Source organism: Passer montanus, unplaced genomic scaffold, assembly GCF_014805655.1.
Source record: "Passer montanus isolate IOZ18808 unplaced genomic scaffold, ASM1480565v1 scaffold9, whole genome shotgun sequence".
Classification (NCBI taxonomy): domain Eukaryota; kingdom Metazoa; phylum Chordata; class Aves; order Passeriformes; family Passeridae; genus Passer; species Passer montanus.
The window spans coordinates 16610739-16679496 of record NW_024374367.1 but is presented as its reverse complement, the minus strand read 5'-3'; the positions used below and the strand labels follow the sequence as shown (position 1 = coordinate 16679496).

The 68758-nt window shown below is 57.5% G+C and overlaps 1 protein-coding gene and 1 long non-coding RNA gene across 3 annotated transcripts; one reads left to right on the top strand and one right to left on the bottom strand.

Annotated features, from left to right (window-relative positions):
- Positions 1 to 28900: 28900 nt before the first annotated feature.
- Positions 28901 to 50765, bottom strand: LMCD1 (LIM and cysteine rich domains 1). 2 transcript variants are annotated; one of them, XM_039734350.1, is made up of 7 exons: positions 50715 to 50737; positions 42350 to 42417; positions 39172 to 39260; positions 37754 to 38009; positions 34015 to 34344; positions 30510 to 30725; positions 28901 to 29425 (listed from the first exon to the last, which is right to left on the bottom strand). In XM_039734350.1, exons 3-7 carry the CDS (start codon positions 39258 to 39260, stop codon positions 29270 to 29272), a joined length of 1047 nt encoding a protein of 348 aa, XP_039590284.1. In that variant the 5' UTR covers positions 42350 to 42417; positions 50715 to 50737; the 3' UTR covers positions 28901 to 29269. The 2 variants fall into 2 exon arrangements, with proteins under 2 accessions (XP_039590284.1, XP_039590283.1); XM_039734349.1 differs by lacking the exon at positions 42350 to 42417 and having other exon boundaries at positions 50715 to 50765.
- On the top strand, positions 29434 to 30497 carry LOC120514156. Its single transcript, XR_005630413.1, has 3 exons — positions 29434 to 29616; positions 29724 to 29832; positions 29903 to 30497. It is a non-coding gene; the product is annotated as an uncharacterized LOC120514156 (long non-coding RNA).
- Positions 50766 to 68758: the final 17993 nt, after the last annotated feature.

The window sequence follows — 68758 nt, the reverse complement described above, 5'->3', positions numbered from 1 at the left end:
CTGTCCCATCCCCGGTGTCCCGTCCCCGGTGTCCCAGCCCTGCCCTGCCCGGGCTGTCCCCAGCGCCCCGGGGCTCTGCCGAGCGCGGCAGGGGCGCTCCGCCGGGTGGCACTTCTGGTGGCACTTCTGGTGGCACTTCTGGTGGCATGAGTCACTCCCCGCCTTTAGGCTGTCCTGGGCCCGTCCTGGCTCTGGTGTCCCGTCGCCGGTGTCCCTTCCCTGGTGTCCCCGCTTTGGTGTCCCGTCCCCGGTGTCCCAGCCCTTGTGTCCCGTCCCCGGTGTCCCCGCTGCGGTGGCAGGGGGGGACGGCGCAGCCCGGGGCGGCAGCGGCAGGCCGTGAATGTCTGCAGCAGCCGGGAGAGGCACGGGAGGCTCTGCGGCTGCTATAAATAAATGTATTTCCCAGTACTTTCGGCTGTGCACGGACACGGTGTGACAGTGGGCAGTCACACACGCGGGGCAGGGAGGGCAGGGACACCTGCTCTGCTGCACTCATCTGCCCCACATGGATGCCAGGGAAGGGTTGGTCACTGACATCCAAGCCTTTCCTCGTGAGAACATTGGTTAGGAACGTGGTGACACGTCTCCTCTGCAGGACCAGGCAGCCACCGCTGCCCCCACCCTGAGCAGCCCCGTGTGCCCATTGTCAGGACCTGGGCAGGTTGTAGGGCTGGGGAACCTCCTGGAAGTCAGATAAATAACCTGCCGCTAGGAGCCAGCAAGCCAAAGAGATTTATTTCTCTTGAGCAGTGAAGAATGAAGCAGAAATAAAGCTCACTGAGACCAAAATTCCTGTGAAAACGAGCAGACCAGAAGTGCAGTGAAGGAATAGGAAAGAGGGGGAAATTGGGAGTGTGGCTCTCCCTGTCAGCATCGCTGAGGGGCCCAGCCGTGCTGGGTGGTGCCAGAGCCCCTGGGTGAAAGGGCCTGGCCCTGCCAGGGGCTCGGGTGGGCCCCAGCCCTGGTGGCACAGAGGCTGCTGAGGGCAGGGCTGTGCTGGCATTAGCTCTGGAGGCAGCGGAAATCGTGGCTGGCAAAGACGAGCCTGAGCAGGAGCTCCGTCATGTTTAATATCAATTAAAATTAAATTTCACAGAGGAAGTACAGAAGAAGGGTAATTCATCATTCAAGCTGTTGTCCCAGTTTGTTTCTATACAGGGAGTTTGCCCTTTAAAACAAAGTCTATGAATATCAGATTCGTGCCCCTGTGGTACACAGCCAGCAATCTCTGCATCCTGGGCTCGCTGCAAGAGCTGCAGGGGAGCTGGGGATCCTGGGGGGATCCTGGGGGGTCCTGGTGGATCCGGGGGGATCCTGGTGGTGCTGCCCCTCTGCAGGCATGAGCCCGTGGAGCAGGGTCAGGGCTGTCCCTGTGGAAATCCTGCTTTATTTGTTCTTTTTGTGAGTTCTTTGTTCCTCATGCAGCCCCAGTGCAGGTCAGCTGTGACACCCTCGAGGCTGCATTTCATCCCGTGGTCCGTGATCAGCAGTTCTTCCTTTTGTCTTCATCTGGCCCATGAGCTTCTTTCTGCTCTGGGCACCTCTCTTGTGGGTCACAGGGATGCCAGGGGTGCATCAGCATCCCCCAGGTGAGCTGGGAGGAGATGGAGCCCCACGGAGGCACCAAGGGCTGTTTGGTGGCCCCTGGGTGCCACAGGGACCAGGGCAGCTGCTTCTCCTGCTGTACAGCCCCCCAGGCATGGGCACTGGCTAAAACCAGAGCTCAAACCAGCTCTGGCACCCCCTGGGATGTTGCTGCTCCTGTGCTGAAGGCGCAGGACAGCTCTGGAGAGGCCTCTTGCAGCTTGTGTTTGTGCCACCTCCTAATCTCAGCCCTTCTCTCTCACCGGCACTCTGAATTCCTGTGGGTTTTCATTTTAAAATAGCCTCTCTTGCCTTTCCCTCTCAAGAGACAGTGCTGCCTTGGTTTATCACTTGACATAACCAGCGGGGTATTCTGAGCTGACCAGAGCTAACAGCTGTGCTGCTGCTTAGAGCGGGGTCCCAGCCTGCCTGGGCTGTCATTTACCCGGGGTTTGTTTTCTCCTGGCTCCAGAGGGGCAGCAGGGAATGATGCTGGCCTTCAGCCAGGTGCCAGGGGCACTGCCAGGGTCCCGGTGCCAGGATCCCAGTGCCAGGGGCACTGCCAGGGTCCCAGCCGTGGCCCAGGGAAGGGCTCTTCCCCAGCTGCAGGGAGGGTGGTGGGAGCCCAGGGGGTTAAAGCGTCTCACCGAGAGGGCAATGAGCACAAACTGGGGCTTTGTGGCCAGAAGGGAGGGAGCCCGTGGGCCCTGCCCATGTGCCCTGCCCCGTGGGCCCTGCCCCGTGGCACAGAGGGGTCTGACATTCCTTGGCTGTGGCACAGCCAGGAGGCCCCAGATGCCTGCAAATGAGATCCTTTCCAGCCCTGGAGCAGGGTGAGTCTCCAATAACCCAGCAGAGAGCACAGGTCCTATTTCTAGCGCCGGGAGCTTTGTGTGTGGAGCCCTCAGCTGCTCTCCCCTCCTGCTCCCCTGAGCTGGGGTGGCTCTCCTCTCTCCACTGCCTGTCCAAAAGCTGGGCTGGGCTCCGGTGCAGCGTGGCTGTGAGCACCTCCCTGTCCCAGGAGCACTGAGCAGCTCGGGCAGGGCCAGGCTGTGTCTGTGGCACTGCTGGGGGTCCCGGGGGGCGCTGGCTGTGCCAAGGGGGGCACCTGAGCCAGGGCAGGAGCTGACAAGCTTGTGAGCACCTAATGCCCCAGCTCAGCATGCTGGCAGCTGCTGGAAACCAGGGCTGCAGGCACGGGACAGCAAATACAGCAACAGTGAGAGCTTCCCAGTGCCCCTCAGTAAATACAGCAGTGAGAGAGCTCCTGTGTGCCCTCGGTGATACAGGAACGGTGAGAGAGCTCCTGTGTGCCCTCGGTGATACAGGAACGGTGAGAGAGCTCCTGTGTGCCCTCGGTGATACAGGAACGGTGAGAGAGCTCCTGTGTGCCCTCGGTGATACAGGAACGGTGAGAGAGCTCCTGTGTGCCCTCGGTGATACAGGAACGGTGAGAGAGCTCCTGTGTGCCCTCGGTGATACAGGAACGGTGAGAGAGCTCCTGTGTGCCCTCGGTGATACAGGAACGGTGAGAGAGCTCCTGTGTGCCCTCGGTGATACAGGAACGGTGAGAGAGCTCCTGTGTGCCCTCGGTGATACAGGAACGGTGAGAGAGCTCCTGTGTGCCCTCGGTGATACAGGAACGGTGAGAGAGCTCCTGTGTGCCCTCGGTGATACAGGAACGGTGAGAGAGCTCCTGTGTGCCCTCGGTGATACAGGAACGGTGAGAGAGCTCCTGTGTGCCCTCGGTGATACAGGAACGGTGAGAGAGCTCCTGTGTGCCCTCGGTGATACAGGAACGGTGAGAGAGCTCCTGTGTGCCCTCGGTGATACAGGAACGGTGAGAGAGCTCCTGTGTGCCCTCGGTGATACAGGAACGGTGAGAGAGCTCCTGTGTGCCCTCGGTGATACAGGAACGGTGAGAGAGCTCCTGTGTGCCCTCGGTGATACAGGAACGGTGAGAGAGCTCCTGTGTGCCCTCGGTGATACAGGAACGGTGAGAGAGCTCCTGTGTGCCCTCGGTGATACAGGAACGGTGAGAGAGCTCCTGTGTGCCCTCGGTGATACAGGAACGGTGAGAGAGCTCCTGTGTGCCCTCGGTGATACAGGAACGGTGAGAGAGCTCCTGTGTGCCCTCGGTGATACAGGAACGGTGAGAGAGCTCCTGTGTGCCCTCGGTGATACAGGAACGGTGAGAGAGCTCCTGTGTGCCCTCGGTGATACAGGAACGGTGAGAGAGCTCCTGTGTGCCCTCGGTGATACAGGAACGGTGAGAGAGCTCCTGTGTGCCCTCGGTGATACAGGAACAGTGAGAGAGCTCCTGTGTGCCCCTCTATCAGAGAGAAAGTCTGTGAATATCAGATTCGTGCCCCTGTGGTACACAGCCAGCAATCTCTGCATCCTGGGCTTGCTGTAAGAGCTGCAGGGGATCCTGGGGGGATCCTGGGGGCTGGTGGTGCTGCCTCTCTGCAGGCAGGAGCCCATGGAGCAGGGTCAGGGCTGTGCCAGGCTGAGCTGAGCCCAGCTGAGCCTGGCTGGGCTGCCCTGCCAGGGGCTGCAGCCTCCCTGGGGCTGCTGAGCAGAGGGTGCTGCCCTCTGGGTCCAGCTGGGTTCTTCCCCCTTTCTGCCTTGACCCATCCAGAGGCCATTCCCACTCCAACAATGACCAACACCAAGAGGAAGAATTGCCTCTACTTTTTTTTTCTTTTCCCTTCTAGACTTTATTTATTGAGAGCAAACAAACCACGTGTCTTGGGCAAATATTATGACATTTCATTATTCACACTTGTTGAAAGCAAACAAACCACGTGTCCTGGGCAAATATTATGACATTTCATTATTCACACTTGGTGTGATAAGTGAGCTGGTTTAGGGGCTGTGGTTGATGATTTATTTGGTTTGGATGTGGATATAAATCCAGACTGTGGAGGAAGCACTGTAACTCTGTAGGAATGCGGATGCTCTCAAGTCCATTGGAGCATGGCCAGTACCCAGTGCCTAATTTGTGGTGTTTTAATGCAAGCAGGGCACACAAACCCATTTGTAATGTTGTAGGAACCAGTGATTTCAGCAGTGTCCGAGAAGATCTGAGTAGTGGAAGGTGCCTACTGGCTCATTAGATGGAGAAGGGAAATCAATTTAAAATAAACTTTATTTAGTGTATAAAACTGCTGATTGCTCTGCGCAGGATAAAAGGCAGAAACAGAACAAATACTGTTTGTGTTGTTCCATTGCCTGTACCTCGCAGACAGGCTCTGGGGACTGTTCCTGCAGTGATCAGCCAGGGCAGTGGTGCCAGGCTGCCCTGGAGCCTGGCAGGCGGTGCCAGTGCCAGTGTCCCTGTGGGCTGCTGTGGGGCACAGCCCTCCTGGGGCTCTCTTGCATGGTGCCTGTGGGGCAGGGCACGCTGCCCGTGCCAGCCCTGGCACAGCTCCCCCTCCCTGCCCGTGCCTGAGGTGGAACTGGGCTCTGGGGTGGGGGGAATGCTCTCTGTGCCAGGCTGAGCTCCAGGGAAAAGGTGTTTCAGCTGCAGGCAGGCTGCTGAGGGCTGGAAAAGCCAACAGGTCTTGGTCTCCTTTGGGCTCACAGCAGGCAGAGCTTGGAGGGGCTGCCCAGGGACCCGCGGGCTCTGTCATGAGGGCTGGAAAAGCCAACAGGGTTTGGTCTCCTTTGGGCACACAGCAGGCAGAGCTTGGAGGGGCTGCCCAGGGACCCGCGGGCTCTGTCAGCCTGCTCCAGCCTGCTGGACTTCCCAGGAGTTAACGGAGCCGTTTGTGACTGTGGGCGCTCTGGCTGGCACTGTTTGTGGCAGAACAAGAATCAATATTCATGCCTTCCCTGGCGGTGCTGTGTAAATCAGTGGCTGCCTCAGAGGGCCCTGCTCCAGCCACGGCGTGGCAGCGGCTCACATGGGGCTGGACAGCCTTGCTGCACAAACTGACCCTCTCTGGAGGAGCTCTGCTGCTGCCCAGCCCGTCCGGGGGCTGCAGGGCACCTGTGAGCTCCTCACGGGCAGGAATGCGGGGCAGGAGGGGCCTGAGGGCTCTCCAGAGCAGACCTGCACCTTTCCAGGAGCTGGTTTTCCATCCTCGGAGGGGCTGTGCAGCCTGGCCTCAGGGCTGGGGACCTGCTGGGGCGGGCACTGTGCCAGGGGAGGCGGCACTGTGCCAGGGGAGGTGGCACTGTGCCAGGGGAGGTGGCACTGCAGCACGGGACTGGGGGCTGGAATTGCCACCGAGCCCCTGCCCGAGCCCTGACAGGGCTGCCACCCCCCTCTGAGGTGCCAGGGGGGTGGCAGGGAACACAAAGGGGTGGCAGAGCCCCCAGCACGCTGCTGAGGGTGGGGTGGGCAGGAGCTGGGTGTGCAGCACAGCTGTGGCTCCCGGGCTGTCCAAGAGGTGGCAGCTGGATGTGCCTGGGCTGCAGGGACACGGAGATGGGTCCCTTGCTCTGGGGCTGGAGAGCCCCCAGGGCCCCGTCTGCACCCAGAGAGGAGGGAGAGGCTGCGGGGCTGCCAGAGAAACTGGCTGAGCCACCCTGACCTCCAGGAAAAGGAGGGCCAAAAAAGGAATAAGAAAATTAATTGTTAATGGAATAATAGATGGAGGGAAAAAATAGAAGAGGGTCAACAAGATCCCAGCTATGCCAGAATCAAAAGGGATTATGTTTGTGTGTGTAAATCCCCCTCTGGAACTGGATTCCATATGTGGAAGAAAAACAATGCTGCTTTTCTGTCTGCACACACTATTTCTGGTGCTCTCTAAAGTCACGGCCCAAGACTCGATGGCATTTCATCAGGAACCTGCTCAGCCTTCAGGGCAAGCAGTGCCAGAGTCCAGAAAAACAGACACTGCAAGAACCTCAAATGTTATTCTTTCCCTTGTTTTTCTTATAAGAAAAAGCACTTGGCAAGCAAGCTTCATCACTCTGACATCCTCCATCACTGAAGCCCTAACTCAGGCATGGAGAGGGGAGACCCATCCCTGAGGGGCAGCAAAGAGTGCTGGGGGCCCAGGCAGGGAGCAGGGGAGAGCCTGGGGCTGTGCCAGCTCACCTGTCCTGGGCAGAGCCAGGGGCTGTGCCAGCTCACCTGTCCTGGGCAGAGCCTGGGGCCGTGCAGGGTCCACCTGTCCCGGGGCTGTGCCAGCTCACCTGTCCTGGGCTCTGCCAGCTCACCTGTCCCAGGCTGTGCCCGCTCACCTGTCCTGGGCTGTGCCAGCTCACCTGTCCTGGGCTGTGCCAGGCTCACCTGTCCTGGGCAGAGCCTGGGGCTGTGCCAGGCTCACCTGTCCCGGGCTGTGCCAGCTCACCTGTCCCGGGCTGTGCCCGCTCACCTGTCCCGGGCTGTGCTGGCGTGTCCCTGCCCGGGCAGAGGCAGCTCCAGGGGCTCAGGGCAGAGCTGAGGGCGCGGGTGCCCAGGGTCACTCCTCAGTGACGGCCCCTCCCCAGGAGGTGCAGCAGGAGGGGACGCTGAGCTCCAGCAGCCCTGTCCCTGGTGATGAGGAGCAGCCTGAGGCCCCGCTGTGATTGCTGATCTGGAGCCCTTTCCTGGGAAAAGCCAGAATTATTTGTCCTCAGGCCGTGGTGGTTATAAGCAAAGGGCAACGTTTTCCAACATTCTTTTCCCAGAGAAATATAAATACACGTGAATATTCCGTGTGCTCGTGCCTGGTTTGACACGACGGTGGCTGCAAATGCCCTTCCCCCTCTGAACCCGGGCAATCAGAGACCCCAGACTGGCATTTCCCACTCAGTTTCCCCCGTGGTGCTGTGTGAGTGCTCTGAGGAGGACGCAGGGAGAAGGATGGCTTTGTTTGCACGTCTGTGGGGGTTCCAGCTCTGCTGGGGCCCCGGGCAGTGAGGGGCTGTGTGCTGAGGCTGCTTTGCTCCATTTCCCTGGCTGTGTCTGCACCCTGCCGTGCCCAGGCTGTCTGTGCCACCCTGCTGGGGCGGTGTCACAGCCCGGGGCAGCGCTGGCAGCAGGGCTGTGCTGTGCTGTGCCGTGGGACCCAGCTCCCAGCCCTGCAGCCAGGGCACACCCAGCTGGCTCCGGCTGCCTCGGGCCCAGCCTGTCGCTGCCATGGCTTTGGACACTCTGCTGTCAAGGTTTGCTGCCAGTTAAAGGGCTGTACAATGAAATTAGAGTGACTCAGGTGCTGCAGGAGGTCCTGGCTTGCTCTGCCGGGTTGTTCTGCAGAGCCTGACAGGAGAGCAGCTGCCCTGGGAAATGCAGAGGTGAGCAGGGGAAGGGCTCACCTGGGCTCAGGGGCTGGGCTGTGCTTAGCAGGAGGATGGGATGGGGGCACACAATGCTTTGGGTTGGAGGAGACCTCCAGGACCACCCTGGGGCAGGGACACCTTCCAGCAGAGACCCCTGCCCCAAACCCCACCAGCCTGCAGCACTTCCAGGGATGGCCAGCCCAGCCCAGCTGGGGCCACCTCGGGTTTGCTCTGGCACAAGATTCCCTCAGGGAGAATGTTTGGGGTTGCAGAAGCGCAGAGGGCTGGGGCTGCTGCTGGGCTCTCCCCTGAAGGAGCTCCTGGGCTGGGGCTGGCCCTGGGGCTGGCCCAGGGCTGGGCATGGGACAGCCCGTGGGGCTCAGGAGGAAGCTGAGCTGCCAAAAGCAGAGCAGGCTGTTTGGAAGCACAGCCCTCGGCTTTCCCAGTCGCTGTGGAACCACACCGAGTCCGTGTTCATCAGGAGGCCAGGGCTCCTTTTACAGCGAGAGCAATGCTGGAGGGGCTTGGGGCCAAATGCCCCTTTGTGTCACCCTGCACTGCTGCTGTGATTCCCCGAGCTCTGAGCCCTCACATCCCGACCTGAGGGGCAGGAGGGGTGGTGGCTGGCACCTTTGGAGCCGGGCTGGGCACCACCAGCCCCAGGGTGTGGGGCAGGGTCACCTTCCCCGAGGCTGTCACAGGGACACCTCCTCGTCCTTCAGGTGTCCCCCGGGAGCTCAGTGTCATCCCAGGGCTGCTGCTGCCCGCAGGGCTACATCCCTCCTCAGCAAATGCTCGGGCATCTGCTTGCTGTGCAGCACAGGGGGGAAGGCAGATGTGAGCACTTCTGGCTCTGTTTCAGACAGTTTAATGCAGGGGTGGCTGGAGCAGAGGTGAGAAAATCCCTTTGTACATGTGCAGAGTAAGGGCTGGGAGTTTAAACTCTGTCCTGTGTAGAACTCTGTGAAGTTGTCTTTATTTTTAAAAAGCTTTTGCACAGAACCTTTAAAGCAGGTGAGAGGAATGTTTCATAGAGGTGGCTGGAGAACAGATCTGCTCCTGGGAGCTTTGAGTTAAAAATGGATGTTGCAATCAATATGCCAGCATTGGATATTTTCTCAAACTGGAATTATTTAACCACAATTTCGATGTGGATCAGTAGAGAGCAGGCTGCAGGGGCCGGACGGGGGTTTTGGTGCTGCTGGAGCAGGAGAAGCGGGGAGATGCTGTGCTGCTCTTCCGCTGTCTCGCAGCACCATCTAGCGAGGGCTGCCGAGGAAGAGCACCCTCCTCCTCCTCTGAGCCGCCTCCTCCTTGGGTCCCGTGTCCCTCGGGGAGGGTGGCATTGCTGGCCTGGCAGGGGGCTGTGCCAGGCCAGCCAGAGGAGCCTGGGCGGGGAAGGTGGAAGGGGAAGGCGGCAGTGGCCTCAGGGAAGGGGCTGCACCTGCCCCTTGGGAGAGGGCTGGGGTGTGCCGGCAGCAAAGGGGAGAGAGCAGTAACCCCGAGCTGCAGCCGCTGCAGCCATCGTCCCCCCTCAGCTGCTGAGGCAGGGGTGGGCTGTGCGGGGATGGTCCCTTACCCAGTCTGGATATTCACTGCTGGGAAAGGCCTGCCTGGTCCCCTCTGCCTGCAGCAGCGTGCAGAGACATGGCTGGGTCTGGAACAGGGGGGGCAGCAGGGCCCCGGGCTGGCAGGGCTGCAGCCAGGGCTGAGCCACAGGGCACAGAGGCAGCCCTGGCCTGGCCGAGGGGACAACGCCAGGGTCCCCAGGAGAGGCTGCAGCAGGCAGGGCTTGTCCCTGTCCAGCAGCAGGGCTTCCCCAGGGCTTGGGACAAGGGCATCCTGCTGGGGGTGGGATCAGCAGTGCCCAGGGCAGGCAGAGCATCCCCCGGGCTGCAGAGGCCCTGCCAGGGACCCCCTCACCTCCGCCCCCGTGGTGCTGTGGCTCTGCAGTGCAGTCTGTCACTCCAGGAGTGTCTCTGGGGTTTCTCCTGCTGAGCCCCTCTCCCACACCTGGCAATATCCCCATATTCCAGCTGCAGATGCCAGGGCACACGTTTGTTTTAACCTCACTGGACTTCATTTGCAGTTCTGTGTTTCTGGGGAAGGTTTCTGCTCTGTGTGCCTGTTCTGCCAGAGTTATTTTTACTCATTAGAACGAGCAGTTATTGGTGCACTTTTGTGTTTATTGCTTCTTTCCTTCATGGCTCAGTGATAAGAAAAGATAACTCTGGCCCTGGCTTGAAGCTCTGCTGTTCTGCTTGCACTAATAATTGTATTTTGATGGCTCCAGATAAAGGATTAGCACTTGGTTTTGGCAAAGAGCTGCTTTTACTGCTTGAAATAGCCTGGACTGTGCATTTTATATGGGCAAGTGCCATCAAAAATTATTTGTACCCACCCAAAGGAACAAACCCCAAGTATTTGTACGCCTGGGATAAATCATCAGGAAGTGTAGTGCTAGGAGAAGGAGCAGGGGGTTCAGAGTGACAGAGGGGAAGTTTAGAGACATCAGAGAGAGACCCTGGGAGCCTGCCTGCGTGGTGACGGCTGCCCGGGGAATCAGGAGTGAGCTGGGCTCTGCCGGGGCTCTGGGCAGCCGGGCTGTGCCCCGGGGGCTGCGGGCACCGAGGTGGAAAGACAAGCCAGGCTGTCTCTGGGCAGGTGTCGGTGCTGCGGGGCAGAGTGCCAGCCGTGCCCGTGCTGTCATGTGAGGGGCTGCTGAGCTGCTGCTAAGGGCTGCTATCAGCCGGTCATGCTGGACGTGCTTCTGCCGTGTCTGTGAGTACTGCAGCCAGGCTGTCTCTGGGCAGGTGTCGGTCTGCGGGGCAGAGTGCCAGCCGTGCCCGTGCTGTCATGTGAGGGGCTGCTGAGCTGCTGCTAAGGGCTGCTATCAGCCGGTCATGCTGGACGTGCTTCTGCCGTGTCTGTGAGTACTGCTTTGGAGAGCTGTCCATCTGCAGCAGCCCAGTTTCTGAGCACCCGGAGAGCTCAGCCGGGCTGCTTTTAGCGCTGTGTTTGGACCAGAAGGTGTTTGTCAGCTCTTTGCAGGGCTGGGGGCCAGTGCCACGGGGGGTGACATCTGGCAAAGGAAAGGGCTGTCACAGGGCCAGGGGCCAGGGACAGGTGACAGCAGCTTGTGCTGCTGGGTGTGTGGCTCCTGCCTGCTCTGCTGTCCCTGGGATGCTGCTGTGGCAGCACGTTTGGAACAAGGTGACCTGGACACCCCAGAGCCTTATCTGAGCGGTTGTACCACAAATCCTTTGTTTTTGTCCCGCAGCTGAATGGATTTCAGGTTTCAGCACCACAATGGGCAGGCTCACCCTGTCAGAGCTCACCCACCCAGCCCTGGCAGCGGTGCCTTGGGGCCCCTGGGGGAAGGACCACGGGAATTGCCCTTGCTGCTGGTGGGCAGGGCTGGTTCTGAGCAGGAGCAGCCCTGGCTTGGCTCAGACTGCCGCAGCACTGTCTGACCACCCGTGCTAATCCCCAGTCCCAGGGCCAGTGCTGTCACATTTACACAGATTATCCTATTCCACAGTCCCAACTTCCCTTTGCTGTTGGTTTGGGGGTTTTGGTGGCTTTTGCAGTGAAAGGGAAAAATCGGGAGCGCTGCTATGGGTTCCCAGCAGGTCCTTTTGCACAGCTTTGTGCTCCTTTGTGTCACGCTATCCACATGCACCTGAGGGTGCGAACGCTGAGCACTCACCTTCGAGCTCTTTCGTGTCATCCTCAGCAGTTTTAACTGCTCACACATCTCAGAGCACAAAAACAGAGGAGAAGCAGCTTCCAAAAGTGTCTCCGGCAAAACAGGAGCAGAGAGCCCCTGGCACTGCCATGCAGATGCCATGCTGATGAGTCTCTGTTTTTGTTGTACTTCTTGACTGAGCTATTAATGAACGGTGTTTTCAAGTAATTTGTTAAAAAGAATCGTTCCCAGAACCAAAGCATCTCTCAGCAATGTCAGTGCAGTTGGTGTGTGTGGAAGGGAGCACAGGGCTGGGCCAGCTCTGTGACCTGTGCCAGCTCTGACCTGTGCAGCTCTGTGACCTGTGCAGCTCTGACCTGTGCAGCTCTGTGACCTGTGCAGCTCTGTGACCTGTGCAGCTCTGTGACCTGTGCCAGCTCTGTGACCTGTGCAGCTCTGACCTGTGCAGCTCTGTGACCTGTGCAGCTCTGACCTGTGCAGCTCTGACCTGTGCAGCTCTGTGACCAGGAGGTGTCACACCCCACAGAGCCCGGTGACCCCGGGCCATGGGGGCCTCAGCCCTCCAACTCCAGCTGGATTCCCAGCCTGTGACCCAACCCTCAGATGGCCTGGGGCACTCCCCAGCCCTTGAGGAGGGGGCTCCTGTTTGGTGTGGGCACACTGAGGTGCTGAGTCCATCTCACTGATTTGCTCCTGCAGAGCTTCTCGCTCACCAGCCCTTGGGAAGCCGTGCTCCTACAGCTCAAGAACAGCCTCTCCTGCACCAGGGATGTGACATTTCCTGTGGAGCGTGTGGGGTTTTATTTTCATAGGAAGAAATAATGGAGTGATTAATTTAGCTGCCCGTGCTCTCAGAAGAAAAGTGCAATAAATCAGTAGGTGGGTGACACCCCAGTCTCTCCCTGTGCCGTCACACCGGGTGCTGTGGCCAGGCTGGCATTTTCTGGCTCCTCTCCGTGCTCTTTTCTTGCCTGGATGGAATTTTTTTAATCTGCTGCAGTATGAAGGTCACTTTCATAGGCTGAATAACATCAAGGAGTTTGGACATCGGGAGGACTGATTGTTCCCTGTGGTTATTTTTAGAGCGATACCTGAGGAAACAAACAGCCCGTGTCCCACGAGCAGAATGAAAATCAGCTGGAAACTTTAAGGAAAAGGCTTTAAGGAAATTTTAAGGAAAAGGCTGAGCCCCTCACCTCCAGGGTCCCCTGGCTCACAGGTGAGTGTGCAGTGCTGAGCTCTGCAGCTGCAGCTCCTCACCTGCTTCCAGACACGGCCTGGGGCTCTGGAAAGCTGCTGGAGCCTTTTGGTGCTCAGCACAGCGCGGGCTGGGGCTCTGCTCTGCATGCACAGCCCTGCTCCGGCTACAGGTGGATCTGTGCATGCACAGCCCCGCTCCGGGTGCAGGCGGCTCTGTCCCTGCACAGCCCTGCTCTGGGTGCAGGTGGATGTGTCCCTGCACAGCCCCGCTCCGGGTGCAGGTGGATCTGTGCATGCACAGCCCCAGCCCTGCTCCAGGTGCAGGCGGCTCTGTCCCTGCACAGCCCAGCCCAGCTCCGGACGGGGCTCTGCTGTCCCTGCACAGCCCTGCAGGACCGGCCGGTGTCCCGGGGCACCCGCAGCCCTCCCGGGCGTGTGGCGGCTCCGGGGCGGTGCGGGCCTGCAGGGCTGTGCCAGCCACACGGGGGGTCAGTGTTGCTCCACGGCAGGGACCGGGCAGGGCCGGCAGAGCCCCCGGCACCCCTCTGCCCTCCGCGGGCACCGCAGCACGGCTGCAAGGGCGCTGGCCCGGAGCCAGGACGTGCCCCGAGCCTACCGGGCAGAGCCCCCGGCGCCCCTCTGCCCTCCGCGGGCACCGCGGCACGGCTGCAAGGGCGCTGGCCCGGAGCCAGGACGTGCCCCGAGCCTTCGGTGCCCCTGGCACGGCCTGGCATGGCCGGGTGACCCTTGAGGATGGTCTGGGCACAGGTGAATGCAGGGCACGGGTGAGTGCAGGGCAGGTCACACCCCTGCAGCTTTACTCTCTGCGCCGGGAGCTGCCAGGTGAGGAGGCCAGTGCCACGGGATGTACTACAGTGCCATGGGACACCTGTCTGTCTCCTGGCACACTTGTCAGTGCCACGGGATGTATTACAGTGCCCTGGCACACCTGTCAGTGCCACAGGGCACCTGTCTGTCCCCTGGCACAGCTCTCAGCACCTGTCAGTGCCACGGGATGTACTACAGTGCCATGGGACACCTGTCAGTGCCACGGGGCACCTGTGAGTGCCACGGGATGTACTGCAGTGCCATGGCATATCTGTCAGTGCCATGGGGCACCTGTCAGTGTCATGGGGCACCAGGCAGGGCTGGGCAGGGCCTGCCAGTGCCCTGGCACACCTGCCAGCCCCACGGCACACGTGCCAGCACCATGAACCCTCCCTCCTGCCTGCTGCACGTGTGTGCCCAGCCCGCAGCTCCCCGTGCCCAGGGCTGCTCTGCTGCAGACAGAGGCTTTGGGAAGTGGCTGGCTGTGCCAGCTGGCCGTGCCTGCCCCTGCTGGGGAGGTCACCGAGCCCTGGGGCACTGGGGAGCTGCCCCAGCAAAGGGCTGAGCCTGGCACCAGCCCCAGGCTGGTGGGGACCCCCAGCCCCTTGGGGTGCTCATGGGCACCCCACTGCAGTTCTCACTTTCTGGCCTTTTCCTCCTTCTGTGCAGGTAAAACAGTCACAGATCTCTTCTTCCTGTTGCTTTTTTCCTCTGTAATTTGAGGGCAGCTCTTCCCACAGCCTTATCCAGAAGCAGTGCTGGATAATATTTCCTTTTTCAAAGGAAATTCCTTTTCCAGCATTAGCAGGACATTTGTTTGTGTGGCAGTTCCCATTTAGCTTTTGACAAGCTCGGTAGCCGGTCAATTTATTTTACCTTTTAAGTGAAATAATTAATAAAGGGGAAAAACTGCTTTATTTTGCCAGCCCTACAGAGACATTTGCCTTTGTGAAATAATTTTATTTATGACTCCGTTAATGGTTGTGCAGCACAATTTTATGGCTTTGGATTGTGTCCCGTTAGGAGCGGGATTTTGTCACTGAATTTAGATGCAGGAAGTGTGTGTGTGCATAATGCGAGATACCCGGATCCGCGGCAGCGTGTGACACTGTCCGAGGGTCACACCCGCTGTCCGAGGGTCACACCCGCTGTCCGAGTGGCACACCTCCTGTCTGAGTGTCACACCCGCTGTCCGAGGGTCACACCTGCTGTCTGAGTGTCACATCCATGCCCCGGTCCTGGCGCAGGGCTGGGCAGAGCGGGGCAGGAGGGCAGGACGGGGTGGGAGAGGGCTGGGCAGAGCGGGGCAGGGCCGGACAGAGCAGGGCCGGACAGGGATGCTGATGCTGGACAGAGCCAGGCAGGGCTGGGCAGGGCTGCCCGGGCAGGGATGCTCACGCCGGGCTGGACAGAGCCGGGCAGAGCCGGGCTGGGCCGGGCAGGGCTGCCCGGGCAGGGATGCTCACGCCGGGCTGGACAGAGCCGGGCAGAGCCGGGCAGGGCCGGTCAGGGCTGGACAGAGCCAGGCAGGGCCGGGCTGGGCTGACAGAGCCGGGCAGGGCTGGGCAGAGCCGGGCAGAGCCGGGCAGGGCTGGGCAGAGCTGGGCAGAGCCAGGCAGGGCTGCCCGGGCAGGGATGCTGATGCCGGGTTGGACAGAGCCGGGCAGAGCCGGGCAGAGCCAGGCTGGGCTGCCCGGGCAGGGATGCTCACGCCGGGCTGGACAGAGCCGGGCAGGGCTGGACAGAGCCGGGCTGGGCCGGGCAGGGCCGGGCAGGGCTGCCCGGGCAGGGATGCTCACGCCGGGCTGGACAGAGCCGGGCAGGGCTGGGCAGAGCCGGGCAGAGCCGGGCAGAGCCGGGCAGGGCTGGACAGAGCCGGGCTGGGCCGGGCAGGGCCGGGCAGGGCTGCCCGGGCAGGGATGCTCACGCCGGGCTGGACAGAGCCGGGCAGGGCTGGACAGAGCCGGGCTGGGCCGGGCAGGGCCGGGCAGGGCTGCCCGGGCAGGGATGCTCACGCCGGGCTGGACAGAGCCGGGCAGGGCTGGGCAGAGCCGGGCAGAGCCGGGCAGAGCCGGGCAGGGCTGGACAGAGCCGGGCAGAGCCGGGCAGGGCCAGGCAGGGCTGCCCGGGCAGGGATGCTCACGCCGGCTGCCCGGACCCCTCGGGATGCAGCTGCAGCCCCGATTCGCTCCCCGGGCCGGCTCCGCTGCGCTCGGAGGTTTCACGGCCAGCGCAGCCGGGAGAATTATTACCGCCCTCCGTTTTATCCAAACAATGATCTTTAAGGCAGGAGAAAAAAAGAGAAGAGACTGTTCTAAAACTGCTTTGTTTATGCGGCTCCATTAAGTTTGGAATAACAGAGATGGTATCGCGTATCCGAGGCAGTCACTGTAAAGCATGAATCCGCTGGGGCTGATGATGGCCCGGAGAGCTCAATGAATCCGAGGTTAACTCTGCTGCTCCTGTGCCCCGGGGATGCTCCTGCACCGGCCAGGGCACGGGTGCTGCCTTCCTGCAGCGGGGGGAGGCTGCCCTCCATCAGATCCCGCATTCCGGACCGACCCGCATTCAGAATCACATTCCAAACAAATCGTTTGTTTTCCCTGTAAACGCCATGCATCCTCTCAGGGCGATGCTGAATGTGCCGCTCCTGGAGCCGCACACGGGGCGAGGGCAGCGCCGCGGATCCGCCGGGCCCCGGGGCACGCAGGGCTCCCCGTCCCCGGAGATGCCGTGTTTGTGCGCCCCAAGGGGCTCCTGTGACCGTGCCAGGGCCAGGCAGCTCCAGCTGGGGCCCTGCCTGGGCAGGACTCCGGGCAGGGCTGTGTGCCCCCGGTTTTACTGGAAGGCTCAGCTCAGCTGGGCTCTCTGGGGCAGCTGGGGGGGATTTGCTGCCCTGGGTCGGTAATCTGCCCCGGCAGGGCCTTGCAGGGGCAGCCTGGTGCTGGGGGCTGAGCTGGGCAGGGGCAGGGGTGGGTTATGGTCGGGCAGCTGAGCTCTGCCCTGCTCCAGCCCAGCGCCAGGGCTGAGGTGGGGCAGTGCCCAGGGTCCTTTCTCCAGGGTTTCAGTGGCAGCTGCTGGGGGTGGTTTTGCTCAGGCATTTGCACGGGGGGGCTGCAGGGCCGGAGAGCACAGCCATGGAAGGGGTGTCAGGGCAGAGGAATCCTGTGAGGTTCAGCAAAAAGCCATTGCTGTCCTGCTGGGGGCTTCCCATTGCCACAAAGCGCCTTCGATGACTCCGTGTCCAGAACACATCCCATCCCTCCCGAGGGACTGGAAGTGGCCCAGCCATGCCCCCCACTCCGCTGGGGGCACTGGGGGTGCAGGGCCCCGGGGCTGCAGTGCCCAGACCAGCACAGCTCGGCCAGAGGGGACCTGCAGCTCCCCTGGGTCCCGCAGCTGGTGGAGCAGAAGGTTCCCTGTGCCTCTGGAGGGGAGCACAGCCCCTCTCCCTCTGCAGGAGCTAGCAGGAGGCTCTGCAGCCGTGCTGATCCCCATGGAGGTCTCACTTCGGGACTGTTTGTGCCAGAGTCATCTGTTACAAGGCTGTTGAGAAGCTAATGTGGGAGTGCACATAAATTAGGCAGGATTGGCTATTGCCCTTGGAAATTAGGGAGATTTGAACCTGGCATTGGAGCTCAGGCATTGGGAAGGAGCCTGGGGGCAGTTTCAGAGGTCTTGAAGAACCTTTCCATTTAGCAGCAGGAGGAGCAGCTGCTGGGGAAGGTGCCAGAGGCTCCTGTTGGGGCACAGTCAGCAGAGCCAGGTTCAGTCCGAGCTGGCAGCTGGCAGCCCAGCCTCTCCCCGTGGTGCTGGCTCTGGCTGGGCTGGGTTAGTTTCCCCCAGAGAGGCATATTTGGGGTTTGGGTTGGGATGCAGGGCACTTTCTCTCATGTCCATGGCAGCACCAGCCCCTCCTGCCTGCTGGGCACTGCCACAGGCTGTGCAGGGCACGGGCAGCTCCGGGCACTTGCAGCTCTGCATTTGTTCTGGGCTTGCCCAGGTCTCGTTGCAGAGTGCTGGGAGCAGGAACAGTGGGTGTTTGTGCCACACCAGAGGGTGTCTCGGTGCCTGGGTTTGTCTCTTGCAGACGTTCCCCATCGCTGTTTTCTGGAAGCTGAGCTCCCCCGGTGTCAGAGCAGCTCCCCCTCTCCCCTGCAGCAGCTGAGGGCTGCCCTGCTGCCCCCAGCCCCGGGGCTGCCTCCTGGGGGTGATTTGGAGCTTGGGTAAACACAGGCAGTCCATGGCAGCACCAGCCCCTCCTGCCTGCTGGGCACTGCCACAGGCTGTGCAGGGCACGGGCAGCTCCGGGCACTTGCAGCTCTGCATTTGTTCTGGGCTTGCCCAGGTCTCGTTGCAGAGTGCTGGGAGCAGTGCATGAGTGCTTGTGCCACACCAGAGGGTGTCTCGGTGCCTGGGTTTGTCTCTTGCAGACGTTCCCCATCGCTGTTTTCTGGAAGCTGAGCTCCCCCCGGTGTCAGAGCAGCTCCCAGCTCCCCCTGCCCCCTGCAGCAGCTGAGGGCTGTCCTGCTGCCCCCAGCCCCGGGGCTGCCTCCTGGGGGTGATTTGGAGCTTGGGTAAACACAGGCAGGTGTTGGGAACAGCCACTGACCACACTTTTTATTTATTTAGACTTTAGATCTTTGGCAAATGAAAAAGAAATTCTAATTATCAAAGAAATCTCAATTACCAAGTGAAATACCAGCAAAATAATTTTTGAGAAATGTATTGAAAGATTGAGGTGACTGGGGTTATTATTGTCCCTTTTGCATTTTCAGAGCCCAGGCAGACATTATTTATTAGCACTATTTTTACCATAGCAGTTAATTTTGAATAAACATTAGGATTCTACTCCATCGGCTTGCCCAGGTCTCGTTGCAGAGTGCTGGGAGCAGGAACAGTGGGTGTTTGTGCCACACCAGAGGGTGTCTCGGTGCCTGGGTTTGTCTCTTGCAGACGTTCCCCATCGCTGTTTTCTGGAAGCTGAGCTCCCCCGGTGTCAGAGCAGCTCCCCCTGCCCCCTGCAGCAGCTGAGGGCTGTCCTGCTGCCCCCAGCCCCGGGGCTGCCTCCTGGGGGTGATTTGGAGCTTGGGTAAACACAGGCAGGTGTTGGGAACAGCCACTGACCACACTTTTTATTTATTTAGACTTTAGATCTTTGGCAAATGAAAAAGAAATTCTAATTATCAAAGAAATCTCAATTACCAAGTGAAATACCAGCAAAATAATTTTTGAGAAATGTATTGAAAGATTGAGGTGACTGGGGTTATTATTGTCCCTTTTGCATTTTCAGAGCCCAGGCAGACATTATTTATTAGCACTATTTTTACCATAGCAGTTAATTTTGAATAAACATTAGGATTCTACTCCATCTGATCCTCACTGGAGTGTTGCAATCTCTGCTGCTGCTGCTGTTATAAATGTGATTGCAGATGCAAGAGCTCAGCTAGAACATACCGTCTTCACACACAGGAAAGAGCAGGTTTCACAGGAAAAATGCCAGTAAGCCAGAAGACCAAAATAAGCCCTTAGTGTGATGGTTTGATTTTCCGTGCGCTCTGTCAAAACCAATTCTTTGGCCGATTTCTGGCTTCCACTTAATTCCAGGCTGCACCGTGCCCTTGGTGCTGAGGGCAGCCTGAGCACTGAGGAGCACCCTGAGCACTGAGGAGCACCCTGCAGCCCTGGGGGAGCCCGTGCTGCTCCTGCTCCCTGCACGCCCGGCTCCGGGGGCTCCTGCCTGTCCCAATCCCAGTCCCAATCCCAATCCCAATCCCAGCCCCAGTCCCAATCCCGGTTGTCTCACCCCTGGGTTCCACCTCCCCTGGGCACTGGCTGAAGGTTTCCTCATTAACACTCGCATCTTTGGGGAGAGCACCTCAGGCTGTGCCCTTTGGGGTGCCCACGGGGCACCGGCAGGGCAGCGAGGGACAATGGGGAGTTGTTCCCCCGAGCCACCAACAGCAGGGCCCAGACAGTCTGGACAAGCTGTCGAAGCTCTCCAAGCGCACCTCCCAGAGCCCGGTCCTGAGCACACCCCCCGTGCTGTGCAGCTGCCAGGGGTGCAGATGGCACGAGGCAGCTGCAGCTGGGGCACAGCTGGGGCTGGCATTGAGCTGGCTGCTCCTGCAGAGTCAGCAAAGGAGCAAATTCTGCTGGGAGAGCCCAGATCTTCCCTCACCGCCTCCCTGGACCTGGACCTGGGGGGTTTGTAAATCAAATTCAATTTCACCCAATAGACGTGGCAACGTGGCAGTGCCCACGCTGCCAGCCCAGCTCCTGCTCGGTGCCGGGGGGTGCAGCATCACACAGGGAGGGTTGGCTGGGCTCCCCTGTGGAATCCCCCTGCAGCCCCATCCTTCCCGGGGCGCTGAGCACGCCAGGATGCCCCAAGGGCTGCTGCCTGCCAGCAGGGACAGGGCCTGGCAAGTGCTGCATGGGAATGGCAGAGCAGCCCGGGGTGCTGCCCCCTCAGCCCGTGTGTCTGGGAGGGCACAGGAGCCTGGCTGGGCTGTCACGGGGCTCCCTGGGGCCAGCACCTGAGCGTGGCCGTGCCAGCGCTGTCACACGGGATGCTCGGGCCTGGGCTCCTTCCTGACCTTCTCCTTGTGCCCAGCACCTCCCTGGACCTGGGTCTTGGGGGGTTTGTAAATCAAATTCAGCCTTCTGCCCTAAATTCAATTTCACCCACTAGACATGGCAACGTGGCAGTGCCCACGCTGCCAGCCCAGCTCCTGCTCGGTGCCGGGGGGTGCAGCATCACACAGGGAGGGTTGGCTGGGCTCCCCTGTGGAATCCCCCTGCAGCCCCATCCTTCCCGGGGCGCTGAGCACGCCAGGATGCCCCAAGGGCTGCTGCCTGCCAGCAGGGACAGGGCCTGGCACGGGCCAGCTGCCTCCCAGTGCCCCCAGCAGCTCCTGCCCAGCCCTGCAGCCTCCCCTGCTGCAGTCCCCCCTTTGGCTTCAAGCCCTTTAAAATCTCATTTCTTCCACTGCCCACAACAGGTTCCTTGCTGTGCGTTGGAGAGCCAAAGCCATGCTGAAGGAACTCCCCAAAAACTCTTCCCAGGAAAAAAGTTCTCATGGCCTGACGTGTCTCTGTGAGCTCTGGGGTCCCTCCCACGCTGCCCTGTGGCCTTTGGGGACGAAGGAGCTCTGCTCATTTCCTCCCATCCTCCCGGGTCCTGCAGGGGCTGTTCTGGCCCTGGGACTCGCGGGCTCTGGGCTCCCCACATGGTAATGTCACCCCTGGCTTCAGAGCTTGCTGCTCCCCAGTCCAGCTCCCATTTTAGGACATATTTTCCCCAAATTGCTGCCTTATTTGGCCTTTCCCCTGTGGTTCTGGTGACATCACCCAGCAGGCAGCCGGTTCCAGGGCCACCACCCCGCGGGACCCCGTGAGGAGCTGCCCTGGGGAGGAGGGGGACAGCAGGGCCTGGGCTGGCGGGTGGCACTGAGGGAAGGAGCTCTGAGCCTCCCCCAGAGATGCCAGCTGCTCTGGCTGGCACGGGGCAGGGGACAGCAGCCTGCCTCCTGCCCAGGCCCCGGGGTGGGCTTGAGGGTCACCCACGGAGCCTGTCCCTCGTGCCTGTCCCTCGTGTCTGTCACTCGTGTCTGTCCCTCGTGTCTGTCCCTCGTGTCTGTCCCCACGGGTGTCCACAAGCTGCTCTGTGCAGAGGGGACACTGCTCTGAGGATGTGCCAGTGCCACCGTGTGTGTCTCAGTCACTCACCCTGGAGCAGGCTCTGTCCCCCGAGCTGCCCCCGAGCCCTGCCCGTGCTCCCACCCCAGCAGGACGTGGAAAACCACACAAATAAACCTCCTGGTTTCCCTGCTCTGGAACTTCCACCTTGCCTTGTCCCGAATTCCCAGCCCAGCTCACCTCCCTCTGGCTGAAGCCCTGCTATAAAAACCTTCTGTGCCAAGAGCCAGGTGGAAATAAAAACTTATTCTGAAAAATCAGATGGAGGGGATTTCTCTGGGTTAGGGATATTCCTGATTGCTTAAATGCAAACGAAACAAAACTGGCATATGAATGGTTCTTCAGAGATAATTTATTTTGCTGCATTTAAGAATGAATCTGAGCCACTCTTTTATCAGGAGTGGTGCTGCAGCTTGTGCTGCTGGAGTTTCTGGGGGCAGAATGGCTGAGGAATGTTGAGTTTTGGGTGTTCATTGGCTGGACCAGGACAGGGCCTGCATTTTCCAGGGTAAACTGCTCTAAGAACTGATTCATAATGAGAACTAATTCAGAATTGTATATGTTATTTTTATTTCTAATTTTCTATACTGTTTATGTGGAAAACCATAACAAAAATCTCTCTCTGAGGCAGGGTTCATGAAGCAGCAGCAGGAATTGTGCTCATCCCTTTGGGAACTCCATGGGGTTGGAGCTCCCTTGACTTTTTGCATCTGTTTTTGACATGGAATCTCTCAGATGGTGAGGACATCAGCTGGCCACGCTCGTCCTGTGCTGTGGAAAACAAGGACATGGCTCTTCCACGTGGGAGGGGAAGGAGCAGAGGCCCCACCGGGGGCTGCAAGGGTGCATGTGGCTGCAGGGGCCCGAGGGGCAGGGACTGCCACTGGCTCCATGGCTGCAGAAGGCTGATCAATCCCTTATTGTTCTGTGCTCATTGATAACCCCTCACCCTTACACAGTCTGATGCAGGGGTCCCAGTTGGTCCTTCAATGCAAACACCAGCACCAGTGGCCAGCCAAGAGCCCACCCTGGCAAACAAATCTCAGAGCACTCTGCGTGGTGCACAGCTCCAGGGGCAGCCAGTGAAGGTGAGAACTGTTTCTCCCTCTTTTCTCTGGTCCTCTCACAGCCCTCCCCAGGGAAAGTTGTGCCTGCTGCTCTCTGTGCACAGAGCTGCTGCCACAGGCACAAGAATAGTTTAGGCACTAAGAACACATGAAATACATTGAATTTCATTTTAGGAATAAGGAGGAAAATCCAGGGAGGCTCTGAGACAAATCTGGGACCGTGTGAGAGTTGCAGTTAATGGTAGTGTTTCAGATGTGGGTTTTTTACCAATTGGAATTTGTTTTCCCAGAATTGGGATCTCTTTTGGAGAGCTGTGACTGGGGCTCACACACACCGCTCTGAATTTGATACTTCAGAAGTAGCTGGGGTTGCTCGCCCAGCTCAGCTGAATGCCGGGAAATGTGGATTTCTGTCAGCGTGCATTTCCACAGGCCTTGTCTGCGTGGCTCCTCCCTGCAGCTCCTTCCCAGAGGAACAGGCTCGGAATCCCGAGGACACGGAGCCCCAGGCTGAGGGAGCAGCACGTGCAGCTGTTCCTGCTGAGCCAGATGTTCCAGCAGGGCTCAGAGCATTCCTCTGCAGCCCTGGAGGGCTGAGGTGGATATTGGCTCTGCACAGGGACCCAAGCAGCTGAACAGGCACAGGCCACTGAGTAAAGGTCTCTTTTATGAACCAAGGCCATTAAAGCTCTGCCAAGGCCTTCCCTTGAGGCTGCCTAAATAAATTCCCTGGGACTGATAGCCTTGCAGGGCAGCCCTGTGAGTGAGAGGGACTCAGCTCCCTCCTCCTGGGTGTGCAGCTCTGAATGCATGCGGGCAGCAAAGGTCATTTTTCAAATCCAAGCAAAACTTGTGGCAGTTTTTCTTTTCTGGTGACTTTACAGGGACTAAATGTATTCTGGAAATCTCAGAATCTCCAAGTGGCGTTTAATTAACTAATCTTGATAAACTGACTGTGCCTAGTGATGGGGGGTTTTCCCAAAGTTCCTGGCTTTGGGATGGAGCTTCCTGCAGCAGGAGGAGCACGGGGCTGTGCCAGGCAGTGACTGGTGCCACTGTGGCAGGGCAGAGGAGGGATCCTGGAATCACAGCATGGTTCTGGTTGGAAAGGACCTTAAAGCTCATCTTGGTGTGGGGCTACAGCCCCTTTTTGAGGGGAAAGAGCCCAAGAGCTCTCTCTGTGCTTCCTGCAGCCCTGCACACACACTTGTGTGTGTGGACACAAACCAAAACTGAACCTTTTGCTCCTCTGTAATTGCCCAGCACTGCCTGCAGCTGCAGGGGCTCCTGTGGGACAGACACAGCCCTGGGCTCAGGTCCTTCTTCTGGGGCTGTTTCCAGGCCTTGAGGTGCCAAACCACAGCTCCCAGTGGGAGCAACAGCGAGGGAGGGGACAGGACCCAAACCAGGGGACAGGACCCAAACTGGGGGGACAGGACCCAAACTGTGGGGACAGGACCCAAATCAAGGGGACAGGACCCAAATCGAGGGGACAGGACCCAAACTGGGGGGACAGGACCCAAACTGGGGGGACAGGACCCAAATCGAGGGGACAGGACCCAAACTGGGGGGACAGGACCCAAACTGGGGGGACAGCGTGGCCCCTGCCCTGTGACTCAGGGGCCAAAGGGGACAGGCTGGGGCCACTGGTGCTCTGAGAAAAGCCCCCCCTTATGCCCAGACCCTCTGCCAGGCACCCAGGGGAGTCCAGCCCCTTTCACACTGCTAGCACTGGCAAACCATGGCCCCAGCTTTGCCAGCGCCTTCCTTGGTGTGCTGATACCAGCAATGACAGCCTGAGCTGCAGAGGGAACAGCTGGATGGAACAGCTGGACGGAACAGCTGGATGGGAACAGCTGGATGGGACAGCTGGATGGAACATCTGGATGGAAGAGCTGGATGGGAACAGCTGGGTGGGAACAGCTGAATGGAACAGCTGGATGGAACAGCTGGATGGGAACAGTTGGGTGGAACAGCTGGATGGGAACAGCTGGGTGGAACAGCTGGATGGAACAGCTGGAGGCCTTCCTCACCCCCTGCCAGCCAGGGCTACCTGAGGGCAGCAGAGCCCCATGAATATTCAGAGCACAGCTCTCAACCTCAGGCTCTTTTTTACTTTGAGACAGAAAACACCAGTATTTGCAGAGCCACTCCTAGTATTTTGCCTGAGCAGCCCAATTGTTTTCTCCTCAGCCCCAAGGGTTCTGTGCTGGGGCAGAGCCAGGCACTCCCTGCAGAGGTTGAGGTGTGCTTTGTTTAATCCCCAGTGCTGGTGTCGGGGAGCCAGGCAGTGCCTGCAGGCTGGGCAGGGCTGGGGCACAGCCAGGCTCGGCTGAGCCAGCAGTGCTGCTGTGTTTTAGCACTGTCCACATATGAACTCTGCCCGGAGCATGTGGAGGTGTGTGCTTGACATGTCAGCACCCGGAGCAGGCGCTGCCAGGCCCAGCATCCCCCACAGCTCCCGAGGGCAGCCTGGGCTCTGAGCTGGGGGAAAGGCAGGCAGCACAGCCCGGGACAGGGGGTGTCACGGGACAGGCTCTGCCTGCAGCACGGCCAGGGTGGCACGGCCAGCACTGACACAGGGCACTGCCCAGGGCTGGCCCTGCACCAGCCCTTCTCTGGAGCCACATGAAATGCAGTTCCCGCTGCTCCTGGTTTGCTCCAGCTGATTTTAGCATTTTTTGGTAACATTTTTTGAAATCGAGCAAAGATCTACAGAACCCTCACTGTGGAAAGGGTGAATTTTGGTGACTTGGCTGAAGAAAGGAGTTGAAAAGTAAACTCAAGCTCAAATTAGATTTATAGAATCATAACCTCACTTTTTACAGAAGGACACACAGCCACGGGGGCTTTCCTTAGCTGTGCCCTGAAGCAGCAGCTGCTGCAGGTCTCAGGAAGTTTCCACTGAAATGCACCCGCACTTCATGAATAGTTGCTTTTTCACCTCTACATTCTTCTCTCTGGGGCTTTTAAGCAAGTTTTATTGTAGTGTTTATACAGCCAACTCACTCTGCCCTTGGTTTATGCTTTTCTCGCCTGCAGCCACTGAATTTTGAGGTTTATTAGTTACAGGTATCTGAAATCACATTTTTTTAGAATTGACTGCCTAATAAAGCCCCTTAAAAGTTTCTGTTTGAGGCAATTGTCCTCCACCCCAGGATCAGGTTCCCACTGAGTTATACCCAGGATCAACAAGTTCTTTGTGGCTGTTTGTTACCAGCGAGGGAAGTAACAACAATCCCATCCGTGCCAATAACCAGGTCTGCACAATCCACTGGAGAAGTGTCCAAAGGGCTGCTCTTGGAAACAAACTGTGGAGGAGAAGGCCGATTGTTTCCTGGCCCGGATGATGCAGACCAGCCCCAGCACAGCCGTGCAAGCCCCCGCCGGGGCTCTGCCTCCCCCCACGGCGGGCTCTGCCTCCCCCCACGGCGGGCTCTGCGGGCAGTGAGAGCCCGCTGCAGCTCCCCCCACACAGGATGCTCTGCACAGCTCCAGAGGCACAGCGGGTGCAGGGCTGGCTCAGGCTGCCCTCCCCATCTGTGCCCCCCAAATCCCTCCTAGCCACTGCCCTGAGGGCAGGGCTCCTTCCACACGGCCCAGTGCCAAGGAAGAGAGAAATAAAGCTCGGTGCCCAGGTGTTTTCCATCGGCCAGGGAAACTTGTTAAACACCTCAGAGCTCCCTCCCTTCTGCCTGGAGAGACCCGTGCGGGGCAGGGCTGGCACTGAGCCTTGCTGGGATGCCAACCCTGTTCCTCTGCTGTCCCCCAGCCCTGAGTGGCAGCTCTTTAACACTGAGTCACTGTCCCCTCTCACTGGCACTGAGAGCTTTCGCTTATTCACAGAAACTGAATTTCAGGTTTAATAGTTTGTTTTGGCCTGAATGTTACAGATATTCACAGTGACTGAAGGGCTCTGCCCTCCCCCGGGGTGTGAGCTCGCTGCAGGCACCGCTCACTCCTCACTGGTTCCCCCCAGCAGGTGAAGCTCCCTGGGCTCAGCTCAGGGCACAGAAACCTCCCTGGCTGGGGGCAGCCCCTCCTGGCCTGGGGGGGATGGCCCTGGGGTCAGGGGGATGTGGGGCTGGGTCAGGGGGATGTGGGGATAACCTGGGGTCAGGGGGATGTGGGGATGGCCCTGGGGGATGTGAGGATGGCCCTGGTGCCAGGAGGATGTGGGCAGGAGGGTGACCCACGAGCAGCCACTGCCCTCACTGCTCCTCCCTGCTTCCATCTCCACATCACAGACACATGGCCCCTTTCTCTGCCTAGAACATTTCTTAAAAAAAAGGGGGACCACAAAATGAGACAGCACTGCAAATATTTGCAGATTCAGAGCAGTTAAGCTCTGAAAAACTTCAGCTTGCAAAACATTTGCTGAATTGTGGCTTCTGCCCAGGCAGTGGTTATTTCGTTATTTCCCTGCGGGGAGGCTTTGCCCTCCCTCTCTCCCACCCCTGCTCCTGGCTGCGTTGGCAGTGGGGGAGCAGGTGAAGGATTTTTGTATCCAAAAGTACTTTACTGAAAGCTTTAGGAACATTTAAATGTACTGTCAGTGGTATTTAGAACAACGACACAGAACGCTTGAGCTGAAATTGGAGCTGGATGCTCACACGGGAGGCACAAATTCCCTGTGCTCCTGCCCTGGCCACCCCAGGACATGAAGGGCTTTGTCCTTTGCAGCCCCACAAGTTAAAACACTGTCCTTGCTGGGGAGGATCAGCCCATGCCTTCCTGAATTTCAGTTCCAGTACCAACACTAAAGGCTCCCATATGTTTCGAGCTGTTTGATGCATTAATTTCACGCTGCTGCTCCCGACGCTGGAGAGCACAGGATTTTGTTAAGCTGTTTAATTGCAGTAAATTTCTTTAGCAGACAGTATTTTACGAGCTGCAGAAATACCTGCAAGGCTTGAGCAGGTGCCAGCAGTCCCAGAGTCTGAAGTGTGTGCTGGAGCAGGGACTTGCACAAGTCACAGTTTATAGATCACAAAATCACAGGTCAGCCCAGGGCTGCCACCGCCCCTCGTGCACAGTCCCTCTGCAGCTCTCTTGGGGCCGCCTTAGGCCTGGAAGGTATCTACAAGGTCTTTCATTGTGCATAAAGTGAACTTGGCCCCTGTCCTGTCAGAGAGGGCTCTGGGCATGAGCCAGCCCTGCCCTCGCAGCCCCAGAAGCCCTGCTGTCCCCGTGCCTCTGCTGAGGTGTGCCCAAGCTCCCAGCCGTGCTCTGCAGCCCAGCACCAGCTCTCTCACTGCCACCGCTGGGGCTCGGCTGGTTTTCAACCTGCCTGGGGTGGAGGGGATCCCCCTTCCCCCAGAGCTCCCCAGGCAGGGCACAGGGGAGGTTTACCACAGAACCAGGGTCTGCTGAAGATCCCCCCTCTGAAGAGCTCATGTGCCCATGTGGATCCCCAAACACACAGGAGTGGCACCACGGGGGCTGGCAGAGAGCTCACCCCTCTGTGCACCCCAGCCCCGGCTCCTGCAGGACCCCAGGGTCCCCACGCAGGGGCTGTGCCAGGGCTGCTGCTGGCACAGCGGGCACCAGGAGCGGCTCTGTGCCACCCAGCTGTGCCACCCAGCTGTGCAGGGCCACAGCTCACCTGCAGCAGGTCCAGCCCCACCCAGCTCCCACCTCCGAGTTATCCCACACAGGTGAGTTACTCCAACACCACGAAACAGGGCAGGCCTGGAGCAGAAACCAGAGGTGCTGAGCAGAAACCAGAGGTGCTGAGCAGAAGCCAGAGGCACCAAGCAGAAACCAGAGGTGCTGAGCAGAAACCAGAGGCACCAAGCAGAAACCAGAGGCACCGAGCAGAAACCAGAGGCACCGAGCAGAAACCAGAGGTGCTGAGCAGAAACCAGAGGCACCGAGCAGAAACCAGAGGCACTGAGCAGAAGGAGCCCCCTGCAGCTGTGACTCCCTGGACACTCACCTCGGCGAGGAAACATTCCAATTCTCTGGCAAACCATGAGAAGAGAGGACAACAGGGCAGACTGGGCACAGACACCTGCCAGCCTGGGCTGCCTGAGGTTGCCAGGGAGTAGCAGAAGCATCACTTGGTGTAGGGAACAAATAACACCCAAAGGGACTCGGGATAGAGCCAGGCCTGCGAGGCAACAGCAGAGCTGTGGGACAGGGAGCAGGGCAGAGCCCGGGGCAAGGGACAGCTCCCTGGCACCTGGAAAGGTCACGGAGGTATTGCAGGGAAAAAGGGACAGTGCAGCATTCGGGGACACACACACACACACACACACACACACACACACACTCTGCCCCCGAGACAGCTGATAAAGCTGTTTTCCACAAAATTCTTTACATTCCAGCTCTGGGTGGCAGCTCCTGAGTCAGCCAGTGACCAGGCAGAGCCTGCCCTGCCCCTCTGACCAGGGTGAACCCCTCGCCCTGTGTGCCCACTCCTTGGTTTTGCTTCTTGCACAGCACAAAGCCCCAGCTGCGTGTGGCTGCAATCTTATACCATTTGCTTTCAGCAAGTTGATCAAATTCCTCCAACCCACTGCCTTGGCACAGTGGCAGCAGCCTGTTCGCCTAATTCCAGCAAGGATTTAAAAACCACAAACACCCCTTGTTTTTGACCACAACTGTAGGTTTAGTATGCCAGAAGTTGCTGTTGAGATGTGTTATTTCCAAAAGACTATTGCAAGATCTTAGTCATAAGAGGGTTGGACAGACTTGACAAAAACCAGCAGAGCCCAGCCCCTCTTTCCTTCCTTTCCAGCCCTCCTGGCCAGGCACACGTGCCTCTCCCACCCGTGGGCACGAGGGCTCCCTGGCAGATCCAAGAGGACCCCAAGGAATCACTTTCCTCGGGCTGTGTGGGATGCAGGGGCACATGGAGTTGCTTGCAAGTGAATAGTCAGACTTTTAAATTTTGTAACCTTCCCCTTCTCCTGCATTTCCAAGTGCCCCAGTGCTGGTGGGCGTGGGCAGCCCCTGCTCAGGCCCTGCTCTGGCTGCAGGTGGTGCACAGCAGGCTGGCGTTGGCCAGGGCGAAGGCTTTGCCCGTCAGCAGCGTCTCACACTCCAGGCAGGCAAAGTGCTGTTTGTGCCAGGCCAGCCCCTCCACCTGCTGGTAGTCCTCCGAGAAGATGATCTGCGGGACAGACGACACACAGACAGACAGACAGACAGACAACTGCTTATTTCCACCACCCCACCAAGCTGGAGCGTGGCAGGAACAGGGAGACACATGCCACACCTCCCACCAAGCCCATCAGCCATGGGGTCAGGAATGGACATACAGAATTATCCCAGGATGGTTTGGGTTGGAAAGGACCTGGAAAGGTCACCTTGTCCCACCCCCTGCCCGGGCAGGGGCACCTTCCTCTGGACCAGGTTAGTCACCTTGTCCTACCCCCCTGCCCGGGCAGGGGCACCTTCCTCTGGTAAAGGTCATCTTGTCCCACCCCCTGCCCGGGCAGGGACACCTTCCTCTGGCCCAGGCTGCTCAGAAGCCCTGACTGAGCCTGGCACTGGCAGGGGGGATCAGAGGGTCTGCAGGTGGTGCCCCGGGCTGCTCAGAAGCCCTGACTGAGCCTGGCACTGGCAGGGGGGATCAGAGGGTCTGCAGGTGGTGCCCACCTTGGCACAGGGGTCCCAGGTCACTGCCCACTCTGGCACAGGGGTCCCAGGGTCACTGCCCAGCCTGGCACAGGGGGTCCCAGGGTCACTGCCCACTCTGGCACAGGGGTCCCAGGTCAGTGCCCAGCCTGGCACAGGGGTCCCAGGTCACTGCCCAGCCTGGCACAGGGGATCACAGGGACTCTGGTCACTGCCCAGCCCAGCACAGGGGGTCCCAGGTCACTGCCCAGCCTGGCACAGGAGACCACAGGGACTCTGGTCACTGCCCACCCTGGCACAGGGGGTCCCAGGTCACTGCCCACTCTGGCACAGGGGTCCCAGGTCACTGCCCAGCCTGGCACAGGGGATCACAGGGACTCTGGTCACTGCCCACTCTGGCACAGGGGACCCAGGGTCACTGCCCAGCCTGGCACAGGAGACCACAGGGACTCTGGTCACTGCCCACTCTGGCACAGGGGGCCCAGGTCACTGCCCAGCCTGGCACAGGGGGTCCCAGGGTCACTGCCCACTCTGGCACAGGGGTCCCAGGTCAGTGCCCACCCTGGCACAGGGGTCCCAGGTCAGTGCCCACTCTGGCACAGGGTCCCAGTCCCTACCTCGTCGCAGCCGGCGCAGCGGGGCCGCAGGCTCTCGCAGTAGTGGCGCCCACACCAGGCAGCCCCGCTCCTCCAGAAGTAGATGAGGTCGACGAGGGGCTCGTGGCAGCGGCAGCACACGAAGCAGGCCGGGTGCCACTGGCGGGCGTAGCCGGCGCGCTCGGCGTACACCACGGGGCAGTCCCCGGGCACCGGCTGCTGGCACGCCTCGCAGCGCTGCGCGAGAGGGCACCCTCAGCGGCTGGCAGGGCAGCACGCTGCTGCCAGCTCGTTTCTGGGGGCCTTTGGGACCCCTCCCCAACTAACACCTTCACCAAATCCCAAGGTTCTCAAAGATGCTAAGAATCCAAATAGTGCTGCGCGTCAAAGATGTAAATTGGAAATAGATCAGGAGCTTTGGTCTTTTGTCACTGTTTTCTGTCTGTGCCTAACTCAGCTGTCACCCCACAGATTTCAGCAAGTGTTTTCTATTTCTAACAGGCCACAGAGCCAGAATTAGACGTGATTAATCTCTGGATTAATGGCATCCATGCACGTTACACACCAGACCAACTAGGTCTGCTCTTTATCTGTGCCTGCAGAGCAGTCTGTGATTAGTGAAGAGCCAGCCTCAAAGCTCCACTCAGCGGCTGGCAGGATGCTGCAGGGGTCAGCCTGTGTGCCACAGGGCTGTGGTGACACTGCTGTGCCCCATCAGAGCGCTGGCACTGCAGTGCCCCCCTCCAGGTGGCACAGGGTCAGGGACTGGGAATGGCCCTGGCTCAGATGACAACTTACAAACACCCCAGTTTAAGTCAACAGCTTCCAACAGGTGTAATCATAGAACCATAGAATGGTTTGGGTTGGAAGGCACCTTGAGGATCCCCCAGTTCTGACCCTCTGCCATGGGCACAGACACCTTCCACTGGCCCAAGCTGCTGAGAGGAGAGGAGACACAGACCCAGGATTTCTCAGGAGCAATAAACTGACGTGCCTGGGCTGCAGGAGGCCATTGGGGATGGGGCAGGGATAGAAGGGGACAATTCCAGCACTGCCAGCCCCCTGCCCCGGCTCACATGGGAGTGCTGGCACACAGCTCCTTGCCCTGCTCCCTCCTGTCACACACAGAGGCCATGGGACCTCTGCACCTGCAGGTGGCTCTCCCTGTTGGCTCACTGCTCTGCACCCATAGGTGGCTCTCCCTGTTGGCTCACTGCTCTGCACCCATAGGTGGCTCTCCCTGTTGGCTCACTGCTCTGCACCCATAGGTGGCTCTCCCTGTTGGCTCACTGCTCTGCACCCATAGGTGGCTCTCCCTGTTGGCTCACTGCTCCGCAGGTGGCTCTCCCTCTTGGCTCACTGCTCTGCCCCCCAGGCGTTTCCCCCTCGCCCCCTCCCTGCCTCAGGGGGTTCTCAGTGCCTGCCCCGTGCCCTTGGTGTGCTGTGCCACAGCCAGACCCTGCAGCTGCCTCTGCTCTGCCACCCCCAGAAGCCACAGCCCTGCAGCCCAGCCCTGCTTATCCTGCAGGATCTAAAGCAAGAACAAACACAGCAGTTTCCAACACTGAGCTCAAGTTTCTTGCCAACAAGAACTGTTAAAAAAACAACTTATTTTGCTCTTTCTTTCTATGGAAATTATTCACAGGGAAAATCTATTCACAGGGCTTTTCCCAAGCATTGTATAACCTCTACATCCTGCTATTTACACACTGCAAAGAGGTGATCCTTCAAATCTGAGGTGGGATTACAGCTTGGTGCTCCTTTTACATCTCCGTCATTCAGGCAGAGGAGTGAATACTTCATTAGCTGAATTACCAGAGGTGTTGGCCAAAAAAATGTCCTGTTCTCTTAAGCTTTGCCATCCTGCTCATCCCCAGCTCCTGCTCTGCAGTGCCAGCTCCCAGGGAAGGAGCTCCCAGCACCAGCAGCACTCTGGGCACTCCCTGGCCTCGAGCTTTTGGGAGCAACAATTAATTTGGGTCAATTGCCTCAGGATCTGATTTGGTTCCAGGGCAGGAATCAAGTCTTGTAACACCAGAGGAGTTCCCAGCTCTGGGGGGGTCAGGATTCTGTGCCCTGTGGAGAACACCTCTCGTGGGACAGACTTGCAGCAGGGATGTGGAGGCACAAGAGGGCTGTGGCCAGCAGGGTCTGCCAGTCCTGCCATGCCCTGGGCTGCACAGCGTGGCTGTCCCCGTGGATCTGCCACTGCTGTGAAAGCTGCTCCACTTTTCAGCTGGTGCCTTGAGAGAAATGATGCTTCAAACTAAGGAGAATAACATCACAGTTATGTATTTATTTATTTGAAAGGACAAACTCGCAGTTTAAGTAAACCCTCATTGCCAGGATGACTTATTGATATGTTTAAAGGAAACCTTCCTTTTTTGGCTATTTTTTATCTTAAAATGCAGTGTTTTGTTGCAATAGTGAAAATCCTTACTGTGCCATTGGATTCAAAGTCAGAAAGACATTAACAGACCATGGCAGAGGGGAGACATTACCCAATATGGACTGAAAATGAAAACTGCTCTTTCATGTACAACCTCAGTGCAGGAATGGCAGCAAAGAATCTCCTCTTAAAAACACTTGGGCACCATTTGCTTTTTCAGCTTTAAATCCTCTGCTGCAAGTCACCCTCACAAGGACCAGGACAAGGTATTTCCACTCACCATATTTTATGATAAGCATCTGTTCAGCAGCCACTCCAGACAGCACTGGGGGAATATAAATCTACAAGGGTGTTGAGGAATCTCAGCCATTTCTCTGTGGAAGTGTATTTGTATGCCCAGGCACCCAGGGCAGCTGTTTCCATTTCCCCAGAGCGATTACAGCCCTGGGAACACTACCTCCATGTTCACAGCTCTGTGCTAACTGGACAGAGCCGTCACCTCCTGACATCTGTGGTCTCTCTGGGTAAGAAGCCTACTTGGAAATATTGACTTGCATCAAAGAATGGTGAAGGTTGGGAAAGACCTCCAAGATCATCAAGTTCAGCTTTCAACTGAAACACTGCCCATATCATCCAGGGGCATGTCATGCCCAACCTTTCAGAGCTGCCAAGAACCCAGAGCTCAAACCAGTTCCCACAGCGAGATTTCCCTGCCCTTGGTGGCTCAGTGAGGCCCTTGCTGCAGAGACAGAGAGATGAAGAAGAGGAGAACACCCCTCATCAGCCCTGCCAGATGGCCCCTTGTGCTCAGCAGGGCTGGCTGGAGCAGAGGGGCCCTCCAGGCTCCCACAGTGCTGCTCCAAAGCATGGTGATGTGACCTGCAGCAGGCATGGAGAATGCCCTGGAGCAGATGGGGACAAGGCACAGACTGCTCTGCCTGCTGTGATATTTTGCCCCTTGAATTGAGACCAAATCTATTCCCAGTGGCTCCCCAAGCCTGGAGCAGCCCCAGAGCTCCATTCCCATCCCATTGCATCCATCCCATTATCTCATCCCATTATCCCGTTATCCTATCCCATTATCCCATCCCATCATCCCGTTACATCCCATTATCCCATCACCCATCCCTCACTCACGTAGTGCCCGGCCGTGCTCTCCAGGGCCCCGTTGGGTGACTCGGGGGCTCTGCCGGGGTCGATGCTCTTCTCCTGGGCCTTCTCCTCGTCCTTCCCGCCGCCGGCCTGGCCCGGCAGCGCCACCTCCCCAACTCCCAGGGCCTCGGCCTTGTAGGTGCTGACGAACTCCTGCATGAGCGGCTGCTCGGCCTCGGCCAGGCCGCGGCACTGCGCCGGGTCCTGGTCGTGCAGCGGGAGCTGCCGCGCCAGCCGCCGCCGCCGCTGCAAGGCGCCCTCCGTGCCCGCCACCGGCTGCAGCTCCTTGGGGACCAGCTCCATGTACTGCATGGCCTGCAGGGACACGCGGGCTGCTGCGGCAGGGTGGCACAGCTGCCACGCTCCTCTTGCGCGGGGAGCGGCAGCAGAAACGCGCCCGCGCCCTCCCTTCTCCCTCTAAGGAGTTTGTATCCAGAAGTAAAAGCTGAACCGGCTTAGATACCAGTGGTAGCCAGGCTGGTATAAATCCTTTCATCCTCAGAAAATAGTCTGGGTGTTTTTATGGTGTTTTAGATTAGTTTTTGTTTGTTTGTTTGTTTAAAACAAACCCTATGTTGCCCAGGAAAGCAAAGCAGCACAGACAGAGCTGCTTGGCACGAATATCCCAGCACATCCCCCCTTGCTGGCACTACCGTGACACTTTTCCATGAAATTTGATAACACAGCTGCTGAAAGGACTAAAAACCCATAAACATCAAACCCATGAGCAGCTCTCTATTGCCTTGTGGTGGGACAGGGAGAGCTGCAGGGAGTGAGTGCCAGGCCACACTGAGCACCCCAGAGCCCACGGAGCTGTGTGCACCCAGATCACGGTGAAAGACCATCCTTTATCAGCTAATGAAATCATCATAACACAGGAAAAGTTCAGGTAGCAGTTGAGTCTGTGACACTGACCAGAGCCACAAGGTGTTTGGTCACTGATGCCCTGTGAGAAAGGAAATGCCCAGAAACTGCCCAAAATGAAGGCTCTGACTTAACTGGCCACGACCTCAGCAGCAGAGCAAACCCCTCTCAGGCTCAGGCTGGGTGATGCACAGTTAACTTCCCCTGGCCCGAGGAAGGGAAGGGAGTTTCCCACTCCGGCATTTTCCTATTGTAGTGTGAGGAGTGGCAGGGCAGCCAGTTGGCTCCCTGCCATCCCCTGTTAGACCAGCATCCAGCTGCATTACATTTGCTTCTTACTGGGTCAGCACTTGAGAACTCAATCTTAAAAAACTTAGCACGGAGATTTAACTGTTTGTGGCACACAGGCTGGTTCAGGCTGCGCTTTTCAACACAGAAATGCTTGCACAGCACTGAACTCTTCAGCACGTCAGGAAAAACTTCCAAGTCCCTTGCACCTTGGCTCCTCTGGGGCAGAGAGCAGTGCTGCCGGGCGGAATTCCTGACAGGAAATTGGGAACAGCAGCAGATAATGATTGAATGGAAGCAGGGCTTCTTCCCCACCCTTGGGGTGCAAGCTAAAATCAGTGCACACTGGGATATCAGACATCAACACTTGGTCCACTGTGCCCCTGTGCCAAGGCAGGGCTGATGTCCAGTTTCTGGGAAGGTTGTTCCCCTGTGGTGCGTGGAGAGCTGTGGGATGCTGGGCAGTGACCTGGTGCACAAATGGCTTTCACAGACGTGAGGAATCCTAGGAGGAATGACAGCAGAGAGAGACAAGGATTCCCTGACTGCTCCTCCCAGGCTGACACAGGCACTGCCCCACAGTGGACAGGAAACAACTGAAGTGATGCTGTGAGAGCAGGACCACCAGCACTGCACGAGCTCCAGCAACGGGGTGGGATCTCAGGGGGAGAAACCTCAATGCACTGATGTGCCAAGACTAATGAACATTTGCACCAGAGCAAGGGGCCAGCACGAGCACCTGGAGCCTCCTGCTCTGCTCCACCTCCAGCATCTCCGTTCCCAACAAAATGTCTGTGCTGAGAGTGAGGAAAGCAAAGCCTCGAGGCTTTTTTTAAGGCTTACTTAAAGCCTGCTCAGGGGCAGGTTTCAGTATCTGCCCAGACAGGCAGTGAGATTTCACTCCCTGACCAAGGGAATGCTTGAAGTAATAATTGCAGATGTCAATAAAAATGTGTCCAAAGATTAGGGGGGAAAAAAAATCCAACCTGACACCAAAAACTGCCGTGAAGAATAAGAAAAAGTTGCTACATCTGCTGCTATCACTTATTGTTATGGCCAACGCTTCACTATGTTGCCTGAGTGCAGGTAATTTGGAGGAAGAGCATTTTAGTTTTCACTGCTCACTACTGGATCTTGGGGCTATTTTATGATCTGTTCTTTTCACTGTCTCCAAGGACCTAAGTGTCTGCTTCATGACTTCTGCAGGCACACTTAACAAGAACGTGCTCTGAACTTCCTCCTATTATTGACCGTCCACTTCAGCAAAACAAGGTTAAAAGCCATCCCAAGTTTCCAGGCTGCCTTCAGGAGGAAACCCCTGGAGAGAGGCAGTTGTGCACTAACAGCTTTTTGGCCCCAGTGCCTTTGAAAGCATCCTGAGAGTGGCTGACATCCAACACTTCTCCTCAAAGCTTGTCAAGCTGATCTGCAAGCCAGGATTTATCAAGGTTGTCTCCAAAGCTCCTGCTGGTTGTTTACTTGAACCAAGATATATTCCAGCCTGTCCAGCACTATAAAGAGATCAAAAACTTCCATAAAGTTTTTGAACCTCCCCCATCAGGAGGGTGGGACTGGGCTGGGAGGAGGGGAAGGGAAGGGAAGGGAAGGGAAGGGAAGGGAAGGGAAGGGAAGGGTCCCAGGCAGCTGGCCCAATTGGAAACCAGGCACAGGAGGGAGGTGGAGCTGGGCTGGGGGCTTGGTTTTGGATCCAGCCCTCAGAAGGGGACCACGCTCCCTATCTCGCCCTTTTACCCTGAGCTCTCTCTATAACGCTGTTTTTATTTGGGGCAGATTATGCTTAAACTGTAAGGAAGGAATTGCCAGCTCCAGAGCTCGAGGTGAGAATGGTTCTGCCAGCAGCAGCAGCGGGCAGGAGCTGCAGGCAGGAGCGCTCAGACACTGAGCTCAGCTCTCGCCAGGCTCACACCCCGGGCACGAGGGGCTCCTGGGGCAGGAAGCTCCTCAAGGCTGCTGGAGCAGGGATGGGCTGCTGTTCTCCATCCAAGGGACTGGGAGGGACCCCAGAGGGAATGGGGCCTCTGAGCCCACTCTGCAGGCAAGGACTCCTCCAGCAGCACAGGATGCTCTCTGAGAGCAGGAGGAGCCAGCCCCGAAGCACAGGCACCCAGCTGCCCACCAGCCCCGTGTGCCCCCCAGGAGCCAAACCCCTTCCTGCTCCTCTGCTTGCCCAGCCCAGACACCTCAGAGGGCCTGGAGGAGTCATTTTACATCCAGCCTGGGGCTTTGGAGCAGCATGGGCTGCACAGGGCTGCAGGACAGCAGGGATGGGATCTCTCCTCAGCCATGCTTTTACTGCAGATGGGCTTTACCAAAAGACAAAGAGCTTTCTAGCTGTAAAATCCATTAAGACTTCTTCGAGAAATGTAAACAAACCTATAAAACCCAAAGGCTTTCCATCCCCCTCTCCCACCTACTGTGCTTATTTACAGTTTGCCAGGACACAGAGTGCTCTGCACCCTTCTGCTCCCGAGGCAATCCACGGTTCCCGTTTCTCCCCGCTAACCCCACTGCAGGGCAGAGCCCTGTTCCCAGCCCGCCCTGAGCCCCTTACCAGCTTCTGGGTGAGCCCGGGGGGAGCCCACTCGTAGGTGATGGTGTCGAAGGTGGGGTCCTTGCCCGAGATGTTGGGGTTGGTGACGATCATGCGGTTCCTCTTGTAGATGCGGGCGCCGTCGCCGCCCTTGAGCCGCGCCGTGAGCGTGGCGTACTTGGAGCCCGCCAGCAGCCGCCCGACCTTGCGGTCATCGTCCAGCTCCGAGCTCAGCCCGTGCTCCTCCTGGCTGCACTTGCACGACTTGCAGATCTTCCTGTGCCCAAGAGAGCATCCGGGCTGTGAGCTGGGCCGTGGGGTGCCAGCCTCTCCCGAGGGGCACACACAGCCTGGGCTTAGGCTCAGGATGGAATGGGCTGGGTTGGAAGGACCCTAAATCCCACCCAGTGCCACCCTGCCATGGCAGGGACACCTCCCACTGTCCCAGGCTGCTCCAGCCCCAGTGTCCAGCCTGGCCTTGGGCACTGCCAGGGATCCAGGGGCAGCCACAGCTGCTCTGGGCACCCTGTGCCAGGGCTGCCCACCCTGCCAGGGAACAATTCCTGCCCGGTATCCCATCCATCCCTGCCTCTGGCAGTGGGAGCCATTCCCTGTGTCATGGTTCTGCAAAATCTGCTGCCTCTCACCCATGGGATGCTGCTGAACTCTGGAAACCCCTTCAAGCATCATGAGATTGGAGATTAGTCTCCTCACCAGATTCCAACAGACCTTGCCTATTATGAACCTTTACATGCCATTAAAAAAGTGACTGCTGGAAGGAACTGATGCTTAATTGACTGTAATTTGAATGATGATAGGTGTAAATCACACAGACAAGTGTCTAAGGACACTCTGGTGGCCAGCACTGCCATCAAACACTAATAGCAAAAGGGGCAAAGTAACTCTGACACAACCCCGAGGATTTCAGCAGGATCTTGGAGTAAGAATGAGTCCAACCAGCCTTTAATGGAGTCAATAAAAAAATGGTTGTGCTTCCACCAAATGAGTGCTTTAAATTTTAGATTTCACACAGCTGAGGTATCACAAGTGGAGCTGAAGGCACCCAAGGCATTCCAGCTGCAGAGCACAGCTGGACCACAGCCTCCCTGCCCCACCACCACGGGCCCAGCACTCTGGGGAGCTCCCCCGGAGCACAGAGGAGCCCAGTGCTTGTGAGGCAGCTCAGAGGGCACCAATTCTCTTTTAATTACTGACATCTGGATGTCTGCATTCCATTGGACAGCCCCTTTGGTGTCCTGCTGGGGCAGGAGCAGCCCCTGCCCTGAGCTGGGCACTGCCTGGTCTGCTCCCACCAGCTGCTGCTGTCAGGGGCTATTTACCCAAATTAGTGCTTTTAAGAGGAAAAGCTGGAAGTGAAGCATCAGTAAGGAGTGTTCTGTCCCCAGGCTGTTTCAGGATGCAGGGCAGCCCCACGTTACCTCCAGGAGTGCGGCTCGAAGCCCGCGCACAGCCCTCGGCAGCGCAAGCAGGGCACGCCTCGTCCCCCCGGCGGCTGGCTCCCCGACATCTGCAAGAGAGCAGGCACCACATGGAACGGCTTCGTCCTCAGGGGCTCCCTGGGACAGCACTGACAGGGACACTGCCCTGCACAGAGCGATTCCCTCAGCCATCCCCCGTGTCCCCTGAAACCTCAGATCTCCCAACTCCACTTGACCATGTCCACACAACCCTGCTACATTCATCTAAGGATACCTGCGGTGAAGGTTTTCCCTTCAAAGGGAGGGAGGATGGAGGGGCTGGCACATCAAACCCAGGGAACATGCCCACACACTGGGCAGCCACCTTCATCTCCTCCACAGCGACCTCAGGTCTCATTTTATCCAGTTTACAGAGCTCATGTACTGCACATGGACCTGTGCGAGTCAGAGGGCCAGGCAGGACACACGGAGGCACACTGCTATAACCTGGTGCTGATCGCAGCAAGGTGCAGGAAACCTAACTTGCTTTACTGCACCTTGGACCTCCTTGGTCTTTCTCCAAGTGTACTTTGGGAATGGGGGAGGTTTCCAGGCCTCTGGCACTGGAGTCTAGGGGTGGTTTCCAAAGTGAACAGGAAATACAGTGGGGAAATGCTCTGGGGAGGAGGGGGGTGTGGAGTGACAAGGGGGGCTGTGGTTCTGCTGCACTTTTTGCTGCTCACTGAAAACAGATGAAAGTCACTCATCCTTGGGTGTCTGCTGCTGCAGAGACATCCTAACAACCTCCCAACAGGACAAAGACAAGCACAAACCCACACCAGGAGCCCATAACATTGGAAAACAAACCTCTTTCCTGCCTGGCCCATGAATTTGTCAAACGTGGCTTTTTGAGCATGAGGAACGCAGCAGGGTATGGTGGGAGACAAAAACAAAGTGCTGCAGGAGGCACCGGGGCAAGGTGACACCTCCAGACGCCGAATTTATCTCGGGCTGGATGTTTACACAGGAGCTGTGAGGCTCCTGCCTGAAAGACACGCTTGTTCCCTGGAAAAACGAGCCGAGGGGAAGCAGGACAGCGCCAAGCGCAGCAGGAGCAGTGGCAGCGCCACGGAGCCACCGCAGCTCAGCAGCCCCGAGCCCCTGCAGCCAGGGGTCAGAGCACACAGCCTCCCCCTCCAGCACGCCCCAGCACCTCCAGCCCCCAGCAGGCACAATGCCAGGGCTGGGCAGGCTCCTGGCCACTCTGCCCATCACAGATGGCACTTCCCACCAGGGCTTGTGGCACGCACGGGTCCCACAGCTCCCAGCCTTCCTGGGGCCATTGCTCAGGGTTTGTAACAGGTCTGTAATCTCTCGAGGCAGGAGCTTGTTCTAGGAACACACTGGGAGCCTGTCTGACTCACAGAACACCTGCCTTGGGAGGGACCCACAGGATCCCCCTGCAGCTCCCTGCCCAGGAGAGGCTCAGGGCTCAGCCTGGCAGAGCAGGGTGAGGCTGTGGAGGTGCACCTGCCCATGGCTGCAGTCCCTGCACGTCCCTGCACTGCCACAGTCCTGCAGTGCAAGATCATGCACTATTTAAAGCACCCTTTGGCACCTCGCAAGAGGCTGTCCTTGCCAAAACCTGTTTTCAAAGGGAGGGACCAAGAGCAGTGAGGAACTGAGGAAAAGAGCAGCTGCTGCTCCCCTGCAGGGACCCTGGGGCCTTGGGCTGAGCCAGGCTGTGCCAGCAGCTCCAGGCTCTGAATCTCTGCTCGGAGGCAAAGCAGGGGTGATGCTGCAGCCCAGCTTCCTCCTGCTGCCTCCCACACCCACCTGTCCCACCTGCAGCACCAGGCTCCCAAAGCCTGCAGGACCTGGGGCGCCCTGAGCTCTCCTCTGATGTTCAAACCATGCTGCAGCTTCCAGGAGGACAAGGTGATTTGATGGCACTCAGGAAAGGTACTTCACTTGCTTGGAAAATATGATGTTGCTAATAAATACAAAGGTTTTATAAACAGATGTTCTAGAAATGACCAGATGTTTGTCTGCCAGTTTTAAGGTAGATGACAGGCCTTTACATGCCATTTTTTCTTGCCCAGAACTAGTAAGTCTCCACACAAGGCTGCTCATCCTGGAGAAATCCAGCCCAGGGTGTAGGAAGTGGTTTGTTTCAGCTCCCTTTGCCCCAGGACTGCTGTTTTATTTCTGCCTCACCTTTCACCTGGAATTTTCATCTCAATTTTCACCTGCAGTTTGTCCAATATTTTGAAGCCAATGAAAAGACCTGTCACCCCAGAGTTCATAAAAACACATCTCAAAATTTGCCTTAACACGCCTAGATAGTCCCCTCTGCCTCTAATATCCAAACAAAGGATGTTTTTGATTCTCCAGCCATGTGCCAGCTGTCCAGGACAGATAAAGACACTGAGGATTGCACCAGGCCACTCACAGCCCTGCCAGCTCTGGAGCCACGTGCCAGGTACCACCAACTGCTGGGCTTCAGCTGGCTCTGATCTCAGTGAGTCAAACAGGAGCTGAGTATCAGCAAGGGACTGCAAGTGGTGGTTTATCTAAAACACAAACATCTGGATTAAATAAACTCCTTTGGAAAAGGCTCATTGGCCCAAGGGGAAAGGCGCAGGGAGAAGTGTGGTCAGCAGCACGAGGAGCACAGGAGGCTCTGGCAGCTGGCACTGGGAGCCCAGGGCAGTGCCTGTGCAGGAGCTCAGCCCCAGAGGGTGCCCAGCACGCCAGACCCCGGGGGCAGCCCCTCCTCGAGGCTCTGAAAGGCCTGGCAGGCTCTGTCTGGAGCACGGTGTTGTTCCTCACCGCTCCAGAAGCAGAGTGGAGCCACTCTCACTCCCATCCCTGTGCAGGAAGAGGAGCCAGTGCCCGCTCACTGCACGTCCTGCCCAGCCACAGAGCTTCTCCTCACATCGGCATAAAAGGAGATTTCCTTGCAAAAATTATGCAAGACACTGCAAAAAGCCCAAACCCGGTGAGATAATGTGAAACAAATGCTCTGACTGTCCCAGGCTCCACCTATGCCCAAGCCCATCCGGGGAGTGCAGCTGAACTTTGGCATCACCTTAAGATAAAGGGTTTGGAGACATTTGTAATGCTTTAAAAAAGTGCCAAAACCCCACAACCAGCCCCGTGTCAACAAACTGGTTGGAGAAAAGCAAATCCTGCTCACCAGGACTAGATAGATGCTCCTTGCAAGATTTCTGTTTTGGCTCTCTGTGCCTCACAGCATTCTTGCTGCTAGAAGAGAGAAAGCAAGTCAGGGCAGAGGAAATTCTTGGGTAGTGAAATGATAGGAAATCGAGGCTGTTCTACCCACAAAAACGTTGCTGAGCAGTGTCAGGAGCACACCAGTAATGCCATGGGCTGCTGTTACACCGGCCAAAGGTAGGGCCATCACTCGCTGACAGCTGGAAAATGGGGAGCCTGGAGGGACAAGTGACAAGGAAAGAACCCAAACACTGCTCCAGCTTGGTTCACAGCTTGAGGACTCCTGGGAAGGAGCACTGAGCTCCCTGGCAGGTCTGGTGAGATGGAGTCCTGGCCAGGGATAAACTCTGAGCAGGTGAGGCTCCAGCTCCACAGCCTGCCCTGTTTGCTGCTCAGCTGAGACCCCACAGGGACCTTTGTCCTGTCACCTTCTGGCCAGCCAGCACACCTTGGCCAAGGACCCTTTGCCAAAGGCTCTACTGGAACCAGTTTGACAGCTGGGTTTGCTGCCAGGGACTGTCCTCAGGGGCAGCAGAGCCTGTAGGACTCGGGCCTGAAATCACATTCAGAGTTTCAGTAAGCTTGGCCAGCGTGGTGGTTAACCCAGGACCATGGAGGACCCAGCACACCCCAGCACACCCCAGCACACAGTGTAGCACATTCCCAGCACACCCCAGCACACCCCCAGCACCCCCCAGCACACCTGTCCCCCCAGGGGCAGCAGGGGACAGGCAGGACTCGGCTCTCTCCGAGTGCTGTGCTCGGTGCCAGCAGAGTGCCAGGGGCAGATCCACGGGCAGGGTGAAGGGTGTCCCATGGCCCTCATCCCTCCTGGCACTGCTGCCGGCTCTCCAGCCCCAAAAGGGCTTTGGGGACACAGTGCCACAGCCGCAGGCCCAGGGGGGACTGGCAAAGGGGGCCCTCCTGCTTCCACAGAGGCTTCTGGATCCCGAAAGCATTTATTGCACAACACCCTATTTGGAGACTGAAAACGGTGCTGGAGACACGTAACTACCTCAAGTATGTTTTCCCCTCCTTTTTAGGGAGGGAAGAGGAAAAGCTGGTTTCCAAAAAGTTACTCCAAGTTCACAACAGCCCTTCAGAGCTGAGGTCCTTGTTTCACCTCTCCCCAGTGGCCACGACAGGCTCCATCCAAACCCTTCCCTGCAGCACCAGATGCCCTCCCCTCAATCCCAGCCGTGGCAGCACAGAGCTCCAGGGAGGCTGAGGAACTCCAGAACCCTTTGGGGGGTTCCTCCAGCTGCAATGAGTTTTGAAGATTTACAGCTAACTCTGGACTAGACCGGTGAACAAAGGAATGGGAAAAGCCACACAGTATTCACATGGGTGGGACCAGTCTGCTCAGCACAATTGCTGAGGGATGGGCATGGATGGATCATTTGTTGTCATTATTGGACTATAATAGACTAAGCTTGCATAATAACAGTGGGCTAGCTCAGAGTTCCTTAAGGACGTGGGGCTAGCTCAGACTTCCTGATGGATCTGGGGCTAGCTCAGACTTCCTGATGGATTTAGGGCTAGCTCAGACTTCCTGATGGATTTCCAGTAACAGCAGGGTGCAAGGGTTTACAGCCAAGGGGAATGCTGCATGCTGCAGTGCACATGTTGGCCATTTGGATAAACTCTTCCTTTCTGCTGATGACCAGCAAACAGAAGGGTTTGGGTTGCAAGGGACCTTAAAGTTCAGCATCCCCCTTGACTGCACTGAACGTGTGCTGAGGTCCAGCTCAGGAACCAGCTCCCAGTCCTGGCACAGAGCAGCCCAAAACATCCCCCAAACCTCCTGAGAGGCAGCTCAGGTGACACCTGGGGCTGTTCTGGATTTCAGGAGAAGCTCCTTGACAGCAGCTGCAAGGGGAATAAGTCTGAGCAAGGCAAGCAGCTGCCCTCAGAAGCGCATTAACCAATAAACACATTCACTACTGCAGTTCTGAGGACAGCAAAGGGATGTTTTGATTTATTTTCTTCTCATTTTCATAGAAAACATCCATTGTAATCATGACCTGCAAGCAATTTGTTTCCCTGCCAGATTGCAAGCAAGCGTTATCCCAATTACCACTCACAGGAAAAAAATTCCCTTACAAAAGGCTGTCTTTCATCCCAAGCTCTCTCTATTGGATTTATTTCAGGCGTCAGTGAATGGCTTGATATCATCTGGAGCACTGCAAGCACTTATTGTATTAAACTTTGCAGAGTAAGAAGTTTGCTGCCTTTTATTTTAACAACATAAAGAGCAGGTAAAGGCACTGATACTGAGGAAACTATTTCAATGGAGCTGCCAGATCCCAACCCACAGGATGACAGAGCTCCAACAACCAGGGCCTCTGCAAATAGCTCCCTCTTCCAAGAGCACATAGCTGGCAGCATTCCTTTCTTCACTAACAATGTGTGAATTAATGATAAGAGAAGGGCAAATGCTGAAAAATCAGATTTTTTCACAAAGCCAGACAGTGCTTCAGATACTTGGACTTAATTATAAACCAAACCAAGAAGTGAGGAAGTGTCTGGAATGGGAAGAGCCCCCCAAAGTTAATGAGACAGCAGACGTGGTGAGCTCCAGAGCACTCAGGGAAGGGTCTCGGGGTGATCTCCAGTTACCTGCCCAGAACCAGCTGGGTCCTTCCCATCTCCCATGTCAGGAGAAGGTTCTGGATGCCACTGGGAATGGGGGGCCTCAGGACGCTGACAGCGTGCACCAAGGGAGCTGCTTCCATCAAATCTCCATATAACAACTGGTTTAGGACTAAATATCTTCTCAGCAGTAGGAGGAGGATCTTTAGTGGAGGAAGCAGGAGAAAGCTGAAGGTGGGCGAGGGCAGGGCCATGCCTGAGCCCCCATCCCTGTCCTCACCCTTCCTGCACTGCAGCCTCTCTGTAGCAGCCCTGGGCATCACAATCTCAGCACATGATGGAAAATAAAGTGAGGTGGTTTTGAGCAACACGTGCAGGTCTTCAGAAGGAGCACACGAACATGTCCAAGTGAATCTTGTGGCTGGTGATGCCCTGAACCCAAGGCAGGAGCTGAGGGACTGTGCCACCCCAAGTACTGGCAAGACACAGGCAACCACAGGATGCTGTGGAGAGAATTTACCTTCCTGTGCTCATCCATGTAACCCAGCCATGGAGTGAGTGCTGGGGTAGGTGAGATGGGACCAGTGTGGGCAATCAGGTACCAGCATTAGGGACCTCCAGCTCTCCAAAAACTGCAAATGGCTGCCTGGAAATATTCCCCTTTCTCTGAGCCCCATCTCTAAATGGAACAGGAGCTCCAGGATGGGACATCTGAGTACTGCCTTTCCTGGATGGCTGAAACACAGTATTTCTTCCTTTAAAAAAAGGAGAAAAACCCAGCCTAAACAAATACTGCAGACACTGCCTCTCTGCAGGGCCAGAGGGATTTTGTAATTTGTAAATTGCATTTCATTGGACTCCGTTTAGCTCTGAGTCCAAGTCCCAAAAGAAGGTGTTTAACCCCTGTGCTGCTTCATGATCCCATGTCTATAAATAGTTGCCCAGAGCAGGTTTCTCCATCACGATCCACACCTGCTTCCTGCCCTGGCTCCAGCACAAGGACACTGCTCTGTGAGCAGGGCTCAGTCCCCTGAGGACACAGCAGCCTTCAGGGCAGTCACAGGCACCCCCCAGGCCCCCTGCCATGAGTGACCTGTCCCCTGCCCTGTGTGACCTGTCCCCAGCCCTGGCACCAAGCTGCTCATGCTCCAGGGGTGGCTCTGCAGAGATGGTGCCAGCTCTGCAATGAAACAGCTTCTGCAGACCAGAAATGATGAGCATGAGGACTCTGCAAGGGCCAAAGCGCTCCTGGGTGGAACTGCCCAAAGAGCCGTGCTGCAGCCCCTCAGAGCTGACATGGAGCTGCTTTCTGCAGCCCTGACAGGGCATTTCTCCATCAAGATCCACACCTGCTTCCTCCCCTGGGCTCCAGCACAAGCACACTGCTCCTTGTCCCTAAGGACACAGCAGCCTTCAGGGCAGTCACAGCCAGCCCCCTGCCATGTGTGACCCGTCCCCAGCCCTGGCACCAAGCTGCTCATGCTCCAGGGGTGGCTCTGCAGAGATGGTGCCAGCTCTGCAATGAAACAGCTTCTGCAGACCAGAAATGATGAGCATGAGGACTCTGCAAGGGCCAAAGCGCTCCTGGGTGGAACTGCCCAAAGAGCCGTGCTGCAGCCCCTCAGAGCTGACATGGAGCTGCTTTCTGCAGCCCTGACAGGGCTTGCACAACACAGCAGCACCTTCAGGGGACTCGGGCACAGCCTCCATGGCCCTCACTCAGCATCCTCATCCTCACCCACCCAGACTGCTCACAGAGCTCTGGGACACGACAGAGGCTTCTCAGATGTGTCCCACAGCAGTCTCTGGGCAGAACCCCTGTCGTCTGGGAGCAGAGCATCCTTGCCACAGAGCCAGGCTGTGGGAGCACTCAGGGCCCAGCCCAGGCACCCTGCACACCCTGACCAAGGCACCCAGGTTATGAAACCTTGAGTGACAAAGCTGAGTTTCCAGCTGGGATGAAAAGCTTTGAAAAGCTCCCAGGTTTTGGACCTCACCAATGCAAGCTGCCAGTCCCAGCCAGCACGCCCTGCAGAGGGCTCTTCAAGCATCCAGTCTTTGCTGATGAGGAGGGAGCTCCTGCCTCTCCCTGAGGCACCAGGACCCCCAGACCACACCTGGAGCCCATTCACCCCTGCAACAGCAGCACTTCCCTGCTGTCCTGCAGGAGGCTTTGGGTGTTTGCAAGTCCCATGCTGAAGGACCGAAGGAAGAAAAAGTTAAAGAACCCAAATTTGTATTAACTGAGTAAACTTTACCTTGGCTTTGACGAGTGCTTTTAGCTCGGCGGGTTATTTTGCTCTGCCAGGAGGGGACAGAGCTTGGTGAGAACAGTACACAGGCGCAGAGCCTGCCTGGCCAGCTGGGCCCGCTCCAGCGCTCGCGCCGTGCCAGCCATCGCCTTCTCCCTGCTCTGAGCTTAACTCTCCACTCACAATTTAATCTAAACAAGCCCTGTGCCAAACAGAATGCCGTCCCACTCATGCTGCTTTAATTTCCTCAGAAAGAATCCCAGAATACTCTAGGCAAGACATCAACAATAATTAAACCCAACAGTGATTGAAAATCAAATTTTCAGGGCCTCGCAACAAGCTCTAATGAGTTCCAGACTCGCCTTCCCGACTTGCTCAGACTGGCTGTGTGACACTGCCAAGCTAAATTAAAATTTGACAGTATTCCACACCATGCCCAGAAAAAGTGCCCGTCTTAGGATTCAGGAAATTAAGCAGCCGTCTACTGCAGAGACACCCATTTATGCTGGGACGTCGATTATTCAGGCACTGATACAGCGTCTGTATTATTCTTTGTCCCTGTTTTCATTATGTCATTTCGTATCCCTTTTGAAGTACAAACTAGCTGGCATGTCTTCCTTCATCCTGCAGTGTTCAGGTGAGAGGAGACAGGCAGCAGAGGCTGCAGAGCCTGGGCATGGCCCTGCCCAGGGCAGCCTGGGAGGGTGCCAGCAGAACTGCAGCCTGTGTCCCTGCCTCCCATTTAAGTGACATTAAAGGTGACATCCTGTCCTTTACACTTCCCCTGATGGGAGCTGAGCATCCAGGCACACATTTTGGGAAGCCTCTGATGCTTTCTGCATTCACAAGCCTTTTTGGGGTGCACTGTGAGCCCTCCCTGCTGCATCCCCTGCAGGTGACGCTGGAGAAGCTCCTGGGACAAGGCTCCAGTGCAGAAACAGCTTCACCGGGGCTCATCCCACAGCAGGGATTTGCTCAGCCCTCCCTGCTGTCCAAATCCAGCCCTGCTCTTCACTCCCCCCGAGGAACCCCAGCCTGGGGCTGCTGGCAGAGCTCAGAGCCCCCTTCTGACCCCGCTCAGAGCCCCCTTCCCCAGACAAGGCAGGGACTGAGCTGCTGGGGCACGGCCAGCCTGACCACAGCCCCGCACCAGCACAGCCTCAGAAAAAGGCTCTGTTTCCACTCCTGTGGGATCCATCCCCACACAGTGCCTGGAAGAGCTTCCCGAGGGCTCCAGCTGGCACCCCAAGGTGCCCTCCCTGACGGCAGCCAGGACCCGAGGACATGCCTGAGGTGCCAGCAGCAGGACCTGCTGGAGGGGACATTGCTCTGGGTCTCTGGGGATGACACACCAGCAGGTCCCACCAAACCCTGACCACTCCTGCCGGGACAGGGCCACCCTGTGGTGCCACACCGGGGGTCCTGCCCCTGTCAGCCAGCACTGGTTGTCCCCAGGGTGGGCAGCCTACAGGGTCAGCACGCAGGGAAGGAAGAATCCCGAGTGCCTCAGTCCCCCCTCAAAGCACCGTGTGTCTCAGGAGAGCAGGGCAGGGCCATGCTGAGGAGCATCCGTGGGTCACCCAGAACTGTGGGTGACACCAGCCTGTGCCCAGATACCCTGCCAGAACAGCCAGTTCCCTCAAAAGCTCCTGCTGCCAACACCAGCCTGTGCCCAGATACCCTGCCAGAACATCTAGTTCCCAGGAAAACCGGGCAGAGCTTTCCCTGGCACCCAGCGGTGGCTCAGCTCAAACCCAACGGGACACAAAGTGCTACACGTCGCAGCAGCCAGGCTGACCTGGCCATCCTGACAGGCAGGGTGGGCCCCGAGGCCAGCTCTGCCAGGGAGCCCCATGGCAGGGCAGGGTCTGAGGTGCCCCCGGAGATGGGATCACACCGGCTGACACGGCTGCTGAACTCACCCCCGAACCACGCGGGGACAGAGGTGCACAGAGGAAGGGCACGGGAGCAGCTGCTGCCACTGCACACGCTTTGGGCTGGCAGCCAGGATCCCTTCCCGGAGCCCAGTGCCACGGCAGCGGGACACTGCGGAAGGGCCGCATTTCTGGGAGCAAACACTCCAGAGGGTCTGGAGGGGACAAGCGACTCCCGCCCTCCTTCCGAGGGCAGCTCGGCACACGAGCTCATCGGGCAGCAAGCAGCCGCTCTGCAGCAGCAGCCTCGCTGGGCTGATCCTTGCCCCGAAATGAGCCCCCAGCGGGCACAGAGCGGCTCGGGGGCTGCGGGCACGGCTCGGCTGCCCCTGCCAGGGCAGCGAGAGGGCAGAGCGGGAGGCACGGGCTCTGAGCCCGCACTGCGCCCGGCCGCCGGCCCCGGGACCCCGCGGGGGCTGGAGAGCCCGGAGATGGAGACACCGGGAAAAGAGCCCCGGCTCCCTGAGCCCGGAGATGGAGACACCGGGAAAAGAGCCCCGGCTCCCGGGCCGTGCGGAGATGGAGACACCGGGAAAAGAGCCCCGGCTCCCTGAGCCGTGCGGAGATGGAGACACCGGGAAAAGAGCCCCGGCTCCCTGGGCCCGGAGATGGAGACCCCGGGAAAAGAGCCCCGGCTCCCTGGGCCGTGCGGAGATGGAGACACCGGGAAAAGAGCCCCGGCTCCCGCACCGTGCGCTGCCCGGGGCGCACCCGCCCTTCCCGGGGCACCGCCGGGCACCGGAGATGGAGACACCGGGAAAAGAGCCCCGGCTCCCTGAGCCGTGCGGAGATGGAGACACCGGGAAAAGAGCCCCGGCTCCCTGAGCCGTGCGGAGATGGAGACACCGGGAAAAGAGCCCCGGCTCCCTGAGCCGTGCGGAGATGGAGACACCGGGAAAAGAGCCCCGGCTCCCGCACCGTGCGCTGCCCGGGGCGCACCCGCCCTTCCCGGGGCACCGCCGGGCACGGGGACCGCTCCGCTGGGCCCGGGCTGTCCCGGGACACGGAGATCAGGATCACTCCCGCTGTCCCGGCACGGGGATCGGGATCGCTCCCACTGTCCCGCGCTGTCCTGGCACGGGGATGGTTCCCGCAGTCCCGGGGCTGTCCCGGGACACGGATCGGGATCATTCCCGGTGTCCCTAGGGCTGTCCCAGGACAGGGATCGGGATCATTCCCGGTGTCCCCCGGGCTGTCCCGGGACACGGATCGGGATGATTCCCACTGTCCCGGCGCTGTCCCGGCACGGGGATCGGGATGGTTGCCGCGCTCCCGGGGCTGTCCCGGGACACGGATCGGGATCGCTCCGCTGTGCCCGGGCTGTCCCGGCACGGAGATCAGGATCGCTCCCGCTCTCCCGGCACGGGGATTGGGATGATTCCCACTGTCCCGGCACGGGGATGGTTCCCGCGGTCCCGGGGCTGTCCCGGGACAGGGATCGGGATCGCTCCGCTGTCCCTCACTCTCCCCTCACACTCTCCCCTCACACTCTCCCCTCACACTCTCTCCCCTCACAGTCTCTCCCCTCACAGTCTCTCCCCTCACTCACCTCCGCCCGCTCCGCTGCTCTCGCGCCGCCGCCGCCGCTCGCGCTCCCCGAGCGCCGCCTTTCATTGGCGCGCGCGGCGGCCTCGCGCCGCTCTCAGCCAATCCGGCGCCGCCCCGAAACTTTCCTGGCCAATGGCGAGCGGGGGAGCGCGCGGGGGGGCGTGCCCGAGGCGGGGATAGCGGGACCGGGACGGGACGGACCGGGATGGGGACAGGGATGGGCACAGGGACAGGGATAGGGACGGGGATGGGGACAAGGGGGACAGGGACAGAGACAGGGACAGGAACAGGGATGGGGATGGGGACAGGGACAGGGATGGGGATGGGAATGGGGACAGGGACAGGGAAAATGGCCTAAACGAGGGCACGGGGAGGTGGGACACTGCGGATGAATTGTTCCCTGTGAGGATGGGCAGGGTGCCCAGAGCAGCTGTGGCTGCCCCTGGATCCCTGGCAGTGCCCAAGGCCAGGCTGGATGGGGCTTGGAATAAGCTGGGACAGTGGGGAGGTGTCCCTGTCCGTGCCAGGGAGGATGGCACTGAGTGAAGGTCATCCTTTTCAATAATCAAACCATCCTGGGATTCTGTGCTGGGCAGCACAGTCCCTGGGGCTTAAAGAAGAGGGCAAAAAGAATGGAATTGGTATAGTCGGAATGGAATTGGTAAACGTTCCTGCCCCAAAGCAGCAGTGCCAGACAGGGTGTGAGCAGGGATGGGGCTGCTCCATCCCTCTGTCCCTCAGTCCCTCTGTCCCTCTGTCCCTCAGTCCCTCTGTCCTTCAGTCCCTCAGTCCCTCTGTCCCTCTGTCCCTCTGTCCTTCAGTCCCTCAGTCCCTCTGTCCCTCTGTCCCTCTGTTCCACCTCCTCCCGCCCCAGGCATGGCTGACACGGAGCTCAGGGAAATGGATTTCCGAATCAGACAGGAATGTGCAGGGGCAGTTTATCACAGCAGACAGCCACGGAATGTTTTTAGCAGAAGAAACCGTCCAAAGCCGTGTTTCTCTTGTTATTTCAATGGATGCTGAGCACTGAATGACAATCTATTGCCTTTTGTATTTTGCTTTTTTTTAACATGGGTTGGTGAGGTCTTTACTGCTTTAGCAAACATTCCTGCCTGCTCCAAGAGACATTCCTGCTGCCCCTGCTGAGGCCAGGAGGGCCAGCACAAAGGCCCTTTGTGCAGGTGAGGGAGCGAGGGCTCCACGTGCTCCCAGCTCCTCCCCTGGCTCCCAGCTCCCCCCGATCCCGGCCGTTCTCCTTCTTCAGCGTGCCCGAGTCCAGGAAACCCTGGAACAGCAGGAGCCAGGATCCAGCTGCCTGCTGTGCTCTGTGACCTGGGAGCACCAGCCCAGCTCGGAGCCGAGCTGCAATCTGAAACAAAAATCCTGAGCTCTTCTTGGTTTCATTTGCCCCATGTTGGTTTCAGTTCCCCCATGCTGGTTTCAGTTCTCCCATGTTGGTTTTGTTTCCCCCATGCTGGTTTCAGTTCTCCCATGTTGGTTTTGTTTCCCCCATGTTGGTTTCAGTTCCCCCATGTTGGTTTCCTTTCTCCCATGTTGGTTTTGTTTCCCCCATGCTGGTTTCAGTTCCCCCATGCTGGTTTCAGTTCTCCCATGTTGGTTTCCTTTCTCCCATGCTGGTTTCAGTTCTCCCATGTTGGTTTCCTTTCTCCCATGCTGGTTTCCTTTCTCCCATGTTGGTTTCCTTTCCCCCATGCTGGTTCCCTTTCCCCCATGCTGGTTCCAGTTCTCCCATGCTGGTTTCCTTTCCCCCATGCTGGTTTCGTTTCCCCCATGCTGGTTTCAGTTCCCCCTTGTTGGTACATTTTCCCTGAAGTTTCTCGCAGCATTCCTGCAGAGAAGGGGGACAGGGAAACCTGCATCCCAGGGTCCTCTGGAGCTGGAGATGCTTTTCCGAGTAAGGAGCAGAGCTCACAGCAGCCCTGCGGAAGGAAATGCGTGCCCAGCAGCCAAAGGCAGCAGCGCACCGGGAGGCGGCACCGGCTGGGAACAGCACAGAGGCCAAGGCCCTGGGGCTGGCAGCCCCTGGACAGCAGCAGCGTGCCCCGGGTGAACGTCTGAACATTTGTAGAAGAGGTATTTGAACATCGCACAAAAATCTGGGTAAAATTCAATGGCAGAAGAGAAATTCTGGAGGGATAGAGTCTCTGCAGGGCGGGCGTTTGAGCCTGACCTTGCAGGGGCATTTTGGGAGGGAGCACAGAGAACAAACAGCGCAGGGATATTGTTTTTCAAGCTGATGAAGGGCTTGGCAGCCCTGGGAAAGGTTTGACATGGCAATGGGGTGAGATGATGTCCCTTTCCCAGGGCACACACGCACGTGGGACATAGGAAAGAACTCACTTGGGGACTGCAGGCGCCACGGGGTGCCCGGCCAGCACCCAGCACAGCAGTGCCACTGCCACTGCCACCAGCCCAGGGACACTGGGACAGTCCCCTCGCTCTGCCAGGCTCCCAGGGAACCCAGCTCATGCTCGGACAAGCGTGGAGGGAACGTTTTGTGTGTGTGGGGGATCCACCTAGCAGGGAGATGTTAGAGGTGACAGTGGCAGCTTTGGTGGGGATTTGTTGGTTGTTTTCCTTTCAAGCAGCAGTGGCAAAGCTCCAGGTGCTGAGCAGGACTGGGCACTCCCTGTGCAGCCGAGGCTTTCCAGCAGCACAGACCCAACACCACAATAAGAGGTAAACCCCTTCAGGATGCTTCCCTGTACAATAAAAACACACCTGGAGCAGCTGTAATCGATGCTAGCACAAAGAAATAACGGGCACAGAGCAGTGAGAAGGGCCCAGGGCAGTCAGCCCCACGTGCAGAACCTGCTGGGGCTCTCTGGGGCCTGGGCAGTGCCCGGGCTCCTGCTGGCTCAGCCTGTCAGTGCCCAGGAATGAACAGCTGGGAATGTGGGGATCCCTGGGCATGAAGGGAGCTGCAGTGTGCTGGCAGGCCGGGGAGCAGAGCGGGGAGAGGGGAGGTGAGCTCCAGGGAAAGGTGAGATCCAGGGAAAGGTGAGATCCAGAGAGGTGAGCTCCAGGAGAGGTGAGCTCCAGGAGAGGTGAGCTCCAGGAGAGGTGAGCTCCAGGAGAGGTGAGCTCCAGGAGAGGTGAGCTCCAGGAGAGGTGAGCTCCAGGAGAGGTGAGCTCCAGGAGAGGTGAGCTCCAGGAGAGGTGAGCTCCAGGAGAGGTGAGCTCCAGGAGAGGTGAGCTCCAGGAGAGGTGAGCTCCAGGAGACTGCTGCAGGGAGGCCGGGCTATACTTAGCTCGGTGCTAGAAGAGACAGAATCATCCTGCGGCGGAGCACAGCTGAGCCCGCGGGAGCCGCCCCCGAGGATGCTCGCTTACCAGAACCAGGATTAGCTTCGCGCTGCCGCCCTTTACCAGCACAGAGCTGTCCGGCAGGCGTGCCACCGAAGGTGCACTCCAGGAAAGGTGGAGGTGCACTCCAGAAAGGTGCACTCCAGGAGAGGTGCACTCTAGGACAGGTGCTCTGCAGGCGGCCCCAGAGCAGCCGTGCCGTGCCGTGCCGTGCCTACCAGAACCAGGATTAGCTTCGCGCTGCCGCCCTTTACCAGCACAGAGCTGTCCGGCAGGCGTGCCACCGCTGTGCCACACGTGCCACCCTCCTCAGGTGCCCTGGCCGTGCTCGGGGGGCAGCAGCCTGGCCCTGCAGGGCGGTTTCTGCTGGCAGCAGCAGCGGCGATGCCCAGAGGGCTCCTGGGTGCTGCTTGGGAGGCAGGCTGCCCTGCTCCTCTGAGCTCTCTGCTGTGCCCAGGGCTCGGGGGGTCCTGGAGACCCCCAGGGCAGGGAGGGAAGGAGCTCTGAGGTCAGCCGGCAGCCCCAGTGCCGAGTTCTCAGCTCCTGGAGCCCCGGTGTCTCCTGGCCAGGCTGGCACCTGGGCAAGGCTGGGGGCAGCTGAAGGAGAGAGGGGGGCACAGAAGGAGATTCTTAAGGATTTTGTGATTTCCTCAGGAACCCCACGTGCAGGAAGGGCCAAACCTCTGCCTGGAGCTGAGGCTGACCGGCTTTGCTGTGAGGAATAGAAGGCACCTGTGGAGAAGGGGGATGAGGGCTGGCACTGCAGGGAGGCTGGTGGTCCCCAGGGGGCTGAGGAGCCCACGGAGCCCTGGTGCTTCCCGGGCACACCACTCCAGGAGCGTCCCTTCCAAAGGGCTCCCTGAACGGCTCCCTGAGTGATCCACGAGGAAATGTGGCCCACGGACAGAAATGGCCAGCACTGAGCAATGTTTCTGCTGCTGTGGGCCGGTGAGGTGGCAGCCGGGACCACCCCAGCAGCACCCCGGGGACGGGGGCATTGGTGAGCTGCAGGACAGGGGCTGGAGCTCTGGCTAACGGGATGGCTGCACACTCTGCCGTGTTTTCTAGCCGGGAATCTGTGGTGTTACGTTCTTGGCTAATTTTCAATTTCTCTCTTTTGTGCAAACATAAAGGGATAAATGAAGTAGAAAATACGGCTCTGCAGCTGCTTTCAGTTAAGTGTTTCCCCCCTTCCGTGAACGTAGTAGTAAAGCTACAGATTGGGTTGAAATATTTTGGAAGAAATTGTCATCTCCTGGATCCCCAGTTGGAGCGAGCAATCAAAGGGAAATGACAGGAAAATGAATGGAAGAAACTAATCAAAGAGGCAGACAAAGGCCAGTTAAATCCAGGCAGCTCCTTTTCTATTAAATATTGAATAAGATAACCTAAATTTTTGTATGGGCTGCTTTTGCCTGTGGCTGATTTACGGAGATACAGGATTGAAGTAGGAAGGAAGAAAATACTGCATCAACTCTAAGAAATATTTTGTGGCGACACACACACACTGTTTTTTCACTGGTCGTGATCAAATGAGTCATCCCGTTTGTAGTCAAAAATAGATTCAGTAATGTAGATTAAAAAACAAACCAGCAATACGTGTGGTTTTGAACACAGCTGTTACGGGAGGGCTTTCCTAATTTGGCTATATTCGTGCAGGGTCTTTCTTCCAAAGTTTACGCACTTGGTTTCATCATCAGAAGATTTTTTGCAGTGAGTAAAGCGCTTGAAATCAGGGATCAGTCAGAGGCTCGGGACTCTGTGAGCCTGTCTGTAAGTGAGAAATGACACACAACGCTCATGCAGGAAATGGATTACCTTTTTGGTAATCCTTTATTTCCAGTCAAGGGCTTCCTTTGCTCCAGCCTGCGCTGTGCTGCTCAGGGCCGGCTGCTCCTGGCACGGCCAGCCCCGGTGCTGAGGCACCTGGGGTGGCCAGCCTGAGCTGCCCACATCCAGCTGGGGCTGCTGGGCTGTGGGACCATCCCCAGAATGCGTGGGACCATCCCCAGGCTGCTGTGGGACCATCCCCAGGCTGCTGAGGGACCATGCCCAGAATGCTCTGGGACTGGGGAACCATCCCCAGACTGCGTGGGACCATGCCCAGGCTGCTGTGGGACTGGGGAACCATCCCCAGACTGCTGTGGGACCATCCCCAGACTGCGTGGGACCATGCCCAGGCTGCTCTGTGTGCCACCTCTCTGCGCCAGAATGCGTGGGACCATCCCCAGGCTGCTGTGGGACCATGCCCAGGCTGCTCTGGGGCTGTGGGACCATGCCCAGGCTGCAGGGTTTGTTCTGGGCTCTCAGTCCTTCAGCCCACGAGTGGCAGGCTCCTGCTGACCCAACAGCCCCGTGCCTCTCTGGGCACTGGGAGCACAGGTCAGTGCAGCCATGGCCAAGTGGCTGTGCCACCTCTGTGTGTCTGTGACACCTCTGAGTGTCTGTGCCACCTCTGTCTGTGCCACCTCTCTGTGTCTGTGCCACCTCTCTCTGTGCCACCTCTGGGTGTCTGTGCCACCTCTGAGTGCCTGTGCCACCTCTGTGCCTGTGACACCTCTGAGTGCCTGTGCCACCTCTGTGCCTGTGACACCTCTGTGCCTGTGCCACCTCTGTGTGTCTGTGCCACCTCTGAGTGTCTGTGCCACCTCTGTGTGTCTGTGCCACCTCTGGGTGCCTGTGACACCTCTGTGTGTCTGTGCCACCTCTGTGTGCCTGTGACACCTGTGTCTGCCTGTGACACCTCTGTCTGTGCCACCTCTGCCTGTGACACGTCTGTCTGTCTGTGCCACCTCTGTGTGTCTGTGCCACCTCTGTCTGTGCCACCTCTGTCTGTCTGTGCCACCTCTGAGTGTCTGTGACACCTCTGTGCCTGTGCCACCTCTGTCTGTCTGTGCCACCTCTGTGTGTCTGTGCCACCTCTGTGCCTGTGCCAGACCTTGAGCTGTCTTTGAAGACTGAAATGTTGTGACATTAGGAGCTTTACTACCAGGGAGAAATCTCAGAAATGCAAGAATGCAAAATAACAAAAGTAATTTTGCAGATCATGCAGTTAAAAACTAGAACCATTAGCCAAGGAGGACTGACCTTATCTGCTGCTCCTCTCCAGGACCTGGCATGGAGCTTTATGGATGGGGCTGTTTTTCATTTTGACACTAAGAGCCCTCCTTTAACTTTCCAAAAGGCACATCTGAAAACAGCTCAGGAATCTCAACGAGAAAAAGAGCTGAAAACAAAGATTCCTCCTCCGCAAAGTCTCTTCTTCACTGAAACTTGGCCACCAAGGTCTGTCTCCCAGCTGCAAACCCTCTTTTGGAAGAAATGACGAGTGCCTTCTACAAACAGAGCAGTCCTGCTGCCCCACACGGCCCTGGGATGGACCAGGAGGGACCAGGATGGGCCAGGATGGGCCAGGAGGGACCAGGATGGGCCAGGAGGGACCAGGAGGGACCAGGAGGGACCAGGATGGACTGGGATGGGCCAGGATGGACCAGGAGGGACTGGGATGGGCCAGGATGGGCCAGGATGGACCGGGATGGACCAGGATGGGCCAGGATGGGCCAGGATGGACTAGGAGGGACCAGGAGGGACCAGGATGGACCAGGAGGGACCAGGATGGAAAAGGATGGGCCAGGATGGACCAGGATGGGCCAGGATGGACCAGAAGGGACCAGGATGGACCAGGATGGACCAGAAGGGACCAGGATGGGCCAGGATGGACTAGGATGGAAAAGGATGGACTAGGATGGACAAGGATGGACCAGGAGGGACCAGGATGGACAAGGATGGACCAGGAGGGACCTGGATGGACAAGGATGGAGGACTTCTCTCCACAACCTTTATGAGGAGAAGGTGGATGTTCATGCTGGGGCTCTTTCCCCACTTTCTGACCCTTTTGCAGCTGCCTGCAGTGTGGAACAAAGGTGCCTCACCTGGGGCTTGCCCGTGTGCTGCCAGGGCCATTGGAGCAATCTGCTGCTGCTTGGGAATGGGTTCAGGAGCTCCCTTGAAAAGGCTGCCAGATCACCCCCATAATTCACTGCAGAAGGACCCATTATGGCTTGAGAGGAGATGTCCTGTTTCCTTAAATTAATGACACACTGCAGGGCTGCACCATATATTTAAATTGCCATTTACTGTAGTAATAAATATTAATCATCCTCTAAAAGAAGAAACGGGCCATTGTCAGAAGGAAGTAAAGGAACATTTCATGTTACCCCAGGCTGTCTTGTTTCTGCAGGGACACAAGAAAAATTGTGTTTATCATCTGGTATTTCAACAGAAAAACACTGTAGGGCCTCTCTAAATCCATCCAGCTTAACTGGCTGCTTGCAAGTTCAGAAAACAACTATGGATTTAAGAGAAAGCATTTATTTCCCTATAGTTTAGCTGCAGTTTATCAAACGTTCTGGCAAGCTGAATGAGCATGTGGGGATGCAGGGCCCTGCCGTGGCACGGGCTGTGCCAGCGTGGCAGAGGCAGCACCAGGGACACTTCCATCTCCTGCTCAAAGGGACACTTCCATCTCCTGCTCAAAGGGACAGCCCAGCAGCTCTGCCCACCCTGAGCAGTGAATTCCCTTTCTTTCCTTTCCCCTCCGGGAATTCTGGGTTGGTGGCTGACATTCAGTGTGAGCAGTGCCAGCCTGGAGCGTGCCCAGGTGTGGCCTGCAGCCCCTCTGCCATTTCCTGCACACGCAGCTTTACCCCACCCCTCACCAGTTTGTGTTAATGCTCTTTATTTCCTCCTTGTCCCTCCCTGGCAGCTCCAGCTCTGTGCTCCCGAGGCTCAGGTGTGTCTCTGCTCTGGTCTGAGGGCTGTAACTCCCCTGGGGAGGTTGTCCTGCCCTGGCTGCCCCGAGGAGCTCTGCCCTGGGATGGAGGGGCTGGGGCCCCTCCGTGTCCTGAGGGCCTGGATGGAGAAAAGCACAGCTGGAAATGGCCCTTCCCAACAAGGGCCTCGTCTTTTGGTCAGTTCAGTCACTTTGGGGATGCTCACAGGCCAGGGGCAGGCCATGCTGCCCTTGCTTTAACCCTGGGAGGGAGAAGAAAGAAAAGAAAAGAAAAGAGAAGAGAAGAGAAGAGAAGAGAAGAGAAAAGAAAAAGAAAAGAAAAGAAAAGAAAGACAGGGTGGCACTAGCTGGCTGTGCCACGGTGTGTGTGCCCATCCATCAGTGCCTGACACCGTCACACACTCAAACACGGGTTTGGAATGTGGCTCTTGGCCACAGATGGAGCAGATTTACAGCCCTGAGCTCCAGAGCAGCATGAGGAGGTAAATCTGGGCAAAGGAATTTCCTTGTACCTGTCATTGTAGAGATTTCACACAGCACTGCTCCAGCAGAATTATTTATCTCTACAATCACACCAACAGGAGAGGAAACAGCGTTATGTAAGGGCTGTGAATGGGTCTGTGTGTGAGAACAGGACAGTGCAGGTGTGTCACTGTGAGAGAACAGGACACGATGGGTCTCTGTGTGTGAGAACAGGACAGTGCAGGTCTGTCACTGTGTGAGAACAGGACAGTGCAGGTGTGTCACTGTGAGAGAACAGGACACTGTCACTGGACGTGGCACAGCTCACAGGGACTCATTTGCCACCTTCCCCACAGGCAGCAAGAGCTCACCAGCCCAGAGCTGGCTGGGACAGGGCTGAGGGATGCCCAGGGGAGGGGGGTTTGGTGGCCCAGGACATGGGGAAGTGGGGTCTGCCACTTCTAGGTAGGAACACTTATTTTTCAGAGGTTATAAAGTAGTAAAATAAGTGACTTTGCCAACCTTACCACTACAGCTTGACCATTGTTCCAATTCCTTTAGAGAATGCATCTTCCACCTTTGAATGAATTCTGCTCTTTTGGGTTGGATTAGGGAAGCAGTAAATGGTGATCAAATTAAGGATAGTCCCAAGCACCAAATAGGAGAACATGGGAGCAGGGAACCCGCAGAGGCAGCCCACCCCTGCTCTGTCAGGAACATTCTTACCTGCAGGGAAGCAGCAATACAGATCTGCAAACAGTGGGGAGGGAGATTCGGGGATGTGCCAGCTGAAGGGACCTGGGCAGGAATTGGTGCTGCAGGGCACAGGGAAGGGCACGAGAGGGAAATTCCCAGTGGCACAAACCCTGGGGCAGTGCTGCCCACGGCAGGGGCTCTGGGGGACCTTGGGGAACCCAGCTGAAATGGGCAATCCGCTGAGGAATTCCTGCTGGGACAGGGCTGAGGGGCTGCAGAGGTGGCACAGAGCCCGGCAGGGCTGGAGCTGCTGGGGTCAGTCCTGGGGTGCTCTGGGACTCTGGCTGCCTTTCCCCCCGAGGGAAAGCAGAGTTCCAGCGAGCCTGGGGGCTGGCAGGGGGTCTCATATTTGTAATTGCTGCAGCAGGAGCAGAAAAGGGCTGTGCAGCCTGAGGGACAGCAAAAAGGCAAGCAAACAAACTCCAGTGTAAGTTAGAGCTACCCAGGGATTTTTCTAGCTCGTTTCTGGCCCCAGTGAGGGTTTTATGTGTCTCTTTCCTCAGAGCAGCCAATAAAAACAGCCCTGCCATGGAAACTGCCTCCCTCACCACGCAGAGAGCCAAGGAGCCCTTCCGAGGATGCTGCTGCCAATTAGCCCCAAGCCTTGGACACACAAAGCCCTTCGGAGGAGCTGCTCACTCACAGAGCCCTTGCCATCAACATCTTTATTTTAACCACTCAGAATGGGTGTGAGGGCCCTTCGGAGGAGCTGCTCACTCAGAGCCCTTGCCATCAACATCTTTATTTTAACTCAGAATGGGTGTGAGGGCCCTTCGGAGGAGCTGCTCACTCAGAGCCCTTGCCATCAACATCTTTATTTTAACACTCAGAATGGGTGTGAGGGCCAGTCCCAGCTCCTTGGGAGGATGGCTTTCCTGCAGGGCTGGTGTTGGTTGGAAGCAGTTTCCCATCACACAGAGCTCACCCACGAGTGCTCCTGTTGGGGGTCCCAGCCCAGCCCCATCCTGGATCCAAAGACAAAACTCCTTTTTCAACGTTCCCCACAGCCCGTACATACCATATTTGCAAAGCAGTGTCTGCATAACTCATTGCTGTGGAAAGAGTCATCAGGATGATGTATTGAAACCCAGCCATCTCCATTATGGTATGCCATGTATGTTTTTAGAAGCTATTTTTAAAATTAATAGTACTCTGTAATGCTGATAAAGTAGAAAGCATTTATAATTTGTTGCACTCCCAACCTCTTCCTAAGCCCACATTAGTTCACTTTCCACCCGGCTGGAGGACAATTTTTTAAAGATATGATGGTTTGGAATTTGTTAATAGTGTATTAAGGGAAAGAACCCTTTGTTATTTAATGAGAACATGGCTCTGAAGTGTTCTATAAAAGCTGTTGTGCTTCCTCTCCAGCGCTGATTTACGCCTCACCGTGCCATGGCAGGGCTCCCAGAGCTCCTGCCACAGCAACTCTCCTCCTCATCTCCCAGCTTGTGCTGGGCCAAGGCTGGGCTCAGCTGGTGCCACGGGCAGGGAGCTGTGCCCCGTGTCCACGCAGGGAGGGCACCCAAGGGAGCTGCTCAGCCCTCTCAGGGCTCCGGGGAGCAGCACTCCGCGGACACTGAGCTTTATCCAAGTACATGCGTGTCCATGGCCAGGCTCTTTCCACCGCCAGGTGCAAAATCCCCAAGGAACTGAGGTCCTGCTGGTGTCCCTTGGCTTTCTCCTTGGAACAGGCAGCTCCTTCTCTCTGACAATGGCACCTCCTGGCAATTTCCCTCTTTCTGCCGCCCCCCAGCTGCTGCCAGGGCAGGGCAAGGCTGGGCAGGTGGCAAAGCTGATCCCGGGGATGTGGCACCTGGCACCAGGACACCCGCCTGGGCTCTCCTGCTGCCAGAGCCACGCTGTGCAGGACACTGGGTGCACTTGGACAGACACCGGGGCGTAAACAGAGCCTCTCAAAATTATTCATGCTGTTTTTCTAACCTTTTTAACGAGGAGATGCTCACTTCCAACAGCACTGCCAGTGTTGGCATCCTTGAATTTTTTTCTGTCCAAAGTGGTTTAATTGAGCTAGGTATAAATAGCATATCAGTAAACAAGACCTTTTGGCTCTGTGAATCATGTCTAAAATATTTGAAGCCCTCCACAGGCTCTCTAATGGTGAAGAATGTGCTCATTAGGCTGGTCCAGATGCGTTCTGCAGCCCAGGGAGAAGCTCTGTGCAGCAGATAAATCCCAGCAGTGCTGGTGCTCCTGCTCGCAGACACCGCGCGCTCACAGCTCCGGCAGCCCCGCCAGGACCCTGGCACGTGCGGCCCTTTGGCCTTCCCACACTGACACATTTCACCCCAAAATAGTTTTGACACGAGAATGGCAGGACCCGAGTTTATTTCCTTCCACTGACTTCACCCCCTGCCTCAGAGAATTCCAGAATGACTCTGAAAAACCCATAAACAATCCTGCACTGCAAACAAAACGGACACTGGGAAAAAGAGCAACTTTTGTTCTGAGTTTACTTTCTTGGGAATTTCTCAGCAAGCATTTACATGACAAACATCTCCAGTTAATCTGGCTTGGGTGATGTAAGGGAATGGTCCCATCGTCCCCAGGAATGCATTTTATTTTCCTTCCGTAATCTCCATGGCATTAATTACGTCTGGCTCAGGGTATGTGGAAGTGTTTGTAGCATCAGAAACTTTATTTTTAAAGTCACACTAGACCTAAAAACATGTGTACACGTGGATTCACACCTCCCCCCACCCAAATAACTGCTACAATTATAGAACAGATTGGAAAGCTGGAGCCCAAAAGCAGAGCCCAAATGCCTCTGAGGTGAAGGGCGTAGAGGGTTGTTTTGACCTGAATAACCAAACTGAAATGCCCAGCTCTAAAAATAGCCAAGAATATTCTTAGGTCCCAGATTCTTCAAATTTCCTTAAAATGCAAATATGGGGATTGGAACTTTCCTTATCTCGCCCGGCGCCTCTCGGAAATGGAATTTGTTGCATTTTTAGCCTGCTTTTATCCGGGGGGTTCAAAGCCCTCTGCTGATCTCAATTAAAGCTTGGATGTGGAGCAGGGTAAGGTTCAGAACTCTTGATGGAGGTAAGGAAAAGGACTCCATTAAAAACAAAAGAGAAAAGAAGAAGCCTCCAGGGCAGGAGGGCAGAGCTGGGTCACCTGCCAGCCCCCTGTGGGCAGTTCCAGCCCTTCTGGAAGGGAGCAGGGGCTGTGGGAAGGAAGCCCAGCCCTGTGCTCCGTGTGGGCTCTGCTGATGCTGCACAGCCTCACTGGCTGCTGCTTTCAGTCCCCTGAGAGTCACACACTGAACAGCAAATGCATTTTATAAAGCTTCCCTCTCCGTCTCAGAGCAACTGCACTGTTACATCTGATATTTTATCACTTCTGCTGGGGATTTAACAGAATAAAACTGCACTCATGCACGCCATGGGATTGTTAATAGAGCACAGCTGAACTCATGCTGCCCTTCAGGGTCGTCATTGGGGGGTGATTGTGCCCTGGACATTTCCATCCTTGTGCAGGTCCCCATGGTGGGCAGGTACAGGCACACTGACTGTGAGGGGAGGGGAAGGTCTGCAGGGCCAGGCTGACACCACGGGCCTCAGCACAGCTCGGTGAGACAGGAGGTCTCAGGCCATAAACGTTTCCCGTTATTTTCCAGCCATCAGTACCTGTTCTGTCCCAAATCCACGCCAGGAGTCCTTGCTGTGCTCAGGAGATGCACCCCGAGTTCTCAGGGCTGTGAAATGTGCTGAGCTCACCCTGGCACTGCTCGTCCCCCTTTCCTCCTGTCAGCAATTAGAGCCAATAAACATCTCAGGCATAATGAATGGATTTATTATGGTTATCTCAGTGCTAAGTAAACTCAGAGATAAGAAACACAAAGATGGTCCATAATCTTAAACTGCTTATTGAGTTATTATCTTTTAAGTATTTTATGGGCTGAGGAGAAGAGCAGCAGCTCCCAAAACTGAATCCCTCAGAGAACAGCCTGCTCTGGTGGAAGGGGTCCCTGCCCAGCAGGGGCTGGACCTGGGTGGTCCTTAGGGTCCTTTCCAACCCAAACCATCCCGGGATTCCATGAAAGAAAGATTGGATGCCTGGGCTCGATGATCCTCGAGGATTTTCCCACCCAAATGATTCTGTGGTTCAGTGAGAGAGAGCCAAGCACAGGCTGCACTCAGAACCACAGGGAGAGGTCACACGTGAGCTCACGCTCCTAAATCCCAGGTTGTATTTGCAGTCAGGAAAACCAGGCTGACATTCTCTGTCAGGAAAAGCAGAAAGATTGAGAAAGCCCCTCTTGGCCACGCCATGCTCCCTGGTGTCTAACTGCTGGTGGCAATGTCCCCGCTGTGCAGTGTGCTGCTGAGCCCTGCAGGAGGGCAGGCGGCCCCAGTCCGAGTGCAGAAAGGGGAATTCCTGTGCATCACAGCCCTGCAGAGGGTGGGGAGCAGGGCAGGTATTGCTCTGCTACTTGGTGATCTTCGAGTGCCTTTAATTGGACAGGATTAAGTGCACATCTCCACTTTTAGAGCACATAAAAATGTTCTTTAGTTCTCCTGCCCGTTTCCAGGCACTGCAGTTCCCCGTGCTGGGAAAGCTCCCACATTGCAATGAATCACAGGCTTTTTCTTGTCTAATCACCAGATCCCTGACCTGGCACAGCAGTAACAATTCACTTAAACTATTTGTGATGGTGGAGCAGTGTCTGTAAATCAGCCTCTGTCTGCTGACTCTGCTGCAGCCGCACGGATTTACTCAGCTCTGGCCCTGCCACGTCCATTTTTTAAACGGAACCTTTTCCTTTATTGATGTGCCATCTGTGAAGGTCACAGATATGTCTGTGTGATGCCATATGAAAGGAGACAGTACAAGGAGATGCTGTTCATCACATCCCAGCCAGTTCATTCCTGTTGATGCAGAGCAATTCCCAGAACTGCCACACGTCTCCCTCGGCCCCAGCACTGCTCCATCACCGGGAGCCCTCGGCCGTAAATCTGCGAGCCCAGCGTGGTGTGGAGCTCATTCCTCCCCGGATAGTTCTGCTGAAATGGTCAGCAGAGTGCAGGCTGGACCAAACTCTGGTGCTGCCTCCTGCGCTTTGCTCTCGGGGCTGTTGAGAGCCTTTCACTGGCTTTGTTTTCGTATTTCAGCAGTACTGGGGTTCTGTAAATCCGGAGAAAACAGAGGTGGGGCAGTGTTCAGAATATGGAAATTGCATCTTCCTGAAATCCCTGGCGGCGCTCGAGGTCTGGAGAGCTCGGGGTACCCCGGCAATCCCCAGCCCGTTCCCATCCCCGTTCCCATCCCCGGTCCCATCCCGGTCCCAGCCCGTTCCCAGCCCGGTCCCCTCCCCGTTCCCATCCCCGTTCCCAGCCCGGTCCCATCCCGTTCCCAGCCCGGTCCCAGCCCGGTCCCAGCCCGGTCCCAGCCCGGTCCCAGCCCGGTCCCAGCCCGGTCCCAGCCCGGTCCCAGCCCGGTCCCAGCCCGGTCCCAGCCCGGTCCCAGCCCGGTCCCAGCCCGGTCCCAGCCCGGTCCCAGCCCGGTCCCAGCCCGGTCCCAGCCCGGTCCCAGCCCGGTCCCAGCCCGGTCCCAGCCCGGTCCCAGCCCGGTCCCAGCCCGGTCCCAGCCCGGTCCCAGCCCGGTCCCAGCCCGGTCCCAGCCCGGTCCCAGCCCGGTCCCAGCCCGGTCCCAGCCCGGTCCCAGCCCGGTCCCAGCCCGGTCCCATCCCGGTCCCATCCCGTTCCCAGCCCGGTCCCATCCCCGTTCCCATCCCCGTTCCCAGCCCGGTCCCAGCCGTTCCGGGGCCGGTTTAGGGCAGGCGGCACTCGCCACCTACGGAGCCACGCGGGAAATGCAGGGGCAGCCCGGATCCCATCCTGGGAAGGGACATTTCCTCCCCAGGCACAGCATCCCCGGGTCCCTGAGGCTGGCACCCATCCCGTTCCCATCCCGGTCCCAGCCCGTTCCCATCCCGGTCCCATCCCGTTCCCAGCCCGTTCCCAGCCCGGTCCCAGCCCGTTCCCAGCCCGGTCCCATCCCCGTTCCCATCCCCGTTCCCAGCCCGGTCCCATCCCGTTCCCAGCCCGGTCCCAGCCGGGCCGGGGCCGGTTTAGGGCAGGCGGCACTCGCCACCTACGGAGCCACGCGGGAAATGCAGGGGCAGCCCGGATCCCATCCTGGGAAGGGACATTTCCTCCCCAGGCACAGCATCCCCGGGTCCCTGAGGCTGGCACAGCCCTCCCAGCCCAGGCCGTGCCAGCTGTGCCCGCCTTGTCCCCATCCCAGAGCCTGAGTGCCACCTCCGGGTGACACCTGCAGGGATGGGCTGCAAACCTCCCTGGGCAGTGCCAATTCCTGGCCAATCTTTCCATGGGGAGATTCCTGCTGTGCCCACCCTGATCTCCCCAGCCCAGCCTGAGCCGTTCCCTCTCCTCCTGTCCCTGTTCCCAACCCCCCGGCTGTCCCCTCCTGGCAGGAGCTGTGCAGAGCCACGAGGTCCCCCCGAGCCCCTTTTCTCCAGGCTGAGCCCCTTCCCAGCTCCCTGTAGGTGTTCCATAGCTCTTTTAAGCTTCCCTGTGCTCCTGCAGCTCCCACGGGGCAGTCTCACCTCTGCTGCAGCCCCGAGGATGGGCACCCATCCCTCCCGAGCCAGCCTTCCTCCCTGCCACAGAAACCTCCCCACTGCTGGCTCTGCCCACCCTGATCTCGCCTTTTTCTCCATCCAGTCTGTCCGTGTCTTACCAGCCTGAAAAAGAAACCATCGTGGGATATTGGGAATGAGGAATTGTTCCCTGGCAGGGTGGGCAGGGCTGGCACAGGTGCCCAGAGCAGCTGGGGCTGCCCCTGGATCCCTGGCAGTGCCCAAGGCCAGGCTGGGCACTGGGGCTGGAGCACCTGGGGCAGTGGGGGGTGTCCCTGGGGTAGTGATTTAGCCACTCTCTGGGTCTGTGATCACTGCAAATGCAGGTGAGATATGAGAGCAGGGAGTTCGTTCCTGTGCAGAGCTCAGCTCCAGCCTCAGCCCAGCAGTGACTCAACCACCACAGCAAACCCGTGAGAAATTTACTGAATACCTCCTGCCTCATTTTCTTGTCACAAATTGCCAGTATTCACTGTTCAGTTCATCACTAAGTAATTTTGGCAGACAATTCTTGATCTGAAGTTCATTTGTAGTTCATCTTCAGAATTAATTTCTTTTTGTTGGACACATTAATGGCATATTACTGGTAATGCTTCTAATGAGGCTTCCAGCATGAGCACTCACATCTGCAATCTGAAACAGGGTTTATGAAAATATTCCCCACTAGGTAAAAATTGATTTACAAAGGAATGTCCAAGTAAATTGCTAAATATTCATGAGCACTGGGCATAAAATACCCCTGAGCAAATGTGAAGACAAGTGAAGATTTTGGGGTGCATTTCTGGCTCTCTGTTGGGTTTGTGACCCTGTGGAGCCCTTGCTGTGCCCAGCCCAAGCCCCCGCCCCAGCTCTGGGCACTGGCAGCCCCTGCCCAGCCTGCAGGGCCCTTTGGGCAAATCCACCTCAGAGTCAGCCAGGATCCCTCCTCCCTCAGCTCCCAGGACGTTCTGGGCCACACGACCTTTGCCCAGGTTCCTTTGAGCAGCAGACACATTTACTTCTGTTATTCTTTGCCACATGGCAAGGTGACAGCACGTGGCATCAGCCTTTCTGGGATCTGGGGCGTTTTTGCCCTCTCACTCCACATCAGCAGGATGAGTGGTACCATCTTTGTGTCACTCCGCTCAGGGCACGTGGACCCCGCTCTGAGGCACACCCCTGTCCCAGAGAAGGGTGCAGGAGTAGAAGCAGGGACAGAGGCCAGCAGAGGTGTCCCCGAGCTGTCCCTGCCTCAGGCACCGATGTCGGGGCAGCAGGAGGGAGGCAGGAGCAGAGGGGGGTGGGTTGTTCAGGTTTGTACCTACAGACACCGCGGGGCGATGAAGAGCCAGACAGGCTCGTGGGGAGATGGGATCTGTGTTTGCAGCACCTGAGCAGAGCTAATCTGATCTTTTATTAAAACTCTATTGAATCCATCCATTAATAATTTACCTGGACAAGGCCATTCTCTCCCTGAGCAGTGCTGAGCGCTGTGAGACACAGCAGGGGCTCAGGAGGGAGGGGAGAGCCTGCTCCTGCCTGGTGCTGCCCTGTCCTCACACCAGGGGCAGGGCACCAGGGGCAGGATTTGGGGTTTGGGGTCCCTGTGGGTGCTCTCTGCCTCCCCCAGGCTCTGGAACGCCCCTGGCCCGGGGTCCCAGCACACCTGATGAGGATTTTGGCTTTGTATTCATTATATCTCTCTTTATCAGACTGCCGCCCTCACAAGCAGGACTTGTTTATGTCACATTTTGTATTTATTTATTCTCACTACACGTTAAATGCTAATAATGGGGACCTTGAGGACAGACTCTGTTAGTTCTTATTTGCTGCTCACATTTCAATGCCTCCTCTTAGGCATTATCTAAATTAATTCTTTATTCTTTATCCAGCTGTGATCACGGATGTTTCATGGAGGAAACCCTGGAGCAATGACCTGAGTCCTTTTGAAATCAATGAGAGAACTCCCAGAGAATTAAACCTAACCTAATCTCTACATAAACTCCCTCCATAGTCTTAACCACAATTAGGGGTTGATTTACAGCCCGAAGCTGGAGGTGTTTCACCTCCTTGTGTGGCTGCTCACAACACAGCCTTGCTC

Coding starts and splice junctions, on each gene's coding strand:
- LMCD1 (XM_039734349.1), bottom strand. CDS start 39,260: ATGTCGGGGAGCCAGCCGCCGGGGGGACGAGGCGTGCCCTGCTTGCGC. Junction 38,010..39,171: donor TTCGAGCCGCACTCCTGGAG/GTAACGTGGGGC, acceptor TCTTGGGCACAG/GAAGATCTGCAAGTCGTGCA. Junction 29,426..30,509: donor GCTGCGCCGGCTGCGACGAG/GTAGGGACTGGG, acceptor TCTGTCCCGCAG/ATCATCTTCTCGGAGGACTA.